At 42.5% G+C, this 71623-nt stretch overlaps 1 protein-coding gene across 2 annotated transcripts; it reads left to right on the plus strand.

Annotated features, from left to right (window-relative positions):
• The first annotated feature begins 17553 nt into the window (after positions 1 to 17553).
• midn (midnolin) lies at positions 17554 to 45103 on the plus strand. 2 transcript variants are annotated; one of them, XM_044199193.1, is made up of 9 exons: positions 17558 to 17715; positions 17870 to 17936; positions 20279 to 20507; positions 22233 to 22320; positions 22489 to 22551; positions 31736 to 32290; positions 33621 to 33744; positions 34002 to 34325; positions 41398 to 45103. In XM_044199193.1, exons 3-9 carry the CDS (start codon positions 20287 to 20289, stop codon positions 41658 to 41660), a joined length of 1638 nt encoding a protein of 545 aa, XP_044055128.1. In that variant the 5' UTR covers positions 17558 to 17715; positions 17870 to 17936; positions 20279 to 20286; the 3' UTR covers positions 41661 to 45103. The 2 variants fall into 2 exon arrangements, with proteins under 2 accessions (XP_044055127.1, XP_044055128.1); XM_044199192.1 differs by having other exon boundaries at positions 17554 to 17936.
• Positions 45104 to 71623: the final 26520 nt, after the last annotated feature.

The raw sequence follows: 71623 nt of genomic DNA on the forward strand, positions 1-71623 counted from the left end.
AAAGGTCCGGAAAATTTTGACACTTAGACCAATGAGTCAGCTATGACTTGGGATGGGCAATTTTCCACACACTAAAGTGTGCCAAAATTACACACATCATCCAGCGTGCATACTCTTCTGCCTTGGAACTTTAATATACTGTGGATGCCACATGGTGCAGATACATAGACGCATTTTGAGGCTGCTTTCTTGTGTGTGAAAACTACATTTCCACCTGCGAGATATGGTCAAACACGGCTAAGTGTGCATCAAGGGGGCGAATTGAGGCTCTGCAGCGGTAAGAGAGAAAGAGAGGCATCCAGAGAGCGGAGCTGATTGAAGTGCTGACCTTTTGGTGGGACTGTGTAAAGAGGAGGCCCGCAGACTCTCAGTCAGCTGTCAGATACTGCATCCAGCCTGGTAGTAGGAGTAGGGCCCTGACACCAGCCTCCCACCACTCTGCCCTGTTTGTGTCATCCATCCCTCCATTCTTACAGCCTTCCATTCCACACAAACACCCACACACCCGCCAAACACGCACACACAGCCAGGCACCACCGCAAACACTCACCCAGACGCAAACATCCACACAAACACAAACATTTTTCAGCTTGTGCCAGCTAGGTAACATTTCTACAAATAGCAGTGTGGGCATTTGGGAGAAAATCGCAAAGCCGCAACCACAGCCTGCTGTAAGGGTGAGATAATCAGCTTTGTGGTAACAGCAAATGGCCCCTGAGTGGCAAGGCAGGTAATCATTGCACTGAGTGTTTTTGTGCGAGAGGGGAAGAGTGCTTTTCCGTCCTCATGCGTGTGTCTATGCATATTCACACTGAAATGAGCAGCCGACATGCAGACATGCAGGTAAAAAAAAAGTACCATTATACTCACCTATAAGCTTAATTACCATGTATATACGTACATACGGATGCTGTGGTTACTGCACATGTACCACCTACACTGACTCTACACCAAAATAACAATACAAAAAAACAACTCCAAATAAATATACATTTATGCAGCCATGAAACCTGAAGCTGTTCTTGTTTGGGCCACATTGTCACGTGAACCTGGGCCATACCGGCACAACACTAAAGAGACACAAAAAGATCTCTGTTGTGTTCAAAGCTGCTCTTACACTTCCTAGATTTACATAAGCGGGGAAAAAAGCTACAGATTTGCTTAAATCATGCTTGGAGTTATTCCATATCCCAGGTTTGTTTCCAGTTTTTCAGTGCTTTGATGATCTTCACTCAATTACACATTACCAAAGAAAACCATCCTCTCTCTAATTAGCAGATTTGAGTGGTTTCATGCACATTTTACAACAATATGCATAAATGAAAACTAAAGGAAGCAGTAGCAGTCAACTGAGGGCAATGCACGTGGAATTAAATCTTCCCTTGAAGAAAGATTGAATAAAGAAAATGTGTGAGTGAAGGGTGTGCGTGCATGTGTGTGTGTGCGAGAGAATATGAGGATGACGCGAAGCTGACTTTGTCCGGGACAGATGTGTATCCGTCTTCCCCCGGAGCTACTGACAATGGGGATTGTGGCTGTTTGGCATTCCAGATAGAGGTGTCACATGCGCGAGGGTTCAGAGCAGGGTGGGACCCAACCTGCTGTGCAGTTCAACAACCTGTAGGCTATGCCAGAGTGAGGGTGCAAGCAATGTTTTACAGACAAAGATGGTGCAGATAGAAAGGGGACATTTCAAAAGGAGCGTCATGCAGAGTTGTGAGTCCGCTTACAATACGCGACTTTGGGCTTCTTCTTTTTTGAAGTCTCTCTTTTTTGAGCTTGTTTTAAAAAAATATGGTTGCTTGTTTGGAAAATCAGACAAGCGACTTCATTTATGGTCGCTATGTTCCCCAATGCATTGATTGACACTGTCTGCTCACAGCCTCACAGATAATATCTGCGCTCAAACATAATTCACCCTCCCACAAATCCCCACGTGGACCTGTCCCGCCCCCTCCTCCCTGTCATTGGAGAAAAATCAATGTCATGTCAGTCATGTTGCAGCCTAACCGATCTGGTTTTATTGCGGTTACTGCCTAGTTACGAGTCAGATTCATAGACTGTATGGTCAGATTTCATAGGTTTATAGTTTTATTTTTAGAGTGCACCATTCTTGTGAATTTTGACATTGCTCTCGGAAATATGTAGGCTAACCTTTGTAATTAAACAATACGTTAATACAGTAGTTTATATGTTGTTTTTTCTAATTAAATTTAAACACATCTTTCATTTTAGAATTTTTAGACATTATCGGTGGTGATTTTTACATTCTATTTGTACCAAACAATATTGACTACTCTGATTTATTCTTTTTTTATAGATGATAAAAGAAGTTATTGGAGCACATGATTCTTCTTAGTTTTGCTTTTTAAATTTCAGCATTTTTAAATCAGCATTGTTACAGACTTTTTATTTTCTGGCTACACAGACTAGATGTCATGCTTTGTGAGTAATCCAACAATCACATATTCTGTCAATGTAAATTGTAATCATTACTGGATAATGTTTTCCGAGTAAGCACCAAAGCTATTATAAATAAAATCTGCTTTTGCTTTTCAAACTCCAGTGGTTTATTTTTAATATGTTGCAGGCTCATTTATTGAGCCTGTTTACACTGAGGCTTTAACAGACTATATTAATATTGGACTTGTTTTTGAAGCTGTAGTTGCTTATTTGTCTCGTGAGAGTTAGCAACACTGGTGTCATGGTATAGGGTAAGACAAGGTCAAGCCACACACACGCATACTGGTACTGTTCAAGGAAGTGCGATGAGAGCAGCTTGGCCTTTCATGCCCCTGCTGACAGTATGCACAGATCTATGTTTAGTCATGAGGCAGATGAACAGGCTCACTTCAATCTGGCTTTACATTTCTCATGCGTTTCTCAGAAGGTGGTTTCTACCTAAATTGCCAACAAAACAGAAAATAACACAGAATACTTACCCATGGTTCCCAAACAGGATTGTTGGGGATCTTGTACCCCAGATGCTTGGGGGTGGAAAGATTGTAGAGTAGCTCAACTAATCTGACAAAATAGAATTTACAACTACAGTTTATCCCTATATTGAGTCAGCTATAACACCTGAACGCTACTTTTTAGAGTGCATGAAAACTAGTTAGCAAGCAAACCAAGAAGTTGAAATAGTTAGCTAAAAGTAATGGATACATTGTTGAAATAGCTAAAAGAAATGGATCAATGATTGAAATAGTTATCTAAAAGAAATTGATAAATGGTTTAAATAGTTACCTAAAAGTAATGGATAAATAGTTGAAATTAAGGGATAAATTGTGAAATTTCTAAAAGTAATATATAAATAGTTAAAATAGTTAGCCAAAAGTAATGGATAAAGGGTTGAAATAAATGGTGGTGTCGATGAAGGGGGTATTTGAGTTTCATCTGGAAATGGGGGTACATCTGACAAAAAAAGGTTGGGAAACACTGCTATACATGATCTGGCAACCTAATCATCACACAGTGATTGATTGCCATGGCAGACAGGCGGTACACTTGCCACCTGTGTAACAGTTCATGTTAGAGTCATGATACCCCACAGCCCCTGCAGGGGGGCCACCTGAGCTGACAGCTGTGAACCAAAGCTAACAGTAGCACCAGCTGAATGCTGCTAATCCTGGCTCAGACACTTGACTCTTCCCAAACAAGGGACCAAACGCTGATCCCTCAGTGCAGATGACGTCTGACTGCTCCACTGCACTCTTTCCCCCTGTGTTCAGATCACTCATTCCCATGTGATCTGTCCATTAGGCCCAGGGTGTGTTCTTGTACTTCCTGGGACTCTTTTACACACATTTTCCTGTGGACTGCCTTTAGCTGGGTTAAGTTGCTCTGCCCCCTATTTCCAAAACATCTACTGGACATGCCTGGGCACGTGAGGACGCATTTACACGATAGCACATGAACACACATCATGAAAGTGCAGTTGGTTATTTGTTGCCATTTTAATTGCGTGGTTAGCACAGGTGAGGGCCCTTTTATGTGCCTGTGTGTGTGTGTGTGTGTGTGTACACATGCTCAATCACAACATGTCAAAAGAGGAATTGAGACAGAGTGTAAATAACATCAGAGGAGGACCTCTCTGGGTTGCCTTTCCTTCCTCTTGAGCTGTGTTGAAACATTCGTGTCATGGTATCTGTTCTGCCACCTGTGCTGTTTTGAAACTTTCCAACTGACATAGAATTTCTTGAAATCTCAGTGATGATGTCACATTTCCTGAGAAAATCCCAAAAAAATTATAGCATCCATTATGATGTCCCTTCAGTCAAAGATACTTGACTTCATTCATATACAGCACAGTGATTACACTGTCCTTGTGGTGACCAGCTTGTGGCATTGTGTAAAGAAGGGTGCTCTGTTGAGCCATACACAAATTAGGTTGAAAAGGACACACAGGACTTTATACTTATACAGGACTTTAATATACAGTATTTTTTATACATTTGACTTTATACTACTTGTCTTTGTGTAAATACAGATTTGTCAGGTGGCACATGGTAAACATATACTGAATATATATCATGGCTTGTGTGATGAGAAATTCACCAGCACTCATTTACATATGAAAAACAACTTCCTCAGAAATGTCCATCCTAGGTGATCCATCACAGTAAACACAAAGCCCATAAAGTTTTGTCTAATGATATGTGACCAAATTCTGTGCTTTCTTATCATTGTGTTATATGTACTGTCATTCAAAAGAAGAAATTTGGGAAGCAAAACACACCACCGAAACCATGTTGTCATCATGCTGTATACTGCCTCATACATATTTTTATTTATGTCCGGACATCTCCAACACATTTTAACACAACAATTTGACACATGAAACTAATCCTAACCACAGAAATCAAAGTACATGTGGTACACTTTGCAACATGACTAGTGTAAATGTGCTCCCCTTTAACCTTCACCAGTCCAGCTAATCCCTCTGTGCTGGGTGACGCTCGCTTCTGTCCCCAGAGTGACTGACAACTCATTGTGGCTTCATAGTCACAAGCCTCCTCGCTGAGGAAAATATGCCAACAAGCTAGTTTCCACCTAGGACACCCAATGCAGGCAGAAATAACTCCCTCAACATGCACGGATCATCTCTGACAGACAAGGCCTGGATTCCAGGGCTGGGGCCTCATGCTGGTGGCCCTCAATAGCACCCATGGGTGGGGTTGGGTCCAACAAAAGAGCCTATCATGGTCAACAGTGATGGTGATGGTGGAGTACAGACAATATATATGAGATTACTTTTAAGCATGCATGGCTCCTGTTAAGAACATTAATGAAAAGTGTCATATATCAACCAAGCATATATTTTATCTTATTAAAAAACTGTTCCTTTTCAACAGTAGGTGATATATGTCATTTTTGACATATATGACAGATAATATGCTGCATACTGTTGCTGTCTTCTCTATCAAATGAGGAATTGCCCATGTAGATTCCCACTGACCCCCTGATGGATTCCTCTTTTTGCTCCACCTTCCTCCATCGTCTCCCCCATTGATCCCTCTATCTCTTCCACTTTGGATTTTCCCGTCTCACAGCATCTTGGACAGCACAGTGATTACAAATCAAACGTCCACAGTATAGCATTACCCAAACTCAAACTTACCCTATTTCCCCATCAACCCCTATAATCCTGCTTTTGACTGCTGTGTTATAACATGCAGTCCATGCAGCAAATAGCTCTTATTGCACTCGCCTGTGTTTCATGTGAATTCAGACCAGGCCAGACATCCTCTGAATGCAGCTACTGGCTGATTCCACACGTGGAGGCTTGGAGACGTGGAGTTGTTCCATGCCACCAAATAGAAAGCCAAAGTACTTTCTGAAACGACTCCGAAAAGGTCAGATAGATGGATTCCAGTGTAGAAGCACCTCTACATACAGTAACTATTTATGGTCATAATGTTTAATCTGCATGTAGCCTTCAAAGATTCAGAAAATTCTCAACAATGTAATCTTTGTCTGAGGAAAAGTGCCATTAAATGATTGGATTCAATTTGATATCACACACTTGCAAATATGTTAAAGGAATTGTTATACATTTTGGAAAATACACTTATTTGCTTTCTTGCTGAAAGTTAAATGATAAGATTGATACCACTCTAATGTTTGTACAGTCCAGGGATGGCCTGGGATGGCCATTATCCTAAATTATGATTGGCTATCGGCCCGGTCAGAGGCGGGATCTTAGTTCGAACCAACTGTTTGACTAGTATTTTTTGAATGTGCATTGTTTTCTTTTGCATGTAGCCTACTTTTGGAGGTACAATTTCTTTTTGAGGTCTTAAAGAATAAAGTATGGAAGCTTTATTTTTGTATTTACATTTGTATGATCCCACTATTTTGTGTTGTGATTGGGTGGCCTATTTATCTTTTACGTAAAGATTTTAAACACAGGAATGTAAGAAACTGTAAGATACTGTAATGCTGGTAATTAAAGTAGATATGAGAAATGGTAAATGAATGCTATTCTGACGTGTGTGTGTGTGTGTGTATGTGTGTACATATGTGCATGTGTGCGCGCACACTTCACTCCCCATCTGCGAAAGTCAGTGCCACCCCAGTCAAAAAAGTCTGGACACACCACTGCAGTAAATATGTAGTTAGAGCGAGTACCCAGTTAGCTTAGTTTAGCACAAAGCCTGGAAACGGGGAAACAGCTGGCCTGGCTCTGTCCGAAGGTAACAAAATCCATCCACCGTTATGTCTCATACGTTTAAAGGCAGAATAAGTAGGATTTGTCAGTTGCTGTTTGTAAACACACAATTCAAAGTTGGCCCCGGCTCAACGAGCAAGAGAGAGAGCTAGAGAATGAACGAAGAGAGCGAGCGGCGTTAGGGAGAACAAAGCAGTGAAGAGAAATAAAACGTTATTTTCTGATTGTTTCACAGCGGTTACGTTCTAAAGCACAAATAAAACTGCTCACACCTCTGCACAACCCTGCGGGAAGGAGCCAACTTCATCCTGTCCGCTGCTCTCTGCTCTGCGTGTGTGTAGCTCAGACTAGACCTATCTCCACATGTTTTAGCGCTGTGCCAGCGCTGGAGATACATCTATGACACACACAGAGAGCAGAGGAGAGAGACAACGATGACAACGATGTAACCTGCTCGCTATGTTTTTATAGAGTCCAGACCTCACAGTCTGCACCGCGTTATTATTGTTAATACAGGCAGAAGACAGGATCTCTGCAGATACAGACACCGCCAAACACTAGTGGGTCATAAGTGATGGTTGAGAGGGATGTTTTTTTGTATGAGTCTATACATTTTTTTTTTAGGAGACTCCTACTTATTCTGCCTTTAATATGTGTAAAAACTGAAGTGTAACATGGTAACTTCAGTTTTTGTACAGATTAAACAAATTAGATATAACATGTTAATTAGTGAGCTTTAGAGGTGCTGGTAGGCAATTTTTTTTTGACTTTGGACAGAGCCAGGCTAGTGGTTTCCCACTGTTTCCAGTCTTTGGGCTGAGCTAAGCTAACTGGCTTCCGGCGGTAGCTTCATGTTTACTGGACATATACAAGAGTGGTGTCAATCTTCTCATCTAACTTGTCAAGAAAATGTCAAACTATTCCTTTAAGAGGGAAGGCTTCATTCCAAATTAATGGTATCCAGTTTAATATCCATTTTTAAATGCAATTACTTTAACAACATTGTGCTACATACACACACAGACACCATTAAACTGCACAAACTACTAAGAGAGCACATTTATGCAGAATTGTCATAAAAATACCCATTTTATTTGTATTTTTTCAAATTTACATTACATTTGAATAACAAGCATGACTGAAAACATGCTATTCAGTATGTTGATGTAAAACTGTATGACTAACCATCTAGTTAATTATTAGTATACTGTCTGCTCACAATTTAGGGGTCAAGAATCATATTGAATGTTGTTGACGTCACGGTGAACACTAACAATAAAAGTGTCAGGGAGATGGAGGGAAGCAAGCCACTAAATGTGTTCGGATTGTCAGTGGCAATGAGTCAAAGTCTTGGAAAATGTGAATGATCTCAACAAAGATCATAAAGTTCCTTTTCAAAGAGCCATGATAATACTGATTACCTTTATCATATCTGGATTGAGACTTGATTTCCAACTTTCACTGAACAGCTTGAGTGGAAAATCTTACAATACAGTACATGAACTGTAATACATGACAGAGGTTTCCCATCCACAGAGATTGAATTAACCTGATCTGCTGATGACATTTCCTGACAAAACATTTAGTTTTATGATGACACACTATGTACCACTGAATTGCTGCCTCCACCCTCGTTTGTAGTCTCAAATTACCCTTTAAACTGTTGCTAAATTTGGCATGTCACAGCCAACCCACCAAGAAATGTGTCTGATTATATAAAATTTTCATCCACATTCTTGCTGGCACTGGCAAATATTCGATAAACACATCCTTAACAAGCAGTCAACACCAGACACGTCAGTTGGCACAATATAAATAGGCACAACTGACTAATTAACCGTGAACTCATAGTTGGCCGACTGACTGTATCAAGTAACATCAAACAGAAAGAATAGACATTACTAAACATAGACAAGGCCAATATCTGCTGGAGTGAGCGAGTTGAGTTTAGTTATCATCTGGTTTATACTTCAGCGCTTCAGACATGTTGATGAAGGTTAAGACATGCATGATGGTGAGAGACGGGACTGGGATGACAAATAACTGGAGTCAGTTGAATATTGGTTTTCTGCCATAGTGTCAGACAACCGACACAGAGGGAACCGTGAATAAAGCAAATAAAGGAGTGACGATGATTTAGTGTCTGTTTGTTAAGGTAATCCTCCTTAGACACATTGTTGTTATCAATATGATTATTTCGATAAGACTAACATTTGTATACTTATTTTTTTTTACACCATTATGTTGTTTTTTTTATGTTGTTCTAACAAGCTATTCTAACGGCTCTGTGAGGCTCTTTTTAGGCACAGTGGTGCTTTGAGCTAAATGCTAACGTCAGCATCTAACATGCGCTCAATGACAATGTTGATGTTTAGCAAATATAATATCTACTGTACCATGTTTGCCATCTTAGTTTAGTGAACTACCATTTGCTAATTAGCACTAAACACAATATACAGCTGCGGCTGATGGGAATGTCATTAGGTTTGCAGCTATTTGGTCATAAAGTATTGGACAGATTAAAATTTTGACCAGATGCTGGGGTTAGAAGAAAAGTTCAGGGATCAACAAAGTTATTACAATTCATCCTGAGGGGAACATGAATATCTGTACCAAATTTCTTGGCAATCCATTCAATAGTTATTGAGACATTTCACTCAAAACCACAAATGTCAACCTCATGGTGGCACTAGAGGAATGTCAGGGGATCACCAAAGTCATTAGAACAACATTGTCTGGGGACCATGAATGTTCCAATCCACCGAGCAGACGAAATAGTTCACTGAATAAATGAAAATAGTGACCTGCTGGTGGCACTAGAGGAAAAGTCAGGTGATCACCAAAAGCATTAGGATTTATTCTCTGAGAACTAAGAACGTCTATACAAAATTGTGTGGCAATCCATCCGATAGTTGAGATATTGTAGTCTGGGCCCAAATGGTGGACAGAATGACCAACATTGCCACCCCTTGAGCCACGTCGCTAGTTTGGCCAAAGACAAAAAAATATACGTACACATTTTTAAGAAGTTTGCCTGTATATGAAGTAGCAAAGTGGAATGTGTGGTATCTGTGTTAGAATTATGTGTGTTAGAGTACCAACTATTTCACTGCTTGTGTATCATGTTAATGGAATTTGGAATGAATGGTTATAAATGACTGTGCTGTTTTGTACTGGCTTGCCCTCAAGAAGAAGAAGAAAACACAAAAACATTAGTATCAAAAATATCTAATCATGAAAGTCATCGTTTACAATGTGGACAGGGTTAAATTGAAGCCTTGCCTTTGATCATTAGTTATATAGATACAGGGGGTCAGTGCAGCCTTCCTGTGTGACTCACTTTTGCTTCATGGTATTCCGCCCATACACAGTAAATATTTAACTACATGTAATTGGTGGCATTCTGTTTTCAGTATCCAAATGCACCTCTTGTCCGAAATGACGGTGGCATTTCAAAGCCAGAATTTGAAGTTCTGGGAAAGTGGTGAGTCGGGGGAAGGCCACATTCATTTGCATGTTATTAATATCATTTTTCAGAAGAAACCCTGAATGGAGGTGTCCCTGATTGAAACCGTTACGGAACATATTTATAATTTCAGGCCTACAGTTAAGAGATAGCTGTCTGTTAGAGTGCAATCAGCATAAAGTAGCCCTTTTATGGAATTACTGCTGTTATCAAGAAGCACAAACAAAGGTGTGTGTGTGGGGTGGGTGGGTGGGTTGGGGTGGGGGTGGGGGTGGGGGGGGTTCTGGAAGGTTGGAGGAGATAGCAAGACTGGGAAGGGGCGGTAGAGCCAGAGGGAGACGGGAATGGATGACGTCGTCAGTGGGGACGGAGGGCTATTTTAAGAATGTGATAGGGAGAAGGCCACTGCGCACTCCTCTGGGCTGACGTCACAGATGAGATCAACTCTCTGCACAATCTGCCAGCCCGATCATGTGACATGTAATGACCTTCGCTATCAGTGATTAGATTACTGCATGTCAACTGCAGAGCAAAGACCTGCTGTAGGGAGCAGATACTCTGCTGCGAAGAAATAAACAGGAGAAAGTAAAACAGAGTAAAAATAGTAAGAGAAAGAATGAGAATAAGTGGGGGGTAAAAGCAGATGGAGCGATAGAAAAAAAAACTAATTAAGAAAGAGTGTGAGCGCAAAGACCAAGGGTGGAGAACAGAAAGACAACAGGAGAGATATAAAACAGAGGAGCACCAGCCAAGATTGTATTAGCCTGCAGCTTCGGCTACCCCTAAGCCTAGGATGGAGGAGGATTAGTGGGCAGGGATTCTGGAGTGTGTGTGGGTGTGTGTGGAAGTATTCAACTGTGTGGGAGGAGAGCAGGGCGATTTGGCAAGTTCTGAACCTGCTTGCACCAACAAAGGAAATGCCTGCATCTGGTATTCATCACTGTGTACTGTACACATACACACACACACACACACACACACACACACACACACACACAGATACACACACACACATTCACTGCTATTATCTCCTATCTGTTTTCTTTCAGTCTGCAAGTGCTGGGAATACTGGTGCACATCATAACATGTTGCTCTTAAACTGATTTGGTGTCCGCTCTACACACACTGACCTCAAAGTGTAAAATGTTTACAACTGATACTACTCAGTGAATGGGTAGAGCCATTGCAAAACTCATATCTTTGTTTTAACAGAAGTAATACGCAAGAAGTCCATCCTGCATTGCCAAAACCACCTACCCAGCCACCCACACTTCCTGCCCTGAGTCTTTCTCTCTCTCTCTTGTTCTGCTCTGTTCTATTTTATACACTCCACGCTGACACCTAACCTTTGTCGGACCACCAGTCCCTCTGGTGCAACGCTGTGGGCTGTCAAACAGACAAATAAACAAACAGATAGAACTCACACTCTCCCAGCTTGGCCGAGTTTCACAGCTATAAAGGTTCTTATCGTGCGCGGCTTGTGTCATGTGGGTGGATTTCATTAGCTTATTTAGCACATTCAGCCCAGCTAGGCTGATTCCTATTGTGGGCCTTTTAGTGTGAGCAGACCGGCTCTGTAAAAGGCAGGAATTATCAGGTCCACTTTGTGGGGGTGTTGAATTTACACCATTTGGATTAGGCTGTGCAGTAAGTGGTTGACAGGCCTGGATCTGGGGTTTGGGAGCATAGTGCACCACCACTAGCATCCTATGAGTCGTGCAGCATCACAACACAAGAGAGACTGTGAACAAGACAAATGGTTCGCCGCACATGGACAGAATATGGAACGGAGTGCGAAGTGTCCTGTTACAAACGTGATAGGCTAAGCCATAACGGTACATCGTATTCTCACAGGATTCATGTGGAGGCTCAAATCACAGTGGCGTGCTGATTCACATTACTATGCTACTACAAGCCAATGGTTGTAATTATAAATATTGCATTAAGGAATAGTTCGACAGTTTGGGGAATACGCTTGCTTTCTTGCCAAGAGTTACATGAGAAGATCAATATCGTTATAGTGTCTTGCACGTTAAATATGAAATAACAACTACAGCAGTTAGCTTAGCTTAGCATACCTGTTTCCAGTCTGTAGATTGGAAACAGGGGGAAACAGCTAACTGTCTCCTGGCTATAGCTTCATATTTAATGGACCTGAGAGTCGTATCGATCTTCTCGTCTAACTCTCTGCAAGAGAATGAATATGCGTATTTTCAAACTTTCTTCTTTTAACCAACAAACAAACAAGTCAGCGAATAAACTATAATCAGAGTGCAACTATGCTGCAGTTACAAAAAGACAATGATTACATAATTTAGTCAGTGTCTAAAAACAGGTGATAAAGTCGATAGAAACCTGTTGATCAACACACTACTAGTATCAAAGCATTCGCATGTGAATATATGAGAAATGGCATTCTGATCACACACTTGATACCCAAAGTATGTCTCATCAACTTTACCTGCTGCTTGGGAATGTGTTGACTAAGGGTGGAGTGACTAACATGTTCTGAATGTTATATAGAAACAAAACACAAATAATGTGCCTCATCACTGTGCACACACACATAAACTCAGCCATATGATGAATGTGCCATCTGTAGAGAATGAATACAGCGAACTTGATTGTGAAATACTTGGACTGGAAAGCATAAACTTTACAGAATGTACCCAAGTTGATGTTGGGATTCATTTATTAATCATTAACCACTACATATGGAAACTGTAAGATGAAGTATCCACTTCTTGGAAAGTTTCACTAAAAAGTTTTCAGGACAAAAGTCAGGGGAATGTCGTGACTCGCAATACTGGAAATGGGGATCTGGTTGAAATGTCCCTGGCTTGGATGTTCAGAAGATACTGTAAGCTGTGACTGTGACTAAATCATAGTCTGGTGTGACACTTACTTTTCTTGTCCCCTTCATTGCACGTTTTGCACATTTTCTCTCTCTTTCTTTCTCAGGCTCTGACACTCTCTCTGGCACGTTGTCTGCTTTAGTGTGTAAAGCTGTAGAGCTCGAGATGTGTCATCAATCATCTGTGCTGTGAGCCTGGAGGGCGAGCAAGCAGCACTTCAAACAGGGCTCCTGCAGGTGTGGGATCAGGGGCCCTGTCCACACTGAAACCCTTCCTACTCCCACTCAACTCCTCACCCCTCTGCTCTCTGATGACTCTTTTTTCTCACCCTACACTGTATCTTGGGTCCTTTTGAACTCAGTCCCAATTTAACACTCATCCCACTCCACATCTGCCATTAATATGACCAGATTTCTACAAATTATGGAGGTAGCAAAATCCTTAAGACATTTCTGCTCACTAATGTATTTTCTCAGCACAAAACATAATTTTAGAGGTACAGTACAGATTCAAGGTTACATACAGTAATTTCTGTATTCACATACTGACTTGCACATGTGCAGACTCTGTCTGTGACTTCCTGTCTACACACATTTGTATGAATACATCAAACTCACTGCAGCTGTGCATATGTGAATTTCACTGACATAATCCTATACTGCACGTCATACATTTGATGTGTCAGCATGTGTATGACATGTCCTCACATGGGTCAATACATGTATGATCATATGTGTGATGTGTAGTAAAGCACGTTCTGCGTCATTCAGACCAAAGCAACAACCAATTACATGACTGTCTACCCTGTTTGCTGATTGACAAAGACTTTGTGATGAAAAGTGGCATTATGAAATAAAACAGTCATTTGGAAAACCGCTATTATGAAATAAGAACAGACATTGGCAAAAGGACATTTTGAAATACAAATGATTGGAATTAAATAAAAAAGATTAATTTATTGGATTGTGGATCACAACTGGATCACAATTTCATAGTTATGTATTTTGTCTGTATTTATTCATATAGTTAGTTACTTTGAACTAACTTATTTTGGTGTGTATTGGCTACTATGTTCTCCCTAACACACACACACACACACTCACAAATCTGTCACATCTCTCGCCACGTAACCTATAGTGTCCCCTTATCGCTCACTACCAGTAACATGCTCCCTATATTTCTGAATCCAGTTTAATGTCTCTTGTCTGCTCCTACAAACCATCGAATGGCTGAGCATCCACATAATTAAGAAACCTTATCCACTTACAGAAACAGGCACTTAGGCTGTAGTCAATACCATCTCAAAGATAACATGTAAATCAAATTAGAGACACATAAAGATCTGGGCCTTATTTAGTCAAAACCAAGAGTAAAGGCTAGAATAGGAGCGGGTCAGTCCAAATCAATACCAAAACCCCAAGAAGAATGTACATTACATCTTTGGATATTTGCATCATTTCTTTGAGTTTACATCAGAATTATGTTGGGACAAAAACTGTTCCAACACACACCACACAACCAAAACATACAGAAACTCATAGTGCGTTCTCTCCATGATCATACATCAAAAGTGGTGTTGATGGTTAAATAATCTCATTGTTTTTTAGTTAAAAAGATAGACATGGGTTTTACAGCATAGAATGACGCTGTATCTTACATCAGACAGGTGGTACATTGACTGAACTTTTGCCTTATGTACTTTTCCTGTGCATGAGTGTTTGTACAAGTTTCCAATCATTTTTTGAGCCACCCTCAAATCTGTCAGAAAGAGAGACACTCCTTGTATGATCAGTTTTAAGTATTATTTCACACAGTTTGTATCAGCATGCAAGGTATGCAGGCATCTTTATGCGTCAGCTTCCTGTGGTAGTGTTGTGAGTGTAGCATGGCGATGGCTGGCGAGGTGTGTCTGTCCCACTCACAGCCACTCAGGGTGAATCAGGAGGAAATGGTGGCAGGAGAACAACAGCAGCAGGCTGAGCGCGTCGGGCATGGTTCATTTTTCTCCCGAGGCAGAGGGCGGCCCACTGGTGACTTTGATGGATAGGAATGCTGCTCTCCCACTCACACACACACACGCCCACACATGTCCCACACACTCAGTCTCTCACACAACAACTCACGCGGTGTCGCTCGCACATGGGACACGCACACACAAGCTCATAGACGGGTACACACACACAATCACACACAGGCCACTCTGTCCCACCAGATCTGACATCCAATGTGAAATGTTTACGACCCGCCCACACGGCCTTCCTCCTTGTCAATAAACTCTTCCCAGAAGTATGTGTGATGCATTATCATGTAGCTGCATATGGGGGTTGCTCTTGAATCCTCCATCACAGGCGTACCCATGTGCATCCTACTGCACCATGCAGCACACAGTGAAAAACATTTGGCTTTTGGGCTGCATGATGATAAATTTGTGCATTAACGCAATTCTTTTACTTAATCACAATGTGATTTATCACGTTAGCACAAATAGAATGAGGGGACATACTGTCCTAGCTACTGTGGATTAAAACAAATGGCTTACTGAAAGGAGGTCTCTACCCAAAACATATCTACTTTACTAAAGAATGAGAAAACAATGTCATGATCACATGTAGAGTTGCACCTTTGTCAGAAAACATAGCAGATCGTCAGCTCATCCATAATGTCTAATTCGGGCAAACCAGGTCAGAGTGTTCTGCATGACCTGAGCTGTGTTGACAGGCAGACCTGCTGACAAGCACAGCCAAGCCGTCTCATGGCTGAAAGAAGAACTAGACTCTCAAGACAGAGAGGCAAACATCGATGCACATTAGCTTCCACTTTACACTTAAAATCTTGTACACACAGATCCCGTAATGTGCTCCTGCTAGCATGACAAGCGTCAAAACAAGCTACTGATTCAAAAGTGCAGCGTTTGACTCGAACAAAGGGTTGTGTTTCAAGTAGAGGAGGAAGTTTAAGCAACTCCTTTCACTTTGTTCCAGTGAGTCAGCATCTCCCACAGAAACAGAAAGAGATGGAGACAGATAAAGAGAGAGAGGGAGCAGTTGGGGCTGGGCGAAGACAGACACCTTTGTCTGCTTGTGGAGTCTCTGGGAGGTGTGTCTTTTGAACGCCCTCTCCTTTCTCTAGCTCTCTCTCTCCCCCTCTCTCTCTCTCTCTCTCTCTCTCTCTCTCTCACACACACACACACACCCGAGGATGATTCAGTTTTCAGACAGTGTGATAATATGCTGGTGGGGCACAGCGTCCCCTGCACAGTGGGGAGGAGTGTGTCTCTGTAATCAGACAGACAGTCTGTGCTGATCCTAAGGCCAGAAGGAAGGACAGTTCTTAGCTGATGCATTTTCTGAGAGTCAGGTCATTTCATTTTTTTTTTCTTTGACACATTGCACAACATCTCTCTTGTCCTTGAGGTGAACCTTACTGTGATGATGATCACATATCTGAGCTGGACATAATCACTGTACAGGCATATTACAATAGCTTGCCCTACAGTATGTCTACATTCAGTGGTAGAAAATAGGCAACATTTACTCAAGCACTGCACTTAAGTACAAATTCATGGTACTTGTACTTAAGTAGATACATTTTTTGCTACTTTATACTTTTACTGCGATACATTTCACAGGGAACTAGGCCTATTGTACTTTTAACACCACATTTATTTGATAAAAAATAAATGTGGTGTTATTAATTGTAGATAAAAATTTCACAATATGAAAAATATATGATGCATTTTTTGTTTTGTGTTGCAATTGCTGCAATAATAATGCAGCAATAATATAATGTAGGCTATGTATTAATATAGTATTAGGAACAGGGCGGTCTGCATAATGATTTTTTTTAAAACTTTTAATACTTTAAGTAGTCTACATTTAACTGACAATACAAATTTGAATGCATACTTTTACTTGTACTAGAATATATTTTATATTGTGGTACCTCTGCTTTGACTTAAGTATAGAATCTAAATACTTCTACACAAATATTAGGCTACCTAAATACTACTGTCTACATTTAATTAAGACAAAAACGAGCAATACAAGTTAAGTTAGACAAAAAGGTGTACAATTTTAAATTGTGACTGGCTTTTCTAGCATATAGTTATTTTAGCTATTTGACAAATTCCCATAAACATAACACGTTGCTATCAGATATGTATTTCCTCAAACACAGATGTGAATCCTGCCAGTAAAGTTTGTGTTTATCGGTATACGTGCCTTCGTATCCAGGGAGCCTGTTTACCTGCCCTGTTGCCCAGTGACATTTTTGTCTGTGTCGACCATTACTGGCAACACCCTTTATATCACCAAAGCATTCGTTTCATTAACTTTTTGTTAAGGTGGTAGTTCCAGACTGGTGGTGTTGTGTTTCTTTTTAGGTATCTACCGCCATTAAAAGCCGTTTCTGCTGTCCAGAGAGCCGCGGCATTGACACAGTTGGATATCTTTATCTCTTACGGCTTTGCGTAGGCACATTCTTTCCCACCGACGAGAGCACGTTGGACATGGAGGCGGTTACATCGATACAAGGCCACCTTAAATCACATGCTGACATAACAAGAACACTACTCTCCACCCATATCCGAGAAGAGTCTGTTAAGAGGTGTCTCACCTTCCCGACTGCACTCTTATTACCACGAAAGACGCCGGTGTGCTAAGATCACGCTGAGGCAGCTTAGGACGTAACTGCAGCTCCTTATTGGCCGGGAGTCCCGAGGTCTGGTGCGTAACGTCGCGCGCTGGACACGCACGAGCCTTCCAGATAATTTACGGAGAAAACCTTGTGGATATTCAAGTGTTTGGATTTATCTAAGAGTTGTTGTTTTTGTTTTTGTTTTTTTAAATCACTGTTTGGGTTTATATTTACATGCCAAAGCTGGGGGAACAGACTGGAACACAACAGACTTCAGCGCGAAGCTTTACAGTTTTCGCCACAATAATTGGTAAGTAATATCAAGACCAAGTTGCAACTCATTTGAACATTTTAGCATTTTTAGCACTGATGTTGTCGCCTTAGGCAAGTTTAACATATTGTGGTGGTGGGTGAGAAATTGATTGGAGACAAGTAGTTAGTCAATCACTGATCAATAAAAGCATGTTACGTAGTGATTGGATAAAGCGCCTTCCATGTAAATTCAGTGGACATGATTAACTTAGGCCGGTATCGACGACGGGAGAATGTCACAGTACTGTAAATTATAATTAGTAGCTGGCAGTAAGTCGTTGCTGATATTGTCTGTTTAGAAGCACAATAACAACCTTATTAAATGAAACTGTAGCAGTGGCAGCCCTGGTATGAGTATAATAAGCACATTTTATTATTGAGCCTAAAGCAAAAACAAGTGAATTCATATATTTGCCAGGTAAATTCTTGCTGTAAAGTCCGAGTCTGAATGATCTACCATTGTTAGACACTAGTAAACTATGAATCAAGTTCATGCAGTTCAAGTTTTGATTGTCGCAGTTTCTTCCTTGTCCACTGGGTGGCAACCGAGTATCTTCTTTTTGATGTTAAAGCCCCTGCTTGAGCTTAGTTTTGCTGTTGGCCAGACATGTATTGGTCACCTCAGACTGGAAAACATGAACTTGTGCAGCACCACTACTGCATGTAGGAAAATATCAAGTAGTATTTCATATATGTCATTTGCACACTGGCCTCTATCTGTTACTGGCATGTGTGCTGTGTATATTGCGAGTTAACCGGCATCCTTCTTCCTGAAGAGAATACCCCGTCCAATGTGTCATTTGCATACTATTCGCGATCACTTCAATGCTTTGTGCATGCTGCTGAGGTCAGGGGAAAGACGGTGGCGTCAGCACTATTAATGCCATTACAGCCCATCTGATAACTTAGATTTACCAGTGTAGTGTAACCCCTGGTCTTTATACCAAGTCTTTAAGATAGCTACATCCACACTGGTGATTACGAGGCAGCTATAACAGAAAAGACAGACACTCATACTCTCTTTGGTTTAATGTTTAGATCCAGTAACATTAAAGTCAAATCAAACTTTCATTAATTATGGCGATTCCTATGGCGAACCACTAATCTAAACCAAGCCTATATGTAGACCGTGATGCCCCTGAATATCTCAGTTTTTGCAGTTGTGTAGTTTTAATGCTGAATGCTATTTTGAGCCTGTTTCACAGTTCCCACACAGGAGTACCGTCATACACAGCAGGGTTTTTTTTTGTTTTTTTTGTTTTTTTTAGAGATGTGACCTGGCACACATTAAAACTGTCTCTTTGTGTGGGGAAAGACCAACCTATAGTAGGTCGGCTGGGCAGTTAGTTCTTATCGATATACGTCGTAAAAAGAAGTAATTAATAGTGAATAAGTGAGTAATAGCAGACCGTAAACAATTCGTCATTTTAATTGAGTCCTCCTCAACCCCCCCGGTGACCTCTAAAGGACCACGGACCTCCGTTTAAGAGCCGCTGCTGTAGGCTACTGTGGTATCTGCACATATTTTGTTCTATGCTGTCCAACTTACTATGAATGGCATAAACTCGACTGCCCTCCACGTGGGTGTGGATCTCTTCTTGCTATTGGCTGAGATCAGCAGCGGGTCCTGAAGGATCTCTCTTTTGATTGGTCGGACTGCCTCGCGGCTGTGGGCGTATTTTATCGATGGTGGAAGTGGGATACTTTGTGACACAGTTTATTGTCGATATTTCACTGGAGCTGCCGGGGGTATGAGTGCGCAGCGGCGAGCCTCTCACCACTAGCCGAATGAGGCTTTGCAGCTTACGGACCGTGTGTTTCCTTATCTAAAGCTTGCAAAAGCTTACAAAACACCGAGAGGAATTTATATTCTTTTTTTATTAGAAACTGCCAGTTTTTGTTTTAAAGGTAACCGCCTGCGTTAATAATGAGCGTCCATGGCATTTTCTGCTGACAACACACTTGCGTTTCTGCCTGGCATTTGCCCATCTATGTAGCATTTAGGAAGACTTTTGCTTGCACGTTGGAAAGGGCAACAAAGAAAAAGATCAAACAAAGAGACAAGCGAGCCATATGTAGTTGACTTTCCTGGGGGAATATTCTCATGATATCGACCGCAGAGAAGACGGCCTGGGTTTTATTCTGACTCTGGGAGAGTGAGAGAAAGGAGAGGCATCACGAGATAGCGAGAGACAGAGAGAAAGCTCTCTGAATGCTGCCCTTGATTTGCAAGCAGAACACGGGACGGTAGCCGAAGCGACGGATTTGTTGCTTCACCACCCTCCTCACCCTCTTCATCCCCGGCTCTGCTCGTCTTGTCTCCCCCTTCTCTGACCACAGGTTATCGGATGGACCAGCATCCCAGCGCCCGGAGCTGCACCAGTCGCGGGGCTTCGTCCTGCGAGGCCGTCCCGACTGAGCCCTCCATGAATCTGTACATCCACTCCACCACCGGCACACGCTTCGAGCTCTCCCTGCCCCTGGAGGAGACCGTGGAGGGACTGAAGAGGAGGCTGTCGCAAAAACTCAAAGTACCAAAAGAGAGACTCGCTCTGCTACACAAAGAAACGTGAGTAAACGTGATATAATCACTACTGAAATATGTTTACTAGACGTGTTGTAGCCTCTCTATGCATGGGGATGAATTGTGTAAACATTAATGTAGCTAGCTTTTTGTCCAAAAAGGCCAACCTGTATCTGTACTATACACTGACATCTTGAGCCGTAATGTCTACGCTACTCCGCAGTTTAAAAATGTGAATAAACCGAGTTTAGGTGCGTTTACCCTCCGGGCCTGCAGTGATATGTTTTAATCTATACTTTGGATTTATGCGTGGCTGAGCTGAGCTCTCAGGAGCTTCAGAGACAACCTTGGCTGCTTTGTTCATCAATACATTCAAGGAAACTACTGACCATCAGGACGCACGGTATTGGAATTACGCATAGGGGACGCACCGGTCACTGGAACAGTATTGACGAGGACTTGGCAATGCAGACTTGCATTGATTCATGCCTCCTTCATTATAAATACCGAAGCCTGACTGAATTGCTAATGCTGTGGGAATCAAACACGTTAAACAGTAATGAGTAAAGTCACTCTGCCTTTGTAGCCTGTAATTAATTTACTCTGCTGCTGCACAGGCATATACAGTATATTGTTCATCTTTCACTGTATAATGGAATCTGGGTGTATCCTGTAGTTGGATGAGGATGTAAGTTGTTACATGGTAATAGCCAGTAGTTGTGGAAGCAGAATAATTCCTTAATGGTGTCAGTGGATTTGTTGGTGTGCGGTATCAGCTGGTCAGTTTATCCAGCACTCATAAAATGCTGCTATAATAGCACATTAGGGCAGCACTGCATGGGCGAGGGAATAGTTAAAACCTTTATTATTTAAAACTAACCGCAACCTTCAGTATTAGGCAGTTCCCAAATGAATCAGGCCCAGGTTAAATGGGCTAACAATGGTGCAGGTGGTGTTATGCAAAAAAGAGAAGGGTGGCTTTAGTACATGCAAACAGTCAGCATTGCCCCCATCCCCTCCCACCCATTGTAATCACCCAATAAATCACATCATCCTTTAAAACCCCAAACCCCCTTTTTTAATCCCCTCCTGCTCCTCAACTGTAGACCTACAGCAAGTCAGTGCTGAGGGCCTTTGTTCATCTGCATGGGGTGAGATTTGGGTCATGCCTGTACAGTAGGCTGTCCTAAACATCCTTCACTAAACTAAAGGAGGCAGAGAGTCAGACACTTGATGTGAGAGTGGTTTTAGTGCATCGTGACTTGCAGGAAAAGACAATTTCCTCATTGTGGAGCAGACGCGCCTGCTCTGCACCAAACATTAAATAGTAAAGTCCTGGAAATTAATTATGTATCACTTTCTTTAGAATTGCAGAGACAGGAGATAGTTTTATAGTAAACAATAGGTGCTTGTCGTACTGTTTATCTTTTCCTATAACTATTAAAAATACTGCGGGTTTGGTTTCAGCATGGAATTTCTGATCCTCATTTGTACAACTTGAAATGCCAAAAGAAAATACTTACCTCCACTTAGGCAAGTGGCAGTGGTGCCAGATATCCACTGTGAACAGTTGTCAAGCTCCACTATACTCCAAATTGAAATATGACAGCCCAATCAATACCTCTCTTTCATGGAGCTTTTCACCCACGGCTCTTTTCCAAACTAGTTTTGAAGTCTGTCTGCCCCCCCTGGCTGAAGGGTGTTTGTGCGTCTGAAGAGAGAAGATACTGTCAGCATAGTCTAATTATCTTGTTCTCTCTAACCCTGCAGGCGACTAAGTTCAGGCAAACTCCAGGATCTAGGCATCTCTGATGGGAGCAAGTTAACACTTGTACCAACAGTTGAAGCAGGATTAATGGTAAGGCTCACCTGAATGTGATTTTATTTTAGTTTGTAGTCCAAATATAAATAGCAAATTCTGTATATTAGCATTTCTTGCATATTTATTACTTAACATTATTGATGACGGCTCATTTTTATTCCATTAAAACAGATTTTTTAAAATATTATTTTCCTCTCATTGCAGTCTCAAGCATCAAGACCAGAACAGTCCGTAATGCAAGCCTTGGAGAGCCTAACAGAAACTCAGGTAAGAAACAATTTCTCTGCATTGACCCTGAAATAATATGGATGTAGCAAACTTAGTATCCTACCATGGTTGCAATCTAAACTGAGCTTTGGGCCTTTTGTGTGTGTGTGTGTGTGTTTGCATGGGGGATATGGGAGGTTGTAGCACTGTAGTATCTCTGTCGTATCTGGGTGTTGCTCTGTAGTCCAGAGCAACACCCAGATACGACAGATACAGAGAGAAAGCGATGAGATGAGATGAGCAGGCTGCACAAGCACAAGTCTCTTTGCTTGTCTAATCTCAGACTCTTAAACAAGCCAAGCTAGACATCCAGTGTGAGCTGTTAGGATATAATAAATAGCAACACCCTCCTGTATCCTAGTAACATCTGTGATAGTGTGTATGTGTGTGCACGCCACTGTAGGAAGCCAGGGCGAACAGCACATAAGAAAGGCTTATTTGTGAGCTGCTGAGAGGACCAGCACATAACACTCACTTCCACCTTTCTGTTTATACCTTTATCTGTAATCTCTCTCCACTCCCTCTGTATTTCATGCTCTAACACACACACACACACACACACACACACTTGCACAGGCAAGTTTCCAGGAAGTGTGCTGTGGCTGCATGGAGATTGAGTGTAGTCTCACTCACTCATAAACAGAGTGCTGGATCACCAGATGACAGCCTTCTCACAAAGTATTAGCATATGGTTCCTGGAAGCCTTGCATGTATACGCGGCCCGAGTGGGGCCTAAACCCTGTACTTACAGTGAAACAGCTCTGAAATACAGTATGCATTTGAGTCATTGTGGCATGACTCACCAAAATGATCAATAGTGAGAGTAAAGCAAAAAAGGCAAATAGTTCTCTGTGCTGGCTGCAGAGAGAGCGTGAGCGAGGAGAGAGGCGATAAGGCTGAATGCACACAGACAGCCATGTGACGTATGAAACACTCTGCAGCTGACTGGCTGACTCAGACCAACTTCCTTTTGTAGTGCTGGGTAACACTGAAATGTACGTAAGTGCATCAGTGATGCGCTGCTGACTGATGTCAAAACACTACACGATGGTGAAATTGGATGCTGATGTAAGCAGTTAAGCAGCGGTTATGTCCTGATGAATTTGTCCAAAGAACGATACTGTACATTTAGTCACATTTTTATCAGAGGATGTGGGCTGTTCAAAGATAGCCAAGTGTGGCTCAGTATGGCTTCGTTCTCTGCTGATAATTTTATGGTGGAAATCCTGGCCTTGTTGTGTGTGTGAACTCAGCATGCGTCTCGTAGCGCTGACAGCAGATGACTGCATGTGTGTAGGTGTGTGTAAATGAACGTTTGTGTGTCTGTTACTGGATGTGTGTGTGTGTGTGTGTGTATATGTCAGAGTGGTGGTGGGCTGGAAGCAAGCCTTGCCCATCATGTGGTTCGCCTTTGCTGGGCAGCCATGAGTGACTGTCATTTTCACCAGAGGTAGATGATAACTCAACCGCCAAGCCAGAAGAGCAGATTTCTCACTCTTCTTCCTATTACTCTTTAATTCATTATGAGTCAGATGCTTGTGTTTTACTCAAGCAATGCTTAGAGTATGTTACTGTTGCAATCATATTTATTGTGATGTTAATTGTAATCCTGCAGTGGGGATAGAAAGAATAAAGGGCACAGTACAAACAATAGGAGGGTAAAAGGTTAAGAAGAAGGCATAAAGCTGCTTTAGTGTGTTTTTATCCTGAGAATTTGATTCCTCTTTATAATTCATGAAGCGGAATGGAATAATATAGATTGCAGAGAGATTAAGGATCTGAGTAAGATTAGAAAATAGGAACACAAAAGCTTTCCCTCATTTCCTCTCCCCCTAACTCTGGGGCTATCAAAAATCAATCAATGCACTTAGCTTTTAAAAGTGTCTGACATGATAACTGATATGCCCATACACCCAAAAATAGCCTCTGGGAGATGTGGGGTGGATGTTAGCTGTGGTAGCCGTAGAAGAAGCGGGTATGAACCTTACAATCCCTTCACCCCTCCACCCACTTGTATTTCGGTCATGAGAGGTCTCATTTTCAGAATGGGTGTTTTGCCAGGAAGTGTGTGTATTCATGGAAGACAGGGCTGAGCGGATCACCTCATGTCTTCTCCTTTATCGGGATTGTGGGGGAGTTCGCAGCTAGCAGCTAGCTAGCCAACCAACCATGCAGAACATGACAGCTTCAAGGGCTGTTTCAGACTTTAGTGGAGCAAGTTAGATAGAAAATGTTTTATGGAAATGGAGCCCCAGCAATTATCGAAATGGGATTTTTTTTTCCTTCGCTCCGTCTCCCCCTTTTCCTCCTTCTCCCTCTCTTGTTTCTGCTTAACAGCTCTCCCAGGGCCCTATAATTTAAATGTGCTGTGGTTTGCAAGTCCAGCTAGCTGCCTCAGTTTGACCGTGATGGCTGGCTTCTTTAGCAAGGACAATCCTGGCTGCCTTAATTCCTCCTCTGGCATCTCACTAGACTTTTTGCATGACATCTAAGCTGTATTAAGCCACTGCCTCCTGACAGCCCATCAAAATACAGTTGCCTGTGCTACTCGCTTCTCATTCTGTCTGCTAAATAGACGTTGTGCGTACAGCTTACATATGCAGTCATGCACGGACACACACACACACACACACACACACACACACACACACACACACACACACACACCAGAATTGAAAGGATATATTTAAGAGGATTTCTGGCCCTGCTCAGAGAATGAGAAAATGTCTGATCCTAGTGGTAAAATTAATGTATACTTACAAGACAAGAAGAGAACGGGAAATGAATGCAATATTCACCATTTCTGGGCAGTGACACAAGCTCTCCATCTGTTGATCTTAGTATTTGACAAAAAGAGAAGGATTATATGTCCCTCTCAGCACACAGGGACTATTTGCTCATTGATGCACATTGATGTTAGAATAAAAGCCAACCAGGCAGGCAGGCATCACCCTTACCATCCCCCCATAGCCCTTCCCCCATGCAACCACCTCTTTGTTCCTGTCTTAATGCATGAGCACCAAACCTGGCCAGCTGACAAACCCTCAAACGCACAACAACGATTGAGGGTCACTCTTTAAGTTTGGCTCTCCCCCACGATCCCCTTTCATCCTCCACACATCCATAGGCGTCAGCCATACCCAATTGAGTACAGCTACAGCGGTCCATACTGGTTTCAAAATCAGTGCGCGGCCCAGCTGGAGTGAGGCTCTCCAGGCTGCAGACTGACAAATTTTGCCTTGAACACTAACACAGATTGCTTTGAGAAGAGGCTGTGTGTTGCCATTCCTTATGTCCCAGCGGAATACGCTGTTACATATGTGCTCTACTTTTCTTGCTCCCGCCGACAAGCACCTCCTGTCCTCATCCACTCCCCTCTTCCTCCCCCCTCCCTCTCCTCTTCATCTGGGAACGACAGGCGACGATATGGCACAGTTTTGTCATTGTGTCTAGAAACGGACAGATGCAAACTAGTAGGGTCTAACAATCTGTGCAGAGTCACCTCTGGGTCACCCTCGCCTCATTTCCTCCGCTCTGCCTCCCTCAGGGGGTGCCACGGTGGGCCAGACAGGTGGAGGAGAAAAGAAAGGGAGAGCTTTGCACAAGTCATTCCGTAACATGTCAAGCCGATGTGTGTGTGTGCAAGTTATGTAGGTTGGAGGTAATGGGGGAGGATGAGCACATACTGTATGCTTGGATATCTCACAGATGAAGAATTACAGGGGAGAGTCTAATGGAAGGAAGGAAGTCAAGACAAAAGAGGACAGAAGGCAGTTGGCTTACTACTAGAAAAGGCTGTTTCTAGTAGTAATTTTGGAGAATGGTGTGTATATATGGACAATCAACTGTATGTCAGTACATGACTGTGTCTAAAACAGCTCAATGCAGATGGTCAATATGTTTCTTTTTCCAGTCTTGCACCCTGTACATCACCTTATCTAGATGCTGGTTAATCAGCAGGATTGACACAACTGGAAATCATTGGAGAGTAATGGTATTGAGGATTTGGGAGTGCAATGAATTGAAAAATGACATGAGTCAGTTTGTTGGTCAATATGAGAGGATCCTCCCCCTTTTATAGCATGCAGCTCCCTCTGTCCTTCCCACTGCCATTGAAATGAAGGATTTTTATATGCATGCAGTATAAGAGAGGGAGTCTTTGCTCTTTAGAATGGTAATTTGCTTTTTTGTTACCTAAATGAACGCTACAGAAATTAATTTGTTGCTGGATGTGTAAATCAAATTGTGTATGGAATAAAAGACAATGCTGATCTAAAGGCCTATTCAATCCCTGCTCATGTAAATCCTGGCCTTGAAAATTGCATTAATAAACTGATCACGCAATATTTTTGCACCTGTGTAATCCCCTTTGTGATGCTCAAACGCAGAGCGGGAGGGGTATGCTCGGATGGGTGGAGGGAATCAAGGTGTGTTGTGGGGCAATCAAGGGAGAGATGTATTTTGCAGGGAATTTCATTGTCCTATTGTGTATATGCATCTTCTCATATGTGTGTGTGTGTGTGTGTGTGTGCATGTGCCAACATCCATTTTTAATGTCTGTGCCTTTGTGTGTTCCCTCATTCAGTGGCCAGGGGAGTCTTATTTCTCCATATTTGAGTCGTGACCATCATTGTTTTTCATTCCCTGGTGACACTGAGCTTTTGTGATTCAAGTAGCAGGCATCGTGACTAGTACGACTACTGTGTAGGAGGATGGAGGCCAGGAATGTCACGTCTGATAGCCACCACCAAGTCTAATGAAGCCAATTAGGCATATGCTACTGGTGAAACAGAGAGGCAGGGGTCAAAAAAACCCAGGTCGATCCGTTAAGTCGCACAAAAACATACTGAGGAAAAGGGAAGTTTTCTGAAGAAAGACAGAATTCTTTGCACCTTTCCAGTAGCCGTTTCTTACTGCCGCTATGCTTGTCATCTTTCCTCCGTCCTTCCTCACTCCTCTCCTGCCTCCCCTTCATTTGCATGTACCTTCATCACAGTTGAGATGTAATGTGATGATGTTGTTTTTACAAGTATCCACAAATTTGACTTGCTGGGTACAGAAACTGCTCATCGTTAAGTGATGCTCTTCTCCACCAACACAGGATCCGGATTGAATTGTATTAATCAGCAGGTATAAAGGCATTTAGTGGAGCGAGAGGAGTGTGGGCAACAATTGGAGCTAATGCGTGAAGGCTGTGGGTTGAGAGGCTTGTATGTGCATGTAAATCGGCATAATGTAGCTGACCATTTGTTGGCACAGTTGGAGTGGCTTTAGCAGGAACCTGATCATCCTGAACTTTGCCATTCTGATCTCTCTTTTCACTCAGCCGATCACATTCAATAATGGCCAGTTGGTCCTCTCTTGCTCCTTTCAGCCCCCTCTTTGTAATGGGGCCTTTGAAGAGCCCCCCCCAGTTGCTTTTAGGATTTCAGGCATGCAAGTCATTGATTTTTTTTCCTTCTCTCTTTTGAGGGCCTGTTATTGCATCTTTAGTCGGTGTGTGCCTGCACAGAGACTATCAATGGTGTCCTGGTGTGATCAAAACATCTAGGTCGATAGGTGGGTTAATAAGCAGGTTTTTGAACCTCACCTTTCACCTAGCGGTTCGACAGGTGAGTTGCTGCGTTGGAACCAGAATGGCTGGAGGAGACGTCTTCCTCCTCTCAAGGCTTCCCTCTCTCCACCCTCCTGTCCCGCCCTCCAATCCTCTATCCTTTTTTCTCTGGCACAAAGCTGCTCAGTTGTTCATGAATGTCAGCTCAGTGCTGCCAGCACTCTGTATCTTTCCCTCCCCCTCCCCCTCTCGCAGTCTCTCAGCCTCTCTCTTCTTCCCTCACTCCTTATCTCCCTCCCTAAGTTCGCTTAGTGTGCAAAGGAAGAACGACTGCAAATGAGTTCCTTGAACCACAGGGACCCCAATAAATAAAACTGTCAGCCAGAGATGTCGAAAGAAAAAAAAGAGGGAAGGAGCCAGAGGCACACTCTCACTGAATATTTCATCACCCACCACCACCACTCTGACACCCTACCCCCATCACCCGCATCCCCATCCCCCCTCACCATCCTTGCTCCCTCTCTCTCTCATGCCAATACCCCCTTTCCCCTCCATCTTTTCTCCACACCTCCTCCCCTGGCTGCCCCTTATCATATTCTCCCCCATCACTGCATAGCAACCAAAGCCTCCTGCTAAACAAAATACCACCTCCTGGACCCTGACAACTAAAACAAAATGGTTGATGGCACTGGCTCTGGGGTCAGTTGTTAAAGAGGAGCGGTGATGGTATATTAAGTGGGACGGCTCGTTCTCTTAACCTGTATGTCACTGAATAGACTCTGTCATGACATTGCCCATGCAATTTCTGTTCAGTATAATAATTACCTGTGTGTGTTGTTTACAGCAAACACACACCTTGTTCTTCAGGCATGAGCTCCTCTTCTCTTTGCATACCACTGCTACTGCATCAGAAAGAGAACAATGAATGGCTGGTTTCTCTCTGTCTGCCTTAACCCAACAAAAGTGGGGGCCTCTGTTCCCCTTTTCTTGTGTCTCTCATAACAAACCACTACAGACTGACATAAGAAAGCTTGCTTTTCTAATTTGATGCCCGCCATGTGGTGTTGGGAGCTCAGTAGGAGTACATGATTTTCATCTTGGTGGTTTTGAATAATCCACACTAGTCATTATAAGGGTAATCAAGCCCCCTCTCTGTTTCTCCTGCTGTCACTCACTGTCGGCCTTTTTCTCTCACTTTCTCTCACATGTGCTTGACAAAGCAAAGGCCCTGTTCAGGCTTGACATTAAATGGATCTTAGATGATTCATTTACAGGAACTGGATATAAATACAGCTATGACTGCTCAAAATGCACTCTCATTGGGATTCAACATATACTGTGAACACAAATGTGTCCCCGTCCCCATATTTAGCAAGACAATTCTCCTACACTCCTGCTGATTTACCAACTCTGACATGGTGTAGAAGTACTAAATATCCACTGCAGTCCTCTCCTCCAGCTGTATGACTGAGCACATTTTTTTCTGTTTAGCAGCAGTTGCAGTTTCTTCACAGATAAAATCAAATGTGAGCAGGGAAGTAAATCTGATCACAAGCGGTCACTTGAGACAGATTCTGATGCCAGGTGTGAACTGAAACCTGTCTCAGCTGGGCATTGTGATGCAGTCTCGATGTATGTGGATCGGAAGTCTGAACAGTACCATAGACAAATAGATACTTGCTTCTCAGGGGTGTTTTCCCTCATCTTCCTCCCTCCCTTTAACTAAACACTGTGTTGATGTACTCCCTCAGGGCCTCTGACTTTGTATGCATGTCCTTTTGTGTGTGTGTGTGTTGTGGGTTGGCAAACTGCCGACTTATTCTCTTGACAGCTGTCAGTCATAGAAACAGTCAGAGTCTCCTCCCCCTCCTTTTCTCTTTCTCTCTATCTCTCTCTCTCCCCCACCCACTTTTGGGATTCTGCCTCCCCCTGAGGTCTCAAACACACACATGCACACACATCTTGTTTATCAGGTGACCTTTTGTACATGGAGATTCCTAGAGCCATCTCAGGTAGCACCCTGCCCTGTTCTCCTCTCTTCACACCCCGCCCTGCGGAGTTTATTGTCTTGCCACAATCATGGTAATCATGGTGGGTGTGGACTGGGCTATCAAAAAGCCATTGCTGGCTAAGTTTACTCTCTGAAAAAGCTGAGTTTCTGTTTAGCCTGCAGCATCCTTCATGCTGATTTTGCTGCTTTAGCTGCTGATTATTTACATGTTGAAATTCAGCCATCAGATCATCCCAACCCCCTTGTCCTTTCACCTGCCTCTCCTCTCCCTCCATCCTCTTTTCCACACCATGTCAATACCAATGTGCAAAGGTCACCCTGGCAACAGAGAGGCAGCAGTCGATAGAGAAATAAATAAGCAGAAGAAAAGGGAGAGAAGTGATGGAGGGCAGAGCCTGGTGATTCACAGGGTTAACTACAGGCCAACATCTCACAAGCACACTCCAAAGGCTGCAGGGTCTGGGGGGAGAGAGGCCTCTTCTCTCTTTTGCTGTCTTTGTATGTATGTCTCTATTACTTGTTTTCTCTCCTTTGTCATTATTCTTTCTCTCCATCTCCCCTCCTCTTTGTGCTCTCTCCTCCCCTTGTGTAGCTTTTCAGTGCTGCTTCTGTCTTCCTGTTTCCCCCTCCCTCCGTCACTCTTTGGGGACTGAAAGCACACAGGCTGTAGGGGTTGTTGAAACCTTTTTGGACTGAGGCGTCACTTTATATTTGCCAGTGCTGGTTGTTTCTGTATGCCTCTATTTGGGGAGAACCTGATATGTCACTACTGCTGAGTCTTCAAGACCCAAAGAAGCTTTCTGACCCCCGAATGACTAGAAAATACGCACAATACACAGCAACAGAGCCGCAGGCATGCAGGAAGGGGACAAGAGAACTTTTGTTGTTTAGTGTGAATCCTTCAGCCAAGTCGTGACAACTCCGCTATCCTGTGTGTATTTGTGTGTGTCCATCCGGGCCACGGGTGGGTTAGTGAAGGCCACCACACTTGGCCCCTGTTAGCCGTTGCCAGACCTCCAAAAATGGGCAGCCCTTCCAGATCCGCCGCGGACAATCGGCCATTCTGTGTTTGAGAGGCAGGCGGGGTGTATTTCCTGGACGTGGGACTGATTTTTCAGGCCCCGGGCCAGACAGAAGGGTGGCCTCTGTCTCTGAGCTGAATGACACTGCTGACTAAGAACGGACTGAGGGGCAGTGGGAAGCAAGCGAGAGTGGGCTCTGTTTGTGTGTGTTTTCAAATAAGTCTCCTCATCCACTGCTCCCCAGCAGATGTAAATAGGCCAGTGTTACAGAATAGTGATTGATTGCATGATGGGCTAATGTGGTGTGTCTGTGTCTCTATGAGTGGGGGAGCTCAAAGCACTGTTGTGTGCATTTTAACTGCCATCCATGGTGCAGACTGTTCATTTACAAAGGAGGAAGTCAATATGTAAGGGGGAGTTTTTCTCTTTTCGAAACACTTTGACTACATAATCTTGATGCAAACTTAGTTTGCAAATACCACTGCACCAATAAATCATGTATATCTTGCTTATTTTATTAGATTTTGTAATTTGGCAAAGCTGTGTTGGTGAAGTATATGAATTTAATTCTTCAAATTCTCTTTTGTCTACCTGCAGGTCAGTGACTTCCTGTCCGGCCGCTCCCCCCTCACCCTGGCGCTGCGTGTCGGTGATCACATGATGTTCGTCCAGCTCCAGTTGGCGGCGCAGCAGTCCGGTGGTCCCCAGCTCCAGCACAGACACGTCATCACCAGGGGCAACGCAGAGACAGCAATGGGACAGCCCACGGGGCAGCCCCGTGTTCCCCACCCTCACCCACACTCCCACCACCACCCCCATCACCCACACAGTCACCCCAGCCCCCACTTGTCCCAGCCTCACCTGGTACCTTCCTCCCCCTCTTCCCCAGGCTCCCCTTCCTTCCCCCTGCCCTCCACGCACCACCAGCCGCTCCCTCCCATGTACCACCAGTCTCCCTCCTCCGCTCACTGTAGCCCCCCTACTCCTCCTCCTCCACCCCACTCCCCTCGCCCATCCCACATCCCTGGAGGTCTTTTCCGCTCTCCAGCCCATCACCATCATCACCACCACCACTACCACCAGCCTTCCTCAGGCCAACCCAGCCACGACATCGGCCAGGCCAGCCCTGTAGCCCCGGTCCTCTGCCCTGAGGTAAGCCTCAAAAATATTGTTAATAATCCATATTGTTTAACTTTTACATAACTGATGTCATCAAAGGCACTTTGGTGTTCCTCTCATGAATGAACAATGGCAGGAATGGGTTATGACCGTTTGACCCAAGTGCCATGCACATCTAAATCAACCTCAATTAAATTAGATTAGTGGGATATCCCAGCAGCATGAGGGCGAACCCGTGGTTCAATCAGGTCTGGAAAAAGTTTGCACGTGATATGTGTGTGTGTGTGTGCTTCCAAACCACAGTGCACTTAGTCATCACTGGAGTGCAGTCTGGAGTGAAGTCTGCTTCGTAAATACATACAAACAGGCCAACACACACACATAAACCAGGACAGGCACGGCATCCATATGACCTCATCTTGCCCACGGAGACGTACGGGGAAAAGGGGGGAAGATAAAGAGCTTGAGAGAAAAAGATCAAAGACAGGCAGATTTAATGAATCAGAGTTGGTTTTTTATATGAAGACTGATCTTTAACCTCAGTGTTGTCAGCCATTTATCATTAACCTTTACAACCATTTATTTAACTTTGGATAGCTCTAAGAACAGCTGCACACACATGCACAAACACACTTGCTTGTCTCCACCAACCAAATTTGCTGTTTATGCTTTCTCCACCTCCCCGAGCTCCAGCCAATGGAAAGTGAATAAGAACCAGATGTCAGTGGACTATGTGGGAGAGATGGTTCACAACAAGAAAAACAGAGAGACAGGCCAGTTTAGCACTGAGAAAACGGAAATGGCTATTCCTCATCAGGCTTTCACATGCGTAACACACACACACTAACAGACTTGCACACAACCACAGAGACCTTTGCCCTTGTTTCGATTTCACTTTCAGATGTCAGTTGAGTGATCCAAGTTAAGCTAAGGTTTCAGGGTTGCCAAGTTTGGTCTTTCTCAGGTTTGAGGTAACATGATATCCTGGGTGTTTTGGGGGCTGCAGTAGTCGCAGAAAGCTCTGGTTTCCTGCTTTCAGGGGTTTCTTATAACCATCAGCCTTTACTACACTGGTTACTTACACAGTGCAAATAGTATTTACAACACCCTGAAGTAAAGGTCAGTTACACAACTCATGACAGAGCTTACATTATATACTGTATATACAAAGGGTATAGGTCAGAACAGGATTTCAACATTTCACAGCTCACAAGTTATGCATAAATGTCATGCGATGTATATGTTATCACAGTATGTGAACTTGGAATTTCTCCTCATACAGATTGTATACAGATGTGTTCTTTTCACACTGCTTTTCCATGCTCTGAAACCTCACTTATGCTATATAATATTTTCCCTCCAGGCTAGCTGCAGCACCAACAGTCCCAACAGTGGCACCAGTCCCTCAACACGCTCTCGTAAACCTGGCGCCATCATTGAGAGCTTTGTCAACCACGCTCCCGGAGTCTTCTCAGGGACCTTTTCAGGTGAGAGGACACTGAGCTGCCAAAAAGATTTATTGCTGCTCCAAGCAATAACCATGCACACAGTGAGATCCAGCTGAAAGCCTCTTTTATAAGAACAAAAAACACCCAGAAAATTAAACACAGGCTCCTCTGTCTGGTGTCAGCATATATTGCGGGCATGTGTGTGTATGAATGACCTTAAATGCTTTACTTTTTATTGAAAACTCAGTAGACATCCCTTGTAATACTTTTTACATCTCTCTTGCTCCCTCTCTCAGGCACTTTGCACCCTAACTGCCAAGACAGCAATGGGCGTCCCAGACGAGATATTGGTACCATCCTGCAGATCCTCAATGACCTCTTGAGTGCCACACGCCACTACCAGGGCATGCCCCCCTCCCTGACCCAGCTCCGCTACCAGACCCAGTGTGGTTCACCCACCTCCCCATCCCCCTCACCGCCTCCTTCGCCCCCTGTTGCTGGCATAACGGGCGTCTCTGCCAAAGCTACCTCTGTGCCCGCCAGCAGCCCTAGCAGCCCTCCGCCGACTCTTCATCCGCTGGTGCAGTGCCAGAGCCAGATCCGCATGTGCAAACCCCCTGGTGAGTGACTATACACCGCACTCTCTCTGCTCATGCAAGCATGTCACCAACACAAACAAAAACACACTCACATGAAGTCATTGTGCATCCCTTGAAACAGATGTTCCTGCAGTTGGCCACAGCTTTGAAGGAGTGCGTGTGCGCCTGTGTGAAATGACTGCAGTCTACAACTTGTCATTTTACTGAGCTCTGCTCTTACATTGCAACCTACTAAAGAATTCATTGTCATCTTTGTCTTTTCTTTTTCTATTCTCATTGCACATCATGGTTAGCTATCAGTTCTGTTGGGATGATTTTGCATCATTCTCTTGTTCAAGCACATATTTTCATCTTTAAAATCCTGACAAAGCAAGAACAGAAAAGTCACATTAAAGAATAAAAACAGTCATGGGTGTATATCTCCTGGGTTTTAAGGCAGAGGAGAAGAGGAAGAGATGGGAGGAGGGGGTTCTCCTTAGTAATGAAATACAAACTTCTCCAGACCTGTTCAGTCAGGCTTGACTCTTCAAGCAGCAGAGTTGGCTTTGTTTTTGTGCGCCAAGGAGATAGGTTTACCCCTTCAAGCCTGGGCTGGGCTATGTTTAGATTAGATAAGGCTTTGGGTGCTTTAACCTCCCTCTTAAAGAAGGGCTGCAGCTGGGGCATGTATGGGCAGGGGCTGGACAAACCTTGACATACTCATGCAAGGGCTGGGCTGGGGCAGGTGCTGGAGTTCAGATGATACCGTTTAGGGTGTGTGTTAAAACCTCCTTTCCTTGCAGAGACACAGGATGTTGAGTGTCAGACAGATGTCCAGAACCGATAACATTCAGTCAATGTTGTAAAGTTAGACTGGCTGTGCTGAGAGGAACAGCATTGTCCTCGGCTGCCTCCTTATCTCCTGTGGAGGAAATCGAGCTAGTCTTTGGTGAGCTGCTGGTACATTTTGTTGAATAGTCTGGTAGGGAGGGTCCTGGAGTTCAGTGATTTATGCTTAATGTTTTCTTTTGTTTGAAAAAGCAAGAGCATACATTTCTATTGTCATGCTCTGGCTTTGTCCTCTGTTTTATGACCTTCTGTTACAAGCAGAATGGACAGTATTAGTTTTAGCAAATGAATACAGATTGACCGGGAATGTCCAGTATTCCTGTGCATCACCCTGGGTGCCATTACAAGTGTTCAATGAACAGTTGGAATAACACAGGCTTATTTTCCTAACTCAGGGAAGACCTTTCCTTCACTGCCCCCACCTACGTATTCCCCCCGCCCTTCCCCTCTTCTCCCACTATTGTCATCTCTCTTCGTCTGCACTCGACAGCCCACGCCACATTTGCTGTCCAAAAACAGCATTGTCTGTAAAATCCATCTCTCTGTCTTCCTCCCTCTATTTCCATGTCTGTGTTGTGCATCAATACATTGTCTGTGTTCGTTTGGCCTTTAAATAGATAGATTTATTCCGAAATGCAGCTCTGAAAAGAATTTTCTTTGTGAAGTAGAGGGCAGTGAAAGGAGGAGGAGGATGCGGAAGAGGGGGATTGTTAAAATCACAACACTAAGCCTCTATTCATCATATGGGTGTTTATATCCTGTCCATCAGTCTACCAACTGCCCACTGATTAACCAAGGGCGAAGTTAAAAAAAATAATGATGGGTGAAAGAATAGCTTGTCTGATGTCCTTAGTACTTGGCTGCCTCCATCCAACTTCCAGCTCACAATGTACACTTCCAGAAAGTGATGTGAATGGGTAACCTGTCCAACCAAGCACAGTTCAGCTCACTGAGACAATGAATGTGCTGGTGTGTTTGTGTGGACACAGGCTGCGTGCCTACTTGTATCCCGTTCCACATGGTGTCCTAAGGAAGCCGATGACTAAGCGCTCTCAGGCAGTCTTATCAGCCGACACCTGATGGAAGACTTACTGGACTTAACACCGCGGCTTAACACTGCTTCATAGAAACCTGCCTTCATTCAGCTACAGGAATAACCAGTGCTTCCCATTTGCCAGAATGTGTGTGTGCAGTCAAACTCTAGGTTGAAACTGCCTCTTGAAAATGTCACATAGCTTGGCTGTCTCCTGAGAGCCTTTACCCTTTCCACTGCAAGTTCATGTGCGAGGGGGAGAAGACAAGCGTAAATAAAAAGCTTGAACATACACACATGCACACACACTCGACCACAAATGCCTGGTTAAAGGCTTTGGCGACTAGCTTGGTTTCAAGGCTTTGCAGTGTAGTATTGCTGAGTGTGGGGATTTGTCAGCCCAGGACCCGTGTTGGATTTGAACAGGAGGGCTTTAGTAAGGCCTGGCAGGCTGATTGTTAGCTAAATTCCTTTACTGAGTAGGGTGGACCTCCCCGGCACCCCCCTCCAGTCCTTCAGCCCCCTGCCCAGCCAAACCTATTGTACAGGGGCCAGGGACAGGGGCTGCATACAGGGCACCAGGCTGAGCCATTGTGGGGCAGAGGAGGGGAGGGCTATGGGATTATAGGGCTGCCTTTTAGTCCCACTCCTACTGCAGCTGCCTTATTTCAACAGGCCCACAGTGAGGGGCAAAGCAGGGGCAAAGTTAGCCTCTCCAACACCCCCTTCCTCTCTTGTGTCCCTTCCGCATCCCTTCACCCCCTCCTGTCCCCCTTCGATTTGTCAGGTCATGTTAGCTTCGTGCTGGCTGGGACTAGGGAAGCCAAAGGAGGAGGGAGGGCGAGGGAGACAAAGAGAGACACAGAGAAAGATCCTATGCTCTTAGCCTCCTGTATTATCACAGTACATTATCAGAATCACAATCAGGTTTATTACTAAGTAGGTTTACACATACAAGGAATTTGCTTTGGTATAATGGTGCATAACAATAAACATAGCAAGTAGAAAATATAAAAAAAAGATAAAACAAGTACTATGAGTCAAGAAGCATAAATATAAAATTGAAAATTGGCAATAAGCTTTGAAACATTATTATAAAAAATAATATAACAAATGTACAATATGTTATTTAAATGAAAGAGCAGTTTGTGCCGGGATGCGCACAGTATTTACCAGGGAATGTGCAAAAGTTCACAGTATGCAGTTTAAAGAGTATTTGCAATGTGGAAGATAGTAGTCCAGAAGATCTTTCCTGTATGCCCCAGGGTCCTTGAGGCGTACAGGTCCTGGAGGGATGTCAGATTGCAGCCAATCACTTTCTCGGCGGTGCGAAAGATACGCTGCAGTCTGCCCTTGTCCTTGGCAGTGGCAGCAGCGTACCAGATGGTGATGATGATGATCCACTGGTAGGCTTTACTCCGCTCTCGTCACACACAGCGGTTTGGTGCGACACACGTGCACTGGTAACTCAGCGAACGCCCCAGCGACGCAGCACAGCACAGAGCTATCTAGCAATGCCAGCCAAGCACATCAGGTGCCCTTTCATTGTCGACAAGGATAGCAAGAGGGAGAGAGAGAGAGAGAGAATGCAAATTAAGTCTAAAAGTCATTGAAGAGCTTGTGTCCCTGCAGGGCTGTCAATGCCCTTTCACGGGCTGTCAAAATGCTCACATTAGCTCCGATTTGATTGGTTGCTTCAGTTTGTGTCTGATTAGTTGGTTCAGTTTTCTTTTCTGGTGTTTTTTCTAGATAGGTCAGGTTTCCCAGATTTACAGCTGATCTGTGCTTCAGAGTGCTTTCTCATGGGGACATTTTGAACCTGTAGCTATTGTCACATAACAATATCAAAATAATACTATTGTGATTACCACTACCATTAACCCCTTAGAATGGAGAAAGAGGAAAACTAAAGGAAACCAAGGCTGACTTTGCTGCAATGTGATTTTCTTTCCTCTTCTTCCACTCTCCCTCCTCTCTTTCTCTTTCTCTCTGTCCACCCCTCCCTCTTTCCCCTGGTTCCCTAGATGCTGAGCAAACACAATGTTCTCCTTGCAAGATCACAAGACTTATCAAGGCAAACAAACAAACAACAGCACTAAGACAACTGCAAATGAAGGCCAATCTTTATACAATCAATAAAAGGAGAAGCTCCTTTAATCTCCCTGTGCGTCCTGCACACTGCAGCTCTCCTCCCATTTTCTCTACCTCCATCCTCTGCCTCTCCTCCTCCACCCACCCACTCCTCCCACCCTCCTGTGTGCTCCCTATCTCAGTCCTTGCTGTGTTGCTGGGCTGGGCTCAAAGGCAAGGAAAACTGACTGACGCATCGATTATTCATAGATCACCCCTTCTTTCTCTCTCTCTCTCTGTCTGTTTTTCTCTGGCTTTCTCTGCAGTGCTCGATGTATTTACAGGACCTGTGTCAAAGTCTTCTGAGAGGAGAGTTTGGGGATGGAAAAATGTGCTGCTCGGGATTGAGTTTTGGTGTGATTGGCAGGCAAGGGAGTGGTGAAAAGAGAGAGGAGGAAAAGGAGACCAGCATTAATGTCCTCTCTGTGCCCTTGACCTGTCTTCTGATTGATATCTTGTGCATTTCAAAGAAAAGATCTGTTGTTGCTGAACATGGGTTCTCTCTCTCTCTCATTCGTTCCTTATGTCTCTTACCCACCTCTCTCTGGGTCCTCCAAGGTTATTGTGCTTATGTCAAACCCTGCTCCATGCGTTCAGGCTCTGGGCCAACCTATGTGTATCTGTGTGTGTGTGTGTGTGTGTGTGTGTATGTTGTGTGTATAGTCTGTCCTTCTTAAGCCTGCCCTAATAATAGCCCTACTGTCATAAACATAGTCTGGAGATCCTTGCGGCCAGCTGTGTCCGGACCAGCCGCCCAGGGCTCCGGTAGTGACGCTGATGAATGACCCCACACACACACACACACACACACCAAGTTTGGTGTAGCTCCAAGCACATTCTCATAGCTCTTGCCAGGCCAAAGACTAAGACCTACAGTACCACCAAACTGCCCTTTACGCCATGTGTGTGCGCGTGCTTTTGTTCTTATATATTGTTGTTGTCTTAGTAAATGTACCTCATTGGACAACAGGATCATTATTGAGTGGACCCCGGTAAAATAAAGAAAGAAGAATGAGACACTCTCAAGGCAAATTGTACCAGACAAACAGATTTTGTAAGTAGGCATGTGTTGGCTTTGTGCCGTTTCATTGTGTACAGCCATATTTCGACACAGCCGAGGGGCTGTTAGCAGGGGAATAAGGGAAAGAGGGAGGACCGGAGGGGGAACAAAGCCTTGTGGCAGCATATATGAATGTCACATGGAGCTGAGGCAGCGGAACAATGGCTCTAATGTAGGAGAACTCCCCTTTGGTGTACCCCCTGTTCTCCAGAGATGACACACTGCCCTCACACAGCGCACACATCTGGATGCACACACATACGTTTGTATCAGGACAGAATATATTGGCAGGAAGTGGAAAAACCCCAGTCTGTCTAGATGTGGCTGAGTGTAATGTGAAGAAGTATTCTTTTCTGTTAACTCGTGCCACTATTCACATCCGTTCTGCTCTCAAAAAGCAGCATTGAGGCTGCTTGATGGCAGTTTAGTTCTTTAGTATGTACTGCCAGACTGTGGTGAATATTTATAGCTGGAGAAAAGGCTCTGTGCTGCTCGATCTGATAAGCAAATGAGGGAAAGAGGTAAATTAAGCCCACACAGAGTCCGGAATTCATTCTGATGGGGGGGGGGGCAAAGAAGGGCACAATCGATTCGTAAAACTGCCACCTATAGCTGATACTTTACCCTCCACCCTCTTCCTCCATCCTTTTTTCTATCCCCCTTGCCCCTGGGCGAGGAATTCCTTAACCCTACACACCGCCACCCCCTCTCCTCTCCTCTTGCTTCCCCTTCTTCACACTGCCCCACCTAGCTGTCTCTGTCTCTGGGGAGACATGGGGCAAAAGCTGGAGGAAGGGGGAGAAGGAAGGGGCGACCTCTGTGTGTGTGTGTGTGTGTGTGTGGGGGGTTCGTTGAGCTGAGAGTGTGAAGCTACAGCTGTAATAAAGAAAAAAAATAGCAGAAAAAACCCAATCTCTCCCTGTCTCTCTCTCCGCTTACAATTTCCATTCGCTTGCATTTTCTATTGAAAGCCAATAGCGTTGTCCTGGGCCCGAGATGGATGGCTGCACTAGAGCTAAGGTTTAATCAATAGGTCTTTTTAATTTGCCATCGATCCACGTTAAAAGCTACTGCGGCTGTTGCTGCTGTTGCTGTGTGTGTGTGTGCACCCACGAGTGTGTGCAGCGGTGTGCTTGTGTGTGTGTGCATATATATATATACGTGCATGAGTCTACACATTGTGTATGTGTTTTTGTGTGAATACATGACGTACTCGAATGCGGTGTGTGTGTGTTTGTGTGCCTGTGTTTGTGCGTGTTCTGGTGTGCAGCAGAGGCAGAGATGGCCGCTGTGCTTCGGTTTATTGACATTCTAGCCCATTATTTAATTATTTAATTCCCAGACAGATACTAATGGAGCTGGCTAATAGATTGCGGTTGCTTTCCCTTCCTTCCAAGCCCCTGAATATATGTATAAATTGAATTAGGCTTGACTCTGCCACTGTAGGAAAGCATTCACAGTGCGGTGCAAGGCCTCTCCCTCGAGACTGTATTCTCCTATAGGCACATCAACAGCTAGAAATGCACTTAATAGCACATCCAGTCACTGAGGCATGTCATCTACAGTTATGTGTGCAGCTATCATAGGCAGCTATAAGAATGTGTCATCTCTGGCTTGTGTTTGTATGTTTTTGGCCTTGCTATTGCTTCTCAAGGAGATTCTGGTCTAAGAAGGTCTCCCTGCTCAGAGATAAGGGGATGAAATGGCACCGAGGGGGCTAATGATGCTCAGTGGGGGAGGTTAAACAGCAAATTCCACATTGTGCACATGGTGTGCTTGTGTGTGTGTGTGTGTGTGTGTGTGTGTGTGTGTGTGTGTGTCAGAGCCAAGGGAATGATCCTAGCATTATCATCAAGGCTGTGTTGCTTTATCTGCTGCCTGCAAAACACACACACTAAAGCACACAAACATATATTGACATTCTTCTCAATCCTAGCTTATTTTGTAGCTAGTGTCGATTCTGTTCAGTGTAAATAAACTAGTCAACATGCAGAGAGAAATACCCGACTGACCATCTTTCCCCTCTCTTTTTCTTTGTCCAGGTGACCGTGTGCGTCAGACCGAGAACCGTGCAACTCGCTGTAAGGTGGAACGCCTGCAGCTGTTGATGCAGCAGAAGCGCCTGCGCAGGAAGGCCCGGCGGGACCAGCGCGCTCCTTATCAGTGGCTGCCCAACCGGAAGGCTGGACGCAGCAACAGCAACAGCAGCATGTCCAGCGAGGGCTCCCTGGACCTGGACTTTGACGATTCAGTGTGGAAGCCCGACGTCAAGGCTGACTTGAAGTCTGAGTTTGTCATGGCCTGAACCGTCTGATCCCACTTGCTGGGGGATAGATTCAAAGATGTGCAAAGCATTGCTTGGAATTTACTTAGAGATATATTTTGAGGGAGTGGATTGGCAGGAGTTGACACAGAACTGTGCAAAGGTGTCTTGTGCAAAGAGGAAATCAAAGTTGTCCTTGTGACTGGCATCTGTCACATGAAAAAAAAAGGCTCCCTGCAGACTTTAATCCTATTCTGTCATTCACAGTTGACCTTGGGAAAAAAACAGCACCAATAGCAACAGAACTTTCTTTTGATGCTTGGATTTGGACTGGCAACTACTGGACTTAACAGTGTACAAGACTTTTTACGGTATGATTACAGAGACCGTACTTGAACTTGAGCATAGCAGAATTCAGTGGGTGTTGGTGGTGGTGGTATTTTCAGATTTTGTTTTCTAAGATTTGTTTTTTAAAGCACACTCTGGACAGCAATGAAGAGATCCACACTGGACTTATTAACAAGACAGGAGCACCAGAGGCCTCAGTGTTTCCTAATTGCAAGAATGGCACGACTGCCGAACTATGGATTATTCCAATGGGCATTCTTATTGATCTCAAAACTCACCAACCAGAGTCTAGTTTCTACCTGTTACGAGGTGGTTAAACTTTTTTTTTTCCATTTTGAAACATATTATTATATTTTATAAACACAAAATATGTAGCATTGTTCACAAAGCATTCAGGTTTTCATATAACAGTTCAAAGTAGTTGTTGATTTGCACATTGTCTTGATTTATAACAGCTGGTCAAAAGTGTGCAAGGAGGAGGAGGTGCGGCCTGAAATAGAATTAAAAAAATGAATATGGACGTATTGATATCAACCTCAGTGACATAGGGTATCGATAGGAATGATTAATGAATAAATAAAATGAATTAATATTAACAGAAAGTGCTTTAGAGGATTTTAAAATCTTTAAAATGTATATGAAAAAAAATCTATTTTTTATTTCTCTTCCTATCTGCTGTTTTCAAAAAACAGCAGCCCTCTGTGGCTTTAGTCAAGTCGTTGACTACCAACAAATACGTACATCCATTCAATCATTCATTCGCTCATTCATATATCATAGTCGTCTAGCCACAACAAATGATCTAGAAAGATAAATTTCATCCAGCCCACCTCATGTCTTACAGACCTGAGTGGACTTTTTGAGGGTTTCTATTAGTTTGTGTACATAAATGTGACAATTGGCAAAGGTTTATGAGGGTGTGTGTATGTTTGACTTTAGTGTAAATTGATTTAGAATATCCCATGTTTTTGTTCTTCTCCCAAATAACCCCCATAGTGTCTCAAAATCATGAAGATCAGCTGCAGTGAATGCATGGGTCACTACTTTATATCACAACAGGATAAAATGTCAAATTTGTAGTTGGTTCCCAGTTCTAGGCCCATTACCCTTACCACAAGTCCTCATAATAATAACTATTTTTTTATTGGCAAAGAGGGAGAAGAAGTGGGATCTGTATCATTATGTAGTGCCTCCACCAGTACATCCATTGACATATCAGGTTAGGCCTTTCACAGTTCCGCTGCTACACATGGGGACTTCAAATAAAAAAAAGCAAGAGGGAAAAAGTGACTTTCCTTTGCATGCAGAAGTGTGAATTACACTGATCTTTTTTCTATTGATGGAGGGGGGAAAAAAAGAAACTGGTGCTGTGTGGGAATGAAGGTTAACAACATGCATGAATTTGTGAAGAAAATAAACAATGCTGCTTTTGTTGGTTAGATTTTTGTAATTTTTATTTTTCAATGTTAGAACAACAGTGTCCTGCTAAAGTATTACGACGCAAAACCAAAACAGATGAAGTTAAGTGTGGACTCGCGTCTTGCTCAGCACTGAACATTCCTGTTGTGTGACAATGAAGATGATGATGAGCAAAGAGCAACTGACTCTCTCTCTCTACTCCCTGAACGCTGGTTTTACCCCCCATGACTCTCAAAGACCCAGACAGCCTACGAACTGTTTAGCCACCTCCCCTCCTCCCAGCCTGATCGCCAACCAAGGCTCGTGTGGACATACTCTCGCAGGGATCCAACAGACCAGCGGATTTACAGGACTGTCCGTCAAACCTACTCGAGAGAAGCATCTGGTGTATCTCTTTGTCTGTCTGTCTGTCTGATTGATCGACCACCCTACCACAATTGCACTCCCAGAGATTGCAGTGAGAGATTACCTTTTTTGGTGAACCTCATCTTTTTTTTAAGTGGCCTTACCTTTCACTAAAAAAATGAGACACTTGGGGACAATGGGGGCGGGAATGTTTTTTTGGTTTTTAAACTTTCTGTGTGCATCGTTGTCAGACTTGTCATCAAGGCGCCATTTTTGTCACTGAGGACACTGGGCATCTGTTGTTTAGTGCTTTTAGCTGGTGGAGTCTCTATTATGTCAAGGCTTCTGTGCCTTAAAAATGTTGCCCTTGCTGTGTCAGTGTCAGATTTAAGCTTGTTTTCATTGGTTGATACACAGGACTGTAGTATTCGCAGCCATGAGAGTCGTAGATTTTAGGGGTAAAGCTTGTTTGAGTGAAACCAATACTATTCAAAAGTTGTTCCTCAAATATTGTCTTTGTCCCATTTCTTCATTGTGTTGCCATGCTCGTTGGTCTCCGTTGTCTGAACCTCACATCCCTCTTAACTCAGTCCTCCCACCAACAAGCTGCAAAAAGCTACAAATCTGTGTAACTTATGTTAACTGAGGAAGTTCACACCACAGTACCTACATGGCAAGAAACAGCCCTGATTCAGAATAAGAAAGGTCCTCTGAGGACTCCAGACTACATGCACTTCCTGTTTTTGGGATGCAACATTATTAAAGGACAATTTATCCCCTGCCCCTCCCAGATTTTATTTAATTTTTTTTTGTATATGTATGAACTATACTCTGTGTGTGCCTCACTTCTGTGTGAAACTCAAAAAGATGAAACAAAACAAAAAAGATGACAAAAGCATTACAGAGAGGATAAAAAACAGTATGTTGGTGGAATTCTGATCACGTCATTTAAGTTGCCTGTTCTTTCTTGTAGCCAACTATTGAAAATAACAGGATTCAAAAATACAATTTACAATGTTCTAGCTCTAGACCGGTGTAGCACATGTGTGACTGTATTAATTTATGAAACCAAAATGGTAACTGTGAATTATGTATTTCTTTGTGCATTTTTTTAAAAAGCGGGGGAGAAGGTTTTCGGGACATGGCAGCAGCTGATGCTCGTGTCCGAAAACACTTTTTGTTTTTGGTGGAATATAATGGAAACAAAATGTGTTTCCAAAAAAGAAAAAAAGGATAAAAAAAAGAAAAAAGTAAAATATGAAAAAATATATGAATATATTTTTTTTCTTAAGCAATACATTTCAGTGTGACTTGTGATAGAACATTTTCTTTTTTTAGGTAATAAATAAATAAAAAACAAAATCAGTATGTCAGGTTGTCTCCGTGAGTATTTATTACTAACCCATTCAATAACATTGTGAGTGAAAGATGCTATTCACTCTTATATTTCATGTGATAATCTATTTGATGAGGTATGAAAAACTAGAGAAGCTTGGAATTGCATTGAAATATTGCCTTACACTATATCAAAAGCTAATGTAATTAATGATTGGACTGAACCATCTCAGCTGGTAGAGGGGTGGACAGGGCCTATAAATAGATTACCATGGGCCAATCAGGTAGAGGCCCAAGGTGTCTGGGGGCCATTAAGCCAGAGCCTCAGTATAAACTAAGTTACTGTTATTAACATTTTTTGTTGGAAAGTCAAAGATCTCAGAAAATATGGGTGGCCTGATCTGGATTTTTGGCTCCTAATACTGATCTGATCCTGATCTGAGTACCTTAATGTTGAGTCCTATTGAATATTTTCATTAAATTTTTGTTAATTCTTTCCTACAATACGTCTGCATATAATACTGAAGTTCCGGCGCAGTTTTCAACCAACAACATCCGTTTAGATTTTTGATTAACCTCCAAAATGTTACTGAAAAGAAGACCCAGGGACCAAGGGTTTGTGTGGGTGGGTGGAAGGAGGTTGAAGAGGGGAGGCAGTTCAGCGAGAGAGCCAACAGAATGTGTTCTCCACATCTGTGAGTGCAGCCCGGCTCAAGATGAGACAGAATATGGAAGTGGAGTGACAGATTGGAGAAGGAGAAAGAGCTGTGCCTCATGTGAAGCCCGCTTCCTGACACGTGTACTCACAGCAAAAGGTGTTTTGAAGCAGCACTTGTAGCATCCTGCTTTTGTAACCAGCGAGGCTGAGAACAGAGCTTGACATGGAGCATCAAGAAATAGCTGAAAGAGGATTGAACATGAAAAGGCAAACCTACTGTATGTCAAAGCATGGCTCAGACTACTGCTTCTGCAGTACATAGTCTATATAGAAAGACAAGGCAAAAATCATCTCACTTATTCATTTCAGACCTATTTTGTTGGTAATGTATAACTAATTCACACCCATGCTTTTGCTATGAAAGGATTTGTTGTTTAGCAAAAAGCCTTGAATGACTTTTATCTGTGAGATTTAACACACATTACGCTGGTAATTACACATTAAAAAAGCCATGTGTTGCAGCCAGACAGGCCAGATGCCTCATGTTGTTTACACCTTCATTCTGATAATGGCCAAGGACAAGAAATGTGTCCCTTGACCTTTTCTCATGCCTGGCCTCCCTTGGTCTTTCTGCAGAAATGATTCTGGTAATGAAAGCCATAGTGGCCTTCTGCACACCTCCTCTCTGCCTGCGGCCTGTGGTGAACGCAGGGCCAGCAAAGTTTGATAGGGGAAGCCTGATGAAAGGGGGGATATTGATTAAAGCTTGTTCATTGATTAGCCCAACAATAGCCAATGGTCATGCATTTCCCTGAAACCACCAGGATAGTTAGAGGAGAATGCTAATAATGGAGCAAGGTAAGCTATTTTATCAGCTGCCATCTTGGTAAGGTAAACCCAACCTCTCTCAGGCTAATTTAACATTGGCCACTTTCTTATTCAACCTGGTAATGTTGGGTAGCAGCTTCTGTCCACAGTCACCACGATTATTTTTAACACTGAAAGCTTTTTTGGCATTGAGCTACACACAAGTGTATCTGAAGTGGAATCTTAACACAGATATGGACTGAAATGTGAAGCTTAAATGTAAATAATCCAAAGAGACAAACACATTGGGGTTTAGAAAGAACCAGACTTGTAAAATCTTTATATTATACAAACGGAAAAACTATGCTCATTTAATTCTGAAACACCGAAAAGAGTTTTGGATGTTCTGGGGCCTTTCCTTTAATACTTAGTGGAAACTTGAAGATATATGTACTAATTCACATTAATATCTCATTTGTTTATGTTTTACTTATAATGATGTTTTTAATAGGGGCTCCCCCCCCCCGCCCTCCCAATTTTAAGATAAGGCCAGTGTTGTTATATGATTTTCTTATTGTCAACAAACAATGAAAAGGCAAAAATAACTCACTCTATACTCTCTAAACAAGTAACAAATATACAGTTTCATTTAAAAAAAAGGCTCAGTTGTCTCCTAAGACACCTGGGCACTGCAGTTTTCAGTAAACATAACTCAAACAGGAGTAAATAGTGCATTTGTTGGGGACTACTTTCAGCTGCGGATTAATACACATCTGATGCTCTAATGAGTATTCACGGCAGCAGGATGGTGTATGTGTATTGACTCAAATTATAACATGAACACTAAGAATTCTTGACTCTTATTGGCTGGAAGATGTATATTAACTCTTAGTAACCAGACAGTGTAACCTGACAACTATGACATACGTGCTTGTCGCAGTTCCAAATTATTGCTCCAGTATGCCGTGTCATCCATTACAATAATGAAACGCACAAGTTATCGGGTATTATTCCTTACATAAACTACAGTGTAGTGAAGAAACATGTCGGCCAGTACAATGTAGCTCATTAATGTGTTTTGAGGCTTTTGATACATAGGCAATACTTGTTCATAAGACCAATTCAGTGTTGGTTTAGGGCTTTTCAAGGGAATGCAGTCTTAAAATTAGGCATGTAGCATATCAAAGGCCTTATATACATATATATGTATATATCCCATTTGTCAGTTAGGTGAGACTCAAACAAAACAAACCACAAGTTAGAATACAGACTCCTCTTATACCGATTGTGATTCTGTGCTTTTTGACTGTTTACAGCGAAAAATGTTACATGGCTATAACATGAGCAAGAAGCGCAGCAGATACATTGTCATGGATTACAGTCATACTACAACTATCAACTGCAACTATCAAGAGCCTCTTCTGAGAAGTCACTGCCTATTTCTGACTGCATCTGACTGTCAGTCTCAGCCTCCACACTTATCTGCTGCTTTCTGCAAGCTTGCTGTCTGTGGATGTAACTGTCTTTAGAGACAGAAAACAACAGAGAGAGTGAGAGAGAGACAGAGGCAGGCAGACCGACAGAGAGGAGAGAGAGAGGCTCAGCTGCCACCGCAAACTGAAACCCTGTGGCTCTGGGATTGAGAGGAGTTCCGCAGAGTTGGGGTTTCACACGTTGTTGTGTGATCTAAGATAAGACACAGTCAGCTGTATCCTACCTTCATATAAAAACACACACAAGCATAACGGAAAATATTCCAGGATGTTACGCTGCATGCACGCAAGTGAGTATCGTATACCATATTGTAATAATGAAAGTTCAAAGCACATATGTGCACTTCTCTGCGTTTGTGTGTATGTGTCTGTGTGTGTATGGGCTGCATGTGTTGCATGTACTTGCATACGTTGGTTCAAAACCACTGAAAGATAATCAAGGTGTTTTTTGAAAGAAGCAGAAAAAATGTATTTAATGTAAAAATGTGTTTATCCCCTTACATCGGAAACAAAATCACACTTCTATCACAGGTTGCCTTTTACAGGAAACCCGCTGTTTTATGTGATTTTACCCTTTGCCAATCAATGAAACACTTGAGGATGTTAAAGAACGTTTTGGAAAATGCTTTTATTCACTTACTTGCTGCGAGTTAGATGAGAAGATCGATACCACTCTTAATTTTGTATGCTAAATATGAAGCTACAGCCAGGAGACAGTTAGCTTAGTTTAGCACAAAGACTGGAAACAGCGGCAAACAGCTAGCCTGGCTCTGTCTGAAATGAACCAAATCTGCCTCCCAGTAGCTCTAAAGCTCACCAATTAACACATTATATCTCATTTGCTTGATCCGTACAAAAACTTAAGTATAAAAACTAAGCTAACCAGCTGCAGGCAGTAGGCTAGCTTCCTATTTAGCAGCTGTCATTCGTCTTATCTAACTGCAAAACGGCGAGTACGCTTATTTCCCAAAATGTTATAGAAAATGCTATTCTAAAAGACTATAGAAATGTGTATATTTTTTAACTTTACTGTATTGTTTAATCATCTATGAAGACACATTGTTTGGTACTTTAGCTTCTTTAGCTCAAAGTTCCTTTACCTTACAATGTGTGTATGACAGATTTAGGCTGAACAAATCACTAAGTGATATGCAAAACAACAGGAGACACAGCCATTATAGGTGTAAATATTAAGGCTAAAATTTACTTTTCAATTTTCAGATCTTGTTCTTCAAAACTCTTCCACTCTTTCTACATGTTGTTTTCATGCATTTTGGTGCCCCGTTTAAGTACATGCTTTTATCATTTTACATAAGGACAACAAACAACCTCTTTGCTCTAATAAAAGTCCCATCTGCACAAGAGAGTAATGAAGCTAACACAACACACTGAAGATGCATTTTCTTCAGATCAGGGCATAAACATCAACTCTGTAAGACCCAGGGCTGTTCGCATGGTCAGCAGGGACCTTGTTGTCTTTTGTCTATTTTTGTTTGTTCCCTGCACAGTTGAAAGAGAAGAATGGCTTTCTGTGTGAAACATTACCTGATGGATATTTATGCAGCTGTGAGACTGTGAAGAGAACCTTTGATATCTTTTTCAGGCTCCACACACACACACACACACACACACACACACACACACACACACACACACACACACACACACACTCCAACATACACACAATTCCTCTGTGAAACAAGCCATCACTGGGCCACTGCAGGACAAGTTAACACACACATGCACACATTACATTCAAAGGTGTTCATCTGTCTATCCCCATTAGTGTGGAGCTGACCTCGGAGCTTGACCTTGCGACCCGGGTGGAAATGGCACAGAGGTCATGTTTAAAATAAACCCTGGAACCTGGGTAAACAGGATGTGTACACTCACCCAGACATATGGCACTCACTAATCAAACACCACTGAGCTGGGAGAAAAAGAAGTGGAAATCATCTCTATGGAAGCTATGAGACCACAGTACTAGTACAAACCTACTGTACTGTAATATAAATGGATCAAGCTGCTTAGCAACAAAACCAGCTCCTGGAGCTCAGAGATTGTTCTTTCATCAAATGTACTGTAATTTATTTTAAGACTAAGACAAATAGTTCTGAGAGAGAATTGTAAATGTCAAGTTATTACATACAGCATGTGGAGTTCCCTGTCACCAATCACAGACAACCATGATACACTGATAATGAAATGGTTCAAACTGATCTGTTGGTCACTTATCAGGCCTAAACCTACAGTATGCTGTGCCTTGCATTATGGCCTCTATTCATGTTAGGATGACAAGTATGTCTGTATATTTCCAATATTACAATTAAGTTTACACACCTTGGTGGTCTTGTGTACTCACATCACAAGAAATGTAAGAAATCACATTTCTTGTGATGTGAGTACACATTAGCTTGATAATCAGACTGATTTGCCATTTTGGTTCACTTCATTCATGCATCCTGACACTGTGTTCATGCTAGTTGATCTTGTTGAGCTAGTTCTTGTTTGGAACATGGGTATTTTTAGTTTTGCACTCACCAATCAGAAACGGGTGATGTATCCTTCCCGCCGACGTCATTGTCAGTTGACACGAAAGCTGTGGCAGCAGTTGCTAAGAACAGTTAAACTCATGTTTTTCACAACAATCAAAAAAATATGCAGTCTAAAGACGTGTTAACTTAAATTAAAAAGTACAGCTGCATCAATCTCATCCACACTGTCACAATTTTTTGTCACAATTTTTCATTGATGTAGCTAGCTGGCTAGGTATGTAGGAAGATGACTTCCTTTCTTTAGTGGAAGAAACACCCATCAACAGGCACAACACCAGACTTATTTGAATGAAAATAGTTAATAATGAAAATGAAAGTCTGGAAACAGGCCAGTAAAAGTCAGGTTTTACTTCTACATCTGTCTGTGTCTTTGTCTACAGAAATATATGCTAACACTTTTTTTTTTGCGAATGTTTATTATCTTTATTACAATAGTCACTGTCAGTTCATTCTTGACCTTGGAAACAGCAGGTGACAAAACAATGTCACCTTGAGTTCGATTTAGTGGCTGTTCTGGACCTTTTGGCCTTATCACATGCTCTTCATCAGAGTTGGCCCAGTTGTCATGGTGTTGTAGATTGGCCACACACAGGCCTCTGCACTTTGAGTGTTGCTGTTACTTACAGATTTAGCTCTTGGGAGGTTTCTGGCAACTTTCATATGTCAAATGCCCTTTTTGTTGGTGTCCTCCACCTCTCTCTCTCTCTCTCTCTCTCTCTCTCTTTTCCTCTGAAATGAAGATCAGGTACCTTTCAGCAGTTGCTCCAGTGACCTTTAGCAGCTGTGGGGGTGAAATTGACTGAGCTTCCATCACCTCATCCTAGTTCTCTCGCTCTGTCTGTGTCTCTCTCCCTGTCTCATGTCAGAATACACTGTCTTGAATTACAGAGCTTGCGTATCACAAATTCACAATTTTTGCAAGTTGGCCTGAGGTGTGTTTTTACAACCTTGGAGCTTTGCATGAAAATGATTGTAGCCTGAATGACATGGAAGCAATATAGTAAGAAGTGACCTATCTCCCATAAGGCAACAGCACATATTATTTTCTGTTAATCTTCTGTTGACCGCCTCTGTAGCAACATGACACTCAGTATATCTCAGCAAAAAAGAGCCCTGACAATAGAAACATCAAGCCTGTCCAATGTATAATTATAAAGTACAGCCTGGTGTGGCAGCAACCAGCAACCTAGGGCTGTTCATGCTGAATTGGCCTGGACAGTCCAACATTAACAAACCTGGTCTCATCTATTACATGGCCCAGTTTGGAGTCTCCAGAGCCTTACCTACGCTAGATACTCAGGCTTGTTACCTAATTAGGCCTGTGAGTTAATTGTGAGAGGTGTAGTGTTGCTGCTAAGTGCTGACCATGCGTCCTGTGCAAACGATGTGATTTCTTGTGCTAAGTGCTCAATGAAAAGGGCAGGCCAGCGGTTTGGATGCCCTCCAACAGGTATTCATGGCAGCCAGAGCGGGCAGGGCATGAGGGCAGGGTGAGATAGAATGAAAGAAGGAGTGCAAGGCAGATAAATGTGCATTTTTGCATCTTCCTTCCTGCCATCCCTCTTGCCCTTACTTATTCAGCTCCCCTTTCATCCATCCACCTTTGGCCCCCATAAGTGAATGTGGCGCTATGAGTTATGGAATGGCTTTGCAGTATGCTGAAACAGCTGAGGTCATGGATACAGACATAGTGCATGCAGCCTCGTGTGCCGAATGTAAATGAGCTGGCCTTTCTCCAGCCGGGAGCTGAGCCGAGCTGTGCGTGATCTTGTCTGCTCCTCCCTCTGAGACGCCAGGCAGGGCAGGGATCCTGCTAATCAGCCCAAAGTATGTGGGACAGTAGTCAGTGTTTAGAAAAGGACAGAGATCCTTTTGAGGGAGCCAAGGTCCCAGCTCCTCTTAAACACGGAACAAGAACACTTTTTGATAGCCATCTCTCTCTCTTTCTCTCTCTCTCTCGTCAGTCTTAGGGCTCTCTCTCAATCTTTCCCCCTCTTTCTTGTTGCTTTGTGGAGCATGTAGCAAGGAAACACCGGTTGTATGCGTAGGTTTTTACAGAGTTCCACTGAGAAAAGGTGAATTTCAAACCTCCCCCAAAAGAGGGACACACTCAACTGTAAGAGTGGTAGAAAAAATGGTGAGAGGAGAAAGGCTCTGATAATGGCTGTTTGTTTTGACACTATCTGGTTAAGTTATAAAAGCCTCATAATTAATATTAAACTCAACAACAGGCTACAATACAGCCTAAACAGCATAATGCTTTATCCTTTGTTCCACAGTCCCTTGAAATCCCATTTCAAGTGGAAGCAATTGTGTGCAAATGGGTGAAGTTTTGAATGCATGATAAGGAGCATGGCACATGGCTGTGTGTGTGTGTGTGTGTGTGCGCACAGGCTTGTGCATGTACGTGTGTACCGACTGTGTGTGTGTGGATACTGTTAATGGTGTTTATTTGACTTTGGGGGAAGCCCTGTGCCCATTGTTCATAAAACCCCATATATGGTAATGTAAACACAGCGCTTCGTAACTCCTCTGGAGCGTGCACACAAAAATGAATGAACACAGGAAGACCCACTCTGGCAGGAAGTGGCAGTTGCTGCCATGGTAACAAACTGAAACCCGAAGCAGCGAGGGAGAGAGACTCGCCTTTCACACTGTCTTGACGTCATTTCTAGTATGCTACGACTAAAAGGCAGCAGCTGCAGAGTACATACAGAGCAAGCAAAGATACAGGGAAGTTTCGAATTTTTACAGAAACATGACGAGGGACCCAATAAGTATTTTGCCAGCATTGTCCTTTCAAGAAAATCTTTGTACTGGAAAATCTCCATATGTTCACCACTATCAAGGACAATGATTTAAAAGCAGCACTGACATCATTAACAATAATAAAAACATATGATCAAAAGTGTGACTGATGAATATGCAAATGTTCTCTGTGTTAATGCCAAATTAGCAATATAGTCGCAACACATTTTTAAACTCTAGCACTATTGCTTTTACAGCTCAGTGGTGTGTGAAACGAGTGCAGTTTTATTGTTTACACAACCACTGGTTTAGTAAATCTGTGCTTCTCAGTTTTGGCTGAGAATGCAAACCAGCATGATGCCAACAGGACATGAACAAAATGATAGAGAGAATGTGGGAACAATCAGATAATTTTGTGAAATTATGTTGTGTGGCTTCAGAGGATGAAATACGACAGAACAAAGCAATTATCACCACCAGCTGGAAGGGTGTTGAAGAGGGTGCAAACTGGGAAATGGAAGAGGACTGTGGGCATGCATGCATCAGGGACGGAGGAAAAAAAATGCCAGAAGTCATGGCTGAAATAGAGTATGTTATAGCCCTTGATGCCTTCAGGGCTGAAGCTCTTAACTTGTTCCTTTAACTGTCTCCGTAGGAACGTTTTTTAGAAATTATTATAATAACTACCTAGAAAGTAGTTTTTCTTCCCTTAACTAAATATGTTTTGCTTCGATTAGTCATTCTGCTGACCCATTTACGTTCAACAGTCATTAGTGCTACAAATACAAAATGTCATAGAATTCAGAAAAAACAAAACAGGGACATTTTAAGTTAACAAAAAGAGTCATCCGCTATCTCAGCAGGTGATTTGTTGTCAGTCAGAGTCAAGTGTCATGGGTCAAGAAAACTACTCCCTTATGGCCTCCTGGCTCATCTTTCCCTTGTCTTTCTCCCCTTACTGCCTAATTAAAAACTCTGCATCCATACAGATTTATCCAGCTCTGTCTCTACAACAGTCCCTCACTCATTAGCTGTAGCCTTATCCTTTGTAATTAGCTGTTGCTTCTTAATGCTGCTGATGTATATTAGCATAGAGGTTTAAAGAAAAGGGGTCAGATTTAGTTTGGCCCTCAAGGCTAAATCCATAGACAACAAACCTCTTTTAAATGGGAGTAGGGGAGGGGGTACAAGTCTGCATCTGTATGTGTTGATGTAGGGGTGCTTATAGTGAATAAGGCACGTGCAAGAGGATAGGAGGCTTAAGAGAAGGTGCAGATAGGGAAGGGTTGGGGTAAACCCTGAGCCCACCACCACCCACATTGAGCCTGTGTGGTTTGTATGATGGGAGGCACAGCTTCAGTTACACACACACCTACAGACAAACATCAGGTTTCTTTGTCCCCCACCTTCTCAACCCCCATCATCCTCCAATACACTGAGAGGCGAGGGACAGGTGCTGTAGCCTCGTGGGTTTTAAGCTCCCCAGAAATTGTCTGCCCTTCATTAGCCCCTTGCCCCCGTGTCTGGCAGTAAGTAGATCTTGTCGTGCTTTCGTTGGAACCATTTTACTCAATCTGGTCAGTGGGAGTCAAAAGACAGTGCTATGTAAATTTGGAACATTTATGTTGTATGTATATATGTATATATTGTGGGTCAGTACCAAACCAAGAACAATTCAATTTCATGGTCATTTCCTCAGTATTGCTTCTGGGAATTTGGGGGATTTTAACAACCTTAGCAGTTTCATTACATACAAATTACATGTCAGTTACAAGTCAGTTGACTCTGATATTGTTTAGGATCAATATATTTAAATGTGAAGTAAAATGAAGGGCTTTGTTTCTCCACCACAGTTATATACCTGGCAGTGTGGTTAATTCTTAGAAATGTAATTTAGACTACCATGTAAGGAGACAGAAAATATAACAGTTTATTTAACTGTTATATAATTAGAAAATTTGCAAAAATGTCTTAGGAGAGTGGAGTTTGGATACATTTACATTAAAGGCTTTGAAGCATACTGAACAGCTAAATACAACAACAAATTCAAGGACAAGCAATGTCAATATTCAATGGTCTAATTCAGCAACCATATCTTCTACAAAATATGATTATGTACTGCTCATTTCCTTTGCCAAAATATGTTTCCGACAAAATGTAATTGTTGTCTAGATTACATTCAATGGCAATGTTTTTTTCCCATCCAGGAAATACGACTTATATCTTATACTGAGGTCATAAGGAGATGATTGGTGTGGATTTTCTTTTCAGTATTAAATGGTTATAAAAATTTCAATGATTACTATTTTTCAGTATTTAGCAAATATTACCATCTTTTCCTACCCTTAAATAAGAGTTTTTGTAGCATAAACCTAACAACACAAGGACACAGGACGCAAACCTCAGTCTCTGGTTTCAAAACCCTGTGCTTTGTAACAGGTATTTAAAAAGTCAACAATGACTTTTTTTAGTATTTAACCATGACCATGATCTTTCCTTAACCTTAACCAAGAGCTTAGAGTTGCCTAAATATAGCCATGAAAACATTAATCATGCTTTAGTTGACAAAAATAAATAAAAAAGAAATTAAATACATTGCATTGGCAGTGAACAGTAGTTTATGTGTCAGGGTGTCCAGTAACAAAGGAAGCCGTGAGTGACACATCACCAGCCCTCCAGTAGATACCACTGAGTGTGATCCAATTGTCCATGGTGGGATCAGTGGATCATCCGGGACCCTCCTGCTATGCTGCCCTCCCTCCCCCATCCCCCAAAACAGTGTGGGGCCTCTGGTACAACGGGGAGGGCGATGATCAATAGGGATTTTGTGTGTTTGATTGTCTGTGTGTATATATGTGTGTCTGTGGTGGTCGTTTGGTGTCTGTTTCCCAGTATGTGTGTGTGTGTTTCCATCTGTGTGTGTGTTTAAGTGATGTGAGGAGGGGGTGAGGGGTTGGGTTGGGGGGGAGTGTCTTTTAGTTCAGTGCTGTGGTTGTGACTGATAGGGTGGCGAGCCCCAGCGTGTGGGGGCCCAGGGGACCGGCTCTGCATTGGCGGACTCTGTAGAGAGGCTTTCTGTCCTCTCATCGATCCCAACATGTCAATTAGACAGATTCAAATAAATGTGCCTTCAACTTCAGCAGGCCTGGCCGTATGCAGAGCCTCCCATGTAAACGACACCCACACATCAGCCCCCGTGTCACCGGAGCCAGGACGATACCAAAAGGGCATTCTGGGTTAGAATTGACCAAGAGCTTTTCCGCTGCACAGATTGTTTTTCACTTTGACCCCGGCCTTTGCTTGTGAGCAGTCAAACAATGTGTGTGACACTGCAGACACCATGTAGGTGAATTACCTTTTATGACTCTGACTTTTACCATTTGCAAAAATGAAAATAGGGGAACAGTGTGCCCCGAGCTTGTTTTTGTTTTGAGGAAAACTGCTGAATAATAGTGTGAAACCTAGATTGTTTTGCACTTGTGAAAATAATTTTCGATAATGTTTCAGAAAAAGTGCACAGGTGTTTCTGCTGCAAAAGGGTATCCAACCAACCAACATGTGTAAATTACACATTATTGCAAAGGAACAAGTACTTTTATTAGAATAGTTTTAATGCTTGATTAGTTGACATTCATGGAACACAAACATGCAGAAGATACAGATACTAATATTGGTAACATAATCATAAAACAAAATAAAAGCAGTAGTTTGACATTTAAACCAAAAGTGTAATGACGACAGTTTGGTGCTTTATAGGGGGTTATGACTATTTCTTGGCTGTGACCACTAACTTCCTAGAGTCTCCGCTGGTTGCCTGGCAACTACTCCTAGTCAAGAAATAGTTACATAAACCCGCAAAAAATGCAGAATTGTGATTTTTCCACTTTAGTTTTTGTACGGATTAAACAATGAGATATAACATGTCAAATAATGAGCTTTAGAGGTACTGGTAGGCGGAATTCGTTACCTTTAGACAGAGCCGGGCTAGTTATTTCCCCCATTTTTTGCGCTAAGCTAAGCTAAGCTAAGCCAACCAGCTTCTGGCTGTAGCCTTATATTTAACAGAAATGTGAGTGGTATAAATTTTCTCTCTCTACACCAGAAAGCAAATCAGCTTATTTGCCAAAATGTTGAACTTGCTTTAAAGGTCCTCGCTTTAAAGGTTCCATCTAGTGGTGAAATTGCAGTTTGCAACCAGTTGAATACCGCTCGCATCACCCTCCCCTTCCAAACGTGTAGGAGAAACTAGGGTGGCCGAAAAACTCACAAAAAACGGCCCTATCTAGAGCCAGTGTTTGGTTTGTTCGTTCTGGGCTACTGTAGAAACATGGCGGTGCAACATGGCAACCTCCATGGAAGGGGACATGCTGCCATGTAGATAAAAACGGCTCATTCTAAGGTAATGAAAACACAATGATTCTTATTTTCATGCGATTATACACTAATAAACACATACTTATAAATATTACATTAAATTTCTGCCAATAACTCCTCCAACATGTTACACACTGTACCTTTAAAGCTATTGCTCCATTGTATCTGAACACACACATGAATACATAGACACAAATAGACATTTGAGGAGATTCGAGGGGACTATAAAACTGACTGTGTCAAAACAAGCCCACCATTATAGAGACAGATTGGGGGTGAAGCCTCTTGAAGATAATGACAGGGAGACGAGAGTGACCCTCTGACTGGAGGTGATAAACCTCCACTACCTCCGTCTCTTCCCCTCACACCATCACCCCTCCTGCTTCATATTCACTCCTCTCCATCACCCTAAACCCAAATCTTCACGCCTCCTTCCCCTGAGAAGACACCCCCCTCCTTCCACCTCTCCTTTCTTCCCTTCGTACTGATCAGTAGGATTTACTGCGCAGTCGTCTACAGTTCTCAGCCGGTCACACACGCCCTCTGGGTCGATCCAGGTCGAATTCAATTTGTAAGATATTATATATCGATCTCTGTGCCCCCCCCCCCCATGGAGCCTTGGCAGGCTCTTATTGACCCACATGCACGATTCCTTGGATCATCATCACAGAAGTGTGGCAGTCTGAGCCAGTATTAGGGTTGGTGGCCTTAGGCCTTTAGTGACGACCCTCCGTTACATCTGCTGCCCGAGATCTTCTACGCAACAACTAATACTGTAAAGTAGGAGTGAGCTTCTGATGAAGGTGCTGCTTGGGTTGAAAAAATGCAACCCAAAATCTGTTGTGACAGCTTTGTCAATGCTCAGGAGTCCTCTTTTATGAAAATATGTCAGCGTGAAATGTTTAGTTGAATTAGCCCTGTTTTCTTGGCTTTTGGTATATTATGAGAAATGACTTAAATGGAAAACAGATGGATTTTCCCTCTACCTATTTATATAATTCTTCTTCTGATTATATTATATTTTTTATGAAGAATTGATAACCAGACCCCCCAACGCTTCCACTAACCATCACATGCTGCCTTTTAGCTTAGCCAACAGGCTCTAAATCTTTCAGATCAATAGTTGTTCCCCAGTCTCTCCATCAAACCCACAAGTAAATAATTCAAATGAGATAGTTAAGCCCCTTGGAAATTGTGAAAAAAAAAATCCTTATTGTGATTTGGACGTGCGATTTACGGGCATAACATTCACTGTGGTGAACTGCGGGTAACAGGAAGGGGCCGTCTATAAATTTGCGGGTTAAATCAATGACTGCTTTGACTGGATAAATTGAGGTCTGAAAAGCTTTTATGACTTTCCTATTACATTAACATCAAATATTCAGGAGGCTCCATATCACTTTCCCATTAGGCAGATCGCGGTATTACACTGTTGTCAAAACAAAACAGCAACTACACATTCAGCCCAGAGCCTAAACATACACACGTCAGCATAGCAAAGCCTCAGACCCAGATTCTACCTAACATATTTTGGTGCACCACAAATGACTGACACAAACAGATGAGCGGAGGTCCTGCATGGCTGCCACAGATAAGAGAAATAAGGTCACATGCTAACAGGGGAGAAAGCGCTACGCCAAGGTGAGCAATGGCTATGACATTTCACAAACTAGGCTAATTCCCCAGAAATTTTTAGAAAGGGCACGTTGCACATTATTGCATCACGATGGTGATCATGTTCAAAGCATATCAGAGTCACTCTTTTTTTCCCTTGCAGCTCTCTTTTTTTCTATGCACAGTAATGTCCCTTGTCAAAGAGACATAAGCCATCACAACAAGCACATACATAAATTACCACGCTTCATGCTGTGCATTCTAAAACAAAGCTCGGAAAGCGGATATCCACAGAAGTTACTGAATGGAACAAAGTAAAAATCTTTAAAGAACAAATGCAAGTTAAATTCTTATCTCTGCCAGATGCTTCACAGAAATCCATTGTCTCAAACTGAGGACATGAGGGACTCTGTGCCTGCACATGTGTACTTAAGTGGGTAGCAATGCATCCATGCGTGTATGTGTGTGTTTATGTCTGCGTGTGTGTGTATGGGGGAGAGTGAAAGAGACAGGAGGTAGTCTCAAGAGTCCCTGTGGGGTGAGTGTAGGACGGCACTGTGGAGTTTCCTCGTCAGCATGTGGGATTCCCTCTGTTTACCCTTCCACTTCCTGTCCCAGCAAGGAAGCATGAAACACTCGCCGACTCCCCTGGCAGGAAACACGAGCCTGCTCTGCTTTGTGACTCACATCACGACCTTCAGCCAAACCATCATCACATGACAGTTTGAGAAGTGCCCAGGGGGAAATTTAAATGCTCTAAGAATACAAACGTGCGTGTTGACAGTGTATTTATATGTCTTTTTCAGTGTACGGTGTGCCAAGGCCCTTTAACAATAACACATTTTTCTGGGGTAAATTTAGCCGCTGCAAGAAATATCACTAACACTGATCTCACATAGTCACTTTCGCCATTTCAAATGACAGAGGTCTACAAAAGTCATAGTCAGGAAATGTGGGTAAACACAACCTTGCAGGGGCTTCAAGTAAGTAAGCGTTTCCAAAACAGCCACCACTTTTATATCCTTTTATATTTTTCTATCCTCCTCTGTGGATATGCAAGATCACTGTATGTATGAGCCCACATCTCTGAGGCTGTTACAGAACAGAAAGAAAACACTCATTCAAGCTGTGTGTATCAAGAAGTGACAATATAACAACAGCTTCAACAGCTTAGTACAACATAGCTATTTCACTGTATTATTATTGCATTATGCATACCAATGTATGAAAGATTTTATGTTGTAGCTGGTAAAAGTAAACCATGAATCTAAAACAGTGCATCATATTTTTTATAAATACATATGTTTTGTATATAAAACCCTGAGCTGGAGCTTCTCCAACACCTGACAATTGCACAGCCTCAATCGGCTCCACCTACTTCAGTGAAGAGTGCATTGTGTAAAATGTGGTGGAGCAGCCAGTTATAAGCCTGAAAAACTCCTCTGTGCTTCCAAAAATACCTGTGATAGAAGCAAAAAAAGACGCTGGGTGAGGAACTAAAGTTGGAATGAATGAGCTGCCATGTTTGGATCCACTCCAAACGTCATCCACTATTATACTGTATATCCATGTTTTAGCCACATAAGGTTTGTCCGGACTTGAATGAAGAAATGTGTTTAAATAACAGTAAACGAGCAAATCTAAAATGAATCTTCTATTAGCTAGAAAAACCTTTCCACAAGCAATGTGATTTTTAGAAAATTGTAAAGAAAGTTCACTAAAACCACACTGAATAACACATTGAGCAGTGACTTTCTTATAAAGGTTACTGCTACAGGCAACTCAGACAGCTCTTTGAGGACCTAATGAAAAACTCTCTGTCTCTGTCCAATATCAACATATGTAGATTCTCAAGCCTCTGGCAAGCATTAAAACATAATTTAATACTAATTTATTCACTCAAAAAATATTATTACTTCTAGGGAGTGGTAATATGTTACACTTCTTGTAATATTACTTTTCCATTATGCCCCAGATCATGGCAATTTAATGCTCATTTAGCCATCATTAAAAACTGGGATAATTCAGTGGCCTCTCTGCTGTCTGATCAGTGTAGCAAAAATAGCAGTAATGATCTTCATCATGTTAGTTGATTAAATCAAAGTAATGACAATAGGCTTACCCAAAGGTAACTTTTCTGCAATCTCTGTAGGTAGCCTGCATGGTGCAAAACACTTTTTTTAATTGTTCTACTTCATTTTAATATTTGGAGGGGGTTATTACAAAATTATTCACTAATATTTAGATAGTAATCTTTAACATTAGACTTTGCTGTAATAAAAGTAAGCAATACCATATATATTGATATATATGATTGTACTATTGATATATATATATAGATAGATAGATAGATAGATAGATAGATAGATAGATAGATAGATAGATAGATAGATAGATAGATAGATAGATAGATAGATAGATAGATAGATAGATAGATAGATAGATATAACACCTAACACCTGAGTTACTCCAGCATAAACTACCAACAAAATAACACAAATAGCATTCAGCATGCTATCATGCACACAGTGACAATGCTAGCATGCTGATGCTAAGCAAGTATAATTTTTACCATGTTCACCTCCTTAGTTTAGCATGTTAGCATGCTAATATTATATAATTAACACTAAACACAAAGTACAGCTGAGGCAGATGAGAATTTCATTAGTTTTGCAGGTATGTGGTCATAAACCAAAGTATTGGACAAATAAAAGATTTGACCTGATGGTGATGCTACATGAAAAGTCAGGGGAATCACCAAAGTCCTGAGGGGAACATTAATGTCTGTACAAAATTTAATTTCATGCGTCCCATAGTTGTTGAGACATTTCACTCAAAAACACAAACATCAAACTCACGGTGGCACTAGAGGAAAAGTCATTAGGATTCATCCTCTGCACACCATGAATGTCTGTATCAAATTGTGTGCCAGTTCACATAGTAGATGTTGAGATATTTAAAAGTGAAAAATGTGACTCGCTGGTGGCACTAAAGGAAAAGTCAAGGGATCACCCAAGTCAGACGTATTCATTGTCTGTGAATATCTGTACCAAATTTCATGGCAAGCCATCAAATTTTCATTGCCATTCCTAGAGCCATGCTGCTAGCATGGCTAAAAAGCAAGAGTTTAGACAATAGTGCGTTTCTTTGAAAACAAGGGATCATTTCTATTTTTGGAAATAACTAAGGCATCATATTCATTTCCATTTTATCTTTATTCTGCTTTTCTTCTTTCCATTGAAAACATCCCAGCAAAGCCCTTGAACTATGTCACAATGTATAAGCACGGACTGAGTGATGACTGGCTGTTGTTTTTTCTTTCTAAGTTGACTTGGAAGTGTGCTTCCTTCCTTCCTTCCTCCCCTCCAGATTTCAGCTCTGTCTGAGTTTGGTGTCATGGGCCAACAGTCAGAGACGGGGCCGGTGGTGAGCCTGGACTACATCAAACACGCACCAGACAGTGCAGCCGGAAGACAGGCAGGAACAGGGAAGCTCTGCTCATCTCTGTCACTGTCTATCATCAAAAAACTGACCTAGAACGAGCAGTGCTGCATAGATGGGGGTGTCAGGCAGGTGGGGAGGGATGTAAGCCAACATTCAGTCTGCTTTTTGTCAGTGTGTTTTTCTGTTCTGCATTGTCTGAGTGTTCAGGGGGAGAGAAAATGAGAATATCAGAGTTGGTGTCAAGTGGCAACTGTATCCTCATTCATCTGCAATCTTTTATCTTGGTGCAGGGCAATTACAAAATACAGTACATGGCAATTTTCTGAGGGAAAAGGTCATTTTCAGAGGATGAAGATAGACTTTCCACTTGACCTGTGTATAATCAAAGAGCATAACAATGAAACCAGGTTCTCTCTGTGGTTTCCCCCCTGCAGCTTTTTGACATTTAGCAGGGCTGTCTTTTGACTTAATGACTTGTGAATGAAGAGAGCGAAGAGATAACGTGTGCGACTATTGTTGCATTTATCTAATGCCGCTATCTATTATTTTGTTATTGATTTCTATGTTTAGAACAGACACATGTAGAATAAATGAATGGGTCTTGTCCAAAAATAAGAGAAACAGTTCATGTATAACATTTCTAACCGAAATCCTAACATGTCAGACCTGAACAAGACCAGACAGGACTTAAACCAAACCAAGCTAAACTAAGCCAATCCATGACCAGAGGACACTAGCCCAGACTGGACCGAATCAGAGCCGTCAGATGTCCGTCAGTAAGCACAGATCGTTTCAGCCAGTCTGGAAGTATTGATCTCTCTGATTGATCTAAGGCTTTGTCCATCTGCCTGATCCAGACCTTTTTGCCACAGAGTACACAGGACGAAGAGGTGGGGAGGGTGGAAAAGGACAGCAAAGCGAAGATAAACAGATAAGAACACAGATAGGATGGAACATCAGAAACTGTAGGCGGAGTAGGAGGGGATCGAGAGAGTCTAGCCAGTCTAGTCTGGACAGCTGGTGTTGATAACTAATCTGCGATTGCTGGCGCTTTTTGTAAAACATGAAACCCGGCAACCTGATAGCATGAATTAATAAATGAACAATTTCTTCTACAATGGGGCCCCCTGTTCCACAGGGGTTTCTTTACACAGACACAATAGATGCTTAGAGGGGCCCACAGGGGTATTCATTCCCTCAAGTACTAACTACACAGACCACTGCATGACTGAGAACCACTTGTCAAATAATGATACCAAGAGCTGATATCCTCGCTCATGTAGCCGTCAGAGTAATATGGAGTGTGGGATCTGTGAATAGCATTTGGGAGGGAACCGACTGCCGCTTCTCTGTTTCTTTTTTCAGTTATTTAGAGCAGGCCTAATAAGCAGTGTGGGTGGTGAATGAGGAACCATTAGCTCAATAGCTGAATGAAGCGAAGCTCAGCCTCTTGCTTGCTTCTTTGCTTTTCACTCCCGGCAATGGGAACACCTGCACCGAGACACAGGCATGGTGGGAGGGGTGGAGGGGCAGAGGAAAAAGAGTGTCAGGGTTAAGAGGTGGAAAGCCTTAGGTGAGGGGAAGGAGCAGAAAGAAAGATGCTTATTTGTTTTCTTTGCAGAGAGTTAGATGAGACGATCAATATCATATATATATCTCATATTTGTCCCTTAGATATAATGCTACAGTCAGCAGCAGCATTATTTACTATATCACTATTTATTTCTGTGGCTGCACTAAATCCCCTGTAAAATCGCAGCCTGACATTTTTACACTTTTCTTTGTACGGATTAAATAAACAAGATATATGTGTTAATTAGTGAGCTCTAGAGACGCTGGTAGGCAGATTTTGTTACCTGTAGACAGGGTCAGGCTAGCTGTTTCCCCCTGTTTTCAGTCTTTAAACTACAGTAAGCTAACAGGCTGCTGGCTGCAGCCTTAAGGCCAAAACACACCGCCGCCGAATGGTGCTCATCAAAACAGCCACCCCTATAATTTTCTATGTACAACCCCCACAACGGCGGCTGGGCACACCGCGGCCATATTTCCAGTTTCACCACCGTTGAAAAAAACGTTTTTTTCCAGAGAAAAAGCTGTTTTGTACTTCAATACAATGTTGGCCCAAATACAGACATTATTTACTAGTTTGGTGCTTGCTTTTCACTGTAGTTTTAACTATTTCCTAGCAAATAAGGGCATTTCCTCAAATGTTGAACTATTCCTTTAAACGCATATCACTTGTTTGTTCTCACTTCCTGGAAAGAACACTTATCCTAGATGTCTGTTTTGCAGCTGACAGCTGCAATTGATGAAACTGATGACGAAAGGTGAAAAGAATGAGACCAAGGCATTGTGGGTGCTGAGTGAGCCTGTCAGAAGGCTGATGTATGGCAGGGCAGATGAAGCAAGGGGGAGCTGTGGGGCGGGGGTGGGGGTGGTTATAGTCTTGGCTGAGGTAAACTGGCAGGCGGGGCACAGAGGAGAGGAGAAAGAACAGAGAGAGCGAGAAGAGGAGCAGGCATGTGAGCTATGTGATGATTATCAGAAAACACAGGAGCCGTCTGTTCTCCACCCTGCCCGGACTGGGAGGCCCAGGGCTGAGTCTCAGAGCAGGTGTGCAGGGCGGGGAAACATGGGAAAGAAGGGAGGAGGGGCAGAGAGAAAGCCAGGGAAATAGAAACTATAGTAGAAGTAAGAAGGAGAAGAAAAGAAAAAATTGGAGAAAGACAGAGGTGAGTATTGACAAAAAGACTGAAAGACAGACGTATGGTCTTGATGACATTGTGGCTGTGAGTGATCGTAAGTAGGATGAAAAAGGGGTCAAAATAGGTGGAGGAGAACGGCACGCAGGCTTGCTGGAAGCTATCCTGGTAATTAGCGTCTCTCGCATGGCTCAATAAAGAGCTCAGAAGCTGGAAGACTGTATGCCTTCCAGCATTTGTCTGTATGGTTAGATGTCAATATAGAAACAGCAGTGTATCAGAGGAATCAAAGGAATCAATGGAGAGAAAAGGTGAGTGTAACTGGAGCACTGTGACCCTCAGCTGACCCTTCATCACCAGGACACACACTATGTCACCTGTCCCCCAGACACACACTTGCTCCTCTCTCTCTCCCTCACAAATACACATGCACACACACACACACAATTGACCTCTCACCTCACCTTTTTTTCTTTCTTTCTTTCAGTCAGGGCATATTGCACTGATGCGTATACAGCAGAAGAGAAATAGAAATATATGGCTTTATACCTCACAAAATTGTAAGGGTAGTCAGTGGATGTTGGTATTTTAGATCCACTCTTGAGCAGAATTGTAAATTGCGTGGTATTAATGGGAGCTGTTCTACTTTTGTACCAACTCAGTCATACTTCAATCAAAACTATGAATGAAAAGGTACATACAGGTCAAAAATGTACCTGTGAAAACATGAAAGTATGCCTCTCTTGTACTTCTTTTTCTGAACATGTTCTAAAGCTTTGAAAGGGTAAATAATTGGCTTGTGACTCCACAGTGCAACATAATTAAGCACAAATAAATCAGCAGAGACCAGTGTAGGCCCTGCCTGTGTACATACACATACGCACACACACACATACACAGCCACTGTTGCCTTGTCAGCTGCTGCTGCTTCTGGTAAAGAGCGCAGGCTGTGGGAGTGCAGGGACATTTCTCGCAAAGGGAAGTGGTGGGTTTTTGTGGTCTCGTTTTAGCCCTGTGTGTTGAGAAATGGCCGATTGCTGCTTTCATTTCGAGCCGAGAGGCTAGCAAATACATTCTGCGGGTCATGTGATCGAGATGCATGGCATTTTATTGAACCACCTCGGCCCTCCAAGGCTGATATGCCAAGAATGAAAAATAAAGACTCAACCCCTCCCCCTCCACCCCTCTGATCCTCCCCTTGCACACACAGACACACACATGAACAGAGTGTATCTTGTCCTCTGAATGGCTCCGAGCTCCATATGTACATGCAGCTCATCTTTGCATTTATCAGTCTCACTGTATAATAAATATCTTGCGCTGGAATGAATGGATTCGCCAATAACGCTCCAAATGTTCTTGGGCTAACATGGTCCCAGCCCGTAATGCTCTTATTGTTCTCTGTTGTATTTGCTCCATTGAAATAAAGATCAATATCCAGAGACAATAGATGACCAGCAGCATCAGATGAAAACAACAAGCACTCATTTAATTGGTGGAGAGTTGCCATTAATCTACACCAGTGTGTGTGTGTGTTTCTTTTACGTGTGTGTGCCTCCCATTGTCTATGAACCATCTTACTTTGTTTCAAAGTACTAGATTTTTTTTTCTTCCTCTCCCAACGACATCTTTTTCTGGTCAAGGAAGACGTTGATGAATTGCAAGCCGGAGAGGTCCAATTAAGATTCCATCAGGATAAAGGTAAATTATTTACATTAAGGCTCAGCTTACCCAAACATTTCTCCACAAATGGCGGAAAACACACACCTATACCTCTGGAAGCTGGAGGTGCAAGCATCCGTAAATTGCTTTTAATTAATGAGCCACGCAAATGTTTGTGTATGTGTGTGTGTGTGTGTGTTAGGTGTGCTAGGGTGGGGCGAGAGTACTGAGGGGTGGTAAAGTGGAATGATGTGGTGGGTGGTAGAAGTAGGAATTTGCTCATTAAAATCGCCAGTGAGGCACAGACTATAAAGTGTTTCCTCTTTTGATGCAGAATCAGTTAAATGATTTCCAAAAATCATCTTTAATCTTTACTTTAACATATTTTTATGTTTCTTTCCTGAAGAAGTACTAGTTTTGTAAGCTCAAGATTGATTAAGATATTCCATAATATTTCAGGCAGGATTGGATTGGAACTCTTGAATTGTACAACACTGACACCTATTATATATAATTAATTACAAAATGGCATAGTTTACATGACAGATTGATATATAATCTTTTGTTAACCCTGCAAAAACAGATATCTGATATCAGATAGCGGAAACAAGCTCTAAACACAACACTGACAGTTACGTTGATAAGACAAACATGTTAGCAAACAGCTGCATATTTAGACATCCAGAAGTTATGGAGCAACTTCTGAGTTAAATCTCTTTAGCTGCTAAATGCTCCACTGTGTTCACTAGCTAGTTGCTAACTTTGTCGGTCTGTTGTTGGGTGCTGGGCAGGTAAAGTTGTTTTTTAGAGCTTCTTCACATCTAACTGCTTGGGCCGATAACGTCACTGATGAGTGAGGTGAGAGTGAACCAGAACAAGTTGTGGTCTGTAAAACCAAAACAATGAGCTGAAAGTTATAATTCTCTATGGGTTCATCACTATGAGCGACCCCTTTCACATACAACTTGTCACGTGATCCGTTGTTAATATAAAAATATTGGTCATAGCTGCTTCAAGTTCATTTACTGGCTGAAAGTCACTAAGAATGTTAAGGAAAGAGTTATTGTTAGTTTTCCAGCTTATGCAGTCACAAAAATAACAAAACTCTCCACACTTAGGAGAGATAGGGACACAAGAGAGAAACTAATATGGAAGGAATCAGAAACATAAACACATCTGTGTGGAAAAAAAGTCACAGTGGAAAACTATCTGAATATGAAACATTGATTTTGGACTGCAATTGTTTGACAAGTTTCCAAAACAAACTTTTCCCCCATGTGACATTTAGATAACATTTCTAAATTGAAAACCCGCGTCACAATTAGGTTTGTTTGGAACGTATATGAGCAAACATTTATGTGCTTCCTCAAATTTCTTGTGCTGGGCCGTCTCCTTTTGTTTGCATTAGTCAACGCTTGAGTGTATTTTGGCAGCATGCAGACTCCTGCTCCTCTTTTTACAAGCTTACAAAAAGGGATCCAGGCAAAGGGGCAAACTGCAAATCAAGAAATTCAGTTTGATAGCATGTGACAGCTCAGTCATCTCAGAAAATATGTACAGACACTCTCCCTCCGACAGCTGTTTGCCTAATGTTGTCGAACAAGCAAATTGAATATTTGTCCAAACTGCAGAAATTACTTGAGCAATGAGTAATAAACTACATGTATCTGCAGTGCAAGTATTTCCATTTAATGCTACTTTCTACTTCTACTGCAGTACATTAAATATTATACTTTTTACTCCACCTCATTCACTGACAGCTACAGTTACTTTTCAAAAGTACAAAAATAAAACATTAGTAATTTAAAAAAAAAAATTATAAGTTTATGAAATGCAATTGTTATATATTCAAACCAGTTGTTCCTAACCTTTTTGGCTTGTGATCTCTCTGAAAAAAGCAGTGTCTGATTGGGGCCCGTTGTCATGTTTCAGATGTCTATGAGTTTTTAGCAATTCCAACTAAGGGAACCTCTAAACTCCTCAGATTGTTTAATTTAAATGACTGAATAATTTGATTATTTTAATAATTTAATAATTTGATAATTTAGTGAAGATTAGAGAAACGAAAAATGAATACACATTCATGTAGCAGAACTTTGTTTTTTCTTCTTTTTTTACTCAATTAATCATCTCATGACTCCTCAAATTTATCCTATGACCCCTTTAGTTTGTTTACAGTGTAACTGTATTCAAAACCTTACTGTATGAAAAACTAGTCCCAACTTGAACAGCTACAACAGTAAAATGCTTCTTATGCATGACTAATATATAATAAAACAACACTCACAAGGGACATTTTTTGTCAAATATAAAATGTGAATAGACCTTAGTTGGAGTGTGTACCCTCTTATCCTTCATCACTGATCCTTGATTTGCTGTCAGAATGATGCTGAATGCCCCATGACTCCTAACAGGCAGAGATGCCCTTGGCTTGATGGGATCAATCAAACAACATGCCTCAGAGTTGAAGTCCTGTGTGTGTGTGTGCACAAGCACATGCACATTGCCTCTTAAGTGTGTGTTTGCATATTTGCACAGCTGCATATGTCCATGCACGCCAATGTATGTGTGTTCCCACACACACTCATCATGAAAGTTTAAATGTGTGTGAGAGAGAAAGAGAGCTTGTGCTTGTGTGTGCGAGTGTGTGAGAGAGCCAGGGAGAGAGAGAGAGATGGTGAGTGGGTGGGATACGGTTTGACAAAGTTCCCCATTTTTCAGAAATAATCACTTGTTCCTGTTACAGAGACAAAGTCGTGTGACTCTGGGGCTGCTGAGAAGGCAATGTCAGAAAACAACTTTCTGGCTCTCTCTCTCCTTCTGCCTCTCTCCCTTTCTCGCTCTTGGTGCCTCAGACCCTTGTCCTAATGAGGGGGTGTGGCTGTCACTGGAGGCACCGGGGATAAATTACCATATTAATTAGCTCCTCCTTTGACCGACAAACACAGAACTGAAATGTCATCACACTCACATTGGCCATAGGAAACACAATTAGTGGAAGTCATTATTGTTTTAGCAATGCTGTGTTTCTCACTCCATTTCCTGTGTCCTCCACCCCTCCTACTCCTCAGCCTCTTCTCCTACTCTCTCAGTCCTGTCTGCCTTGTTGCTTATTTGCATTGCAAAGTTTAAATAGGAGCCATGCAGGATGGAGCTAGTCATACACTCAAAATGTCTGACATGAACCCGCTGCTAGGGCCAGCATGCTGAGCTGAAGTAGTAGCCTTTACTCACAAGACTCAGGAACAGCAGTGAGGTTTCACTTCTACATACTATAGATGTCATGCTAAGCAAAACTGCAGGGATTTCTATTTTGACAGGCATGGTGTACAGCCGGAGAACCAGGCAGTGTGTTTTTATCGTGACCTCTCCCCGAGCATCCCCATTTCTCCCTGCATCAGCCTGCTATCCCGCATGCATACACACACACACACACACACACACACAGCTCGCCACGTTTCCTAACAAAGCACTAATTACACTTGGGTAGTATTGCTGTTATCATTGCATCTCTATAGTTTTCAAGGCAACAAGATGCTCATAACATACTTGTTTCTAGCAGTAAATTTTGAATTGACGATAAATGGCAGCGACAGCAGCTTATGACCCTGAAACTTAAAACAGAAAGTCTGAGCTCAGAAAAACATTTTTTATCTGTCATAAATGCACAGCATCTTTGAAGTAAAGGAATTCGCTTGAGTGCTGTTTTTGCCAGTCTTTAACCCTTTCATGCTTCATCGGGATAGTCTCACAGGATTGGGTTTCACCAGCTATTCATAAATCCATCACTAACTTTGTGTGTAAAGTCCTTCCTAAGTTCTAAGTAACTACTAGCTAGTTTCAAACTAGTGAATTACTAAACTGGGTTGCACCAATAACACTCAAGAAATGTCTTAGTTAGACTTTAGTAAGTAGTAGTAAAGTTAATGGGTTACTAGGAAACACCTGTAGTGCTGTCCAATCAGAAGTATAGGAAGAAATAACAGTTTAAGGGGCCAAAAATTGCCAATTCTTTATGAATGTATGACTTTTTTATTTATATATGCAGACATGGAGAAATGTGTGTTTCAGAGTTAGTAGTATTCATGCAGTTTAGGATGAGTCTGATTAAGCTAACCTAACAGAAGCTATTTAGCCATTTAGTTTGATTAGCAAAATGTTTTGTAATTTAAGGTATATTGTGTAATTTTTTTGAAATGTAATTTAAAATCTCTGCAGTTTACACTGTTATCAAACAGCATTTTGAATTAGTGTCAGTTCAGATATGTTGACTACGTTCAAATGTACCTGTATTCCTCTTCACTGTAAATAGGTCATGTATTAGCAAGCTAACGAAAGTTTTCTCAATTCAGTTAGCTACGCAATAGTCACACCTGGCTCTAAGTTCTTGGTCTAAATATTTAATTGCTACGGAAGAATTAGTTGGTGTGGTGCAACCCATTTAATTTAGTGATGATGATCTCCACTTAGTGACACTTACATTATAACTAGGCTAAGTTTG

This window comes from Siniperca chuatsi, linkage group LG6 (assembly GCF_020085105.1).
Source record: "Siniperca chuatsi isolate FFG_IHB_CAS linkage group LG6, ASM2008510v1, whole genome shotgun sequence".
In the NCBI taxonomy this organism is placed as follows: domain Eukaryota; kingdom Metazoa; phylum Chordata; class Actinopteri; order Centrarchiformes; family Sinipercidae; genus Siniperca; species Siniperca chuatsi.

Coding starts and splice junctions, on each gene's coding strand:
- midn (XM_044199192.1), top strand. CDS start 17,861: ATGCCAAAGCTGGGGGAACAGACTGGAACACAACAGACTTCAGCGCGA. Junction 22,552..31,735: donor AGAGCCTAACAGAAACTCAG/GTAAGAAACAAT, acceptor GTCTACCTGCAG/GTCAGTGACTTCCTGTCCGG. Junction 34,326..41,397: donor CCGCATGTGCAAACCCCCTG/GTGAGTGACTAT, acceptor TTCTTTGTCCAG/GTGACCGTGTGCGTCAGACC.